Here is a 72089-nt window from a genome sequence, read left to right as displayed (position 1 = left end):
CTCCCTAAAAATCACTAAAGTAGGAAATCTTTAACATAATGTACCCTGCAGCTTTGTTCAATTGGTACAGTCAAATTCAGTTAAGTGTTTGCTTGCTTTAGTTTGACAGAAATGATGTCCTTGTAAACTTGCTGCAAGGTCAACATGTGCTGTTATAAATTGAGATATACTCTAGCTGCAGTACTCTTAGTGATCAAAATTGCAAGCATGTCAAGTCAGAGAAGCATGTCAGCTAACTTCAGACTTAACAATAAAGATGAAATTTTCAGACTTGGCAGTACAAATTCAGACTTGGCATGAGATAGATGAGCACGAGGAGGACCTGAAGGAGGAGGAGCCTGGGATGTTGAGGAGGATCCGCCTTCGTTGGGGTCGACTTCCGCAGCAACCGCCGTCGTCTTCCCCATGCCGTCGTCGCCGGTGATGTTGAGGAGGGCCTAGAGGAGGAAGAGGAGCTGGTGGATTGGGAGCTCGAGGACGAGAGCGCCCGCCCCATGCCGTCGCCATGCTCCAGATCGAGCGCCAACTTGTCGTCATCCTCCAGATCGAGCGGCGCCTCGTCGAAGAGAACCTCACCGGAAGAAGGGATTCTTAGGGGAGAGGAGGAGCTACGCAGCGAACTGGATCGGCGCGGCGGCGTGGAGGAGGGAGAGGAGGCGCGGGGGATCTCAGCGGGGCGAGGGAGCTCAACGGCGCGGGGGAGCTCACCGGCGCGGCGGGGAGGGGAGCAGCGCAACATCGGGAAGCTGCGGGGAGGGGAGTGACGTAGCGGCAAGACGAGGACTGCGGGTTTGGTCGGATAAAAGTGGAGGGCTTTTTTGCAAAAATGTCATGGAGACAACTTTTCCCGGACGGAGGGAGTAGATGGCTTCTTCTCTCTTTTTGGATCTCAATACAATGTTCTCCCCCTCTCTTGTGGAGATCTATTTGATGTAATCTTCTTTTTGCGGTGTGTTTGTTGAGACCGATGAATTGTGGGTTTATGATCCAGTCTATCTATGAATAATATTTGAATCTTCTCTGAATTCTTTTATGTATGATTGATTATCTTTGCAAGTCTCTTCGAATTGTCAGTTTGGTTTGGCCTACTAGATTGGTTGTTCTTGCCATGGGAGAAGTGCTTAGCTTTGGGTTCGATCTTGCGGTGTCCTTTCCCAGTGACAGAAAGGGCAGCAAGGCACGTATTGTATTGTTGCCATCGAGGATAACAAGATGGGGTTTTATCATATTGCATGAAACTATCCCTCTACATCATGTCATCTTGCTTAAGGCGTTACTCTGTTTTTAACTTAATTCTCTAGATGCATGTTGGATAGCGGTCGATGAGTGGAGTAATAGTAGTAAATGCAGGCAGAAGTCGGTCTACTTGTCTCGGACGTGATGCCTATATACATGATCATACCTAGATATTCTCATAACTATGCTCAAGTCTGTCAATTGCTCAACAGTAATTTGTTCACCCACCGTAGAATATTTATGCTCTTGAGAGAAGCCACTAGTGAAACCTATGGCCCCCGGGTCTCTTTCTCATCATATCAATCTCCATCACTTTATTATTGCTTTGCTTTTACTTTGCCTTTTACTTTTTACTTTGCATATCTATACCAAAAATACCAAAAATATTATTTATCATCTTTATCAGATCTCACTTTCGTAAGTGACCGTGAAGGGATTGACAACCCCTAAGCGCGTTGGTTGCGTTGAGCTATTGTTTTTGTGTAGGTACGAGGGACTCGTGCGTAGCCTCCTACTGGATTGATACCTTGCTTGTCAAAAACTGAGGGAAATACTTACGCTACTTTGTTGCATCATCCTTTCCTCTTCAGGGAAATCCAACGTAGTGCTCAAGAGGTAGCACATAGATGCAAGGATAAAACTCAAATGAAAAGATCCAAATTGAAAGTACAAGTGAAGAGCTTCGATATGCAAAAAGAATCAATCTAATCGGAGCTACGAAACTCAAACTGCGGTCAAAAGAATTTTGAATTCAAATCTGCTTGCAACCAAATTTTAAATTGTCAAAACCATGTTCAAGTTGATTAACTTGAAAGAGGGATTCGAGATGAAGAATTTGGCGTTGGTTTCACAGGATTTGGACGAACGGTTAAAAAATTACGAGGGATTGAAGATCAGGGGTTAATCTACGATAAAAATAATCGCGGATAGGTCCCTAGCCAAAATTAAAATAAAACAAAAAGGCTAACAAACGTACGTTCGTTAACAGAGACGAACGAACGAATGCGTTCACGAACAGAGGCGTTTGGGCGAACGTCCGCTAATTAGCTAAACCGAAGAAAACCGAGAAAACCTAACCCTAAAAATTAAACCGATCTAGAAACAAAACCGAAAAAACCGGGATGGTTTATACCGGTTCACCGGGGAAAACCGGCGGGTCAGCGGCTCCGACGAGGCGGCGAGCAACGGCGAGGCGGAGGAGTCCGGCGAGCGGGGCGGCGTGCGGCGGCGGCAAGCGCGGACGGCGGCGGCAGGCGCTGCGGCGACTCCAGCGAGGCGCGGCAAGCGGCGGCGGCGGCGCGGGCCTGCTGCTGCTGCTCGAGGCAGTGGGGTGAGGAGAGAGGGAGGCCGGGGCCCGGCTTATAAAGCCTCGGGGGAGGGCTCCGACTTGGAGGCGAAGCCGGGCGGCAGCGGCGGCGCACTGGACTCCTAGGAGTCCATGCTGGCTACGGCGACGGGAAGCGGTTGGCGACGCGGCCTGCTGGGCTGCTGGGCCGGCTGGGCTTTGGCCCAGTTGGTCTGAACTTTTTTTAATAAATTCCACCGAAAACAAAAATCCAAATAAAATATAAAAAAATTAAAAATGCCAAAACAATTTTCACCCTCTAAATAAAATATTTAGAACAAAGTGAACATTTTTCTGACCTAAAATGTAATTTTGAAAATGCATATTTTTCTAATTCAAATAAAATCTTAAATAAAATCCAAATAAAATATTTATTTGATTCTAAATTTTTTCCTCTGATATTCCTCTCATATTTGAAGAAGTCATATTATCTTCTCTCTTTTATGTTGATATTAGAAATATTCGGAGAGAAAAATTATTAATATCAAAATGATCCTCTCTTCAAATTTGAGAAAATTCAAATATGGGAATTATGAAATCCCACCCCCTCTCCATGGGTCCTTGAGTTGTTTAGGATTTCTAGGATCACAAACAAAATGCAAAATAAAATATGATATGCATATGATGACCTATGTATAAAATCCAAATTGAAAATTGGGATGTTACACCAGTACAATCTTTGTCTCTAGAAGTCACTGCCGCCGGCTAAGAAAGCCAGGCAAGTGGCGTTCAAGAAGGAGATGGCAGAGGAGGAAGCCAGGTATCAGGTGGCATGTGAAGCCCGTGATGCCGCCTGGAAAAAGAAGGCGGCGGAGCTTTGGGGGCGGGCGCGTCGTCGTGCTGAGGAGGTGTACGAAGACGGGTACTTCGCGTGGAAGGTCATAGGCGCTGGGCGCCTCGTCGCTGCGTGGAGGTGGGCCGATAAACTCCAGCGTGCCACCGACGAGGAGCTCCGGTGGGCGCCCAACGAAATGGCAAGATCGGCCGCACGCGTCCGCCAGCAAGAGGCAGATCGGTACGTCAAGCGCTGCGAGGCGGAGGAGTCGGAGTACTGCCTCCGCACTGGGAAGACGCCATGCACCAGGGAGGTGCTGGCGAGGGGCTGCCGGAATACTCGCCCCAGGAGGGATTATTAGTTTTAGTATTGATCGTTTTCAATTTTATGCATTGTATACCTAGTAGTTAAGTATCATCACGTATATGTGATGATATTATATATATATTATGAATTCCATTTTCTATCTGTTTTTGTATACTAATTTGAATCTAGCTGTTATCATCCACATATACAGAATGGAAAGCGTATATACACACATTGAAACAGAACATATAAGAATGGAAAACAGAGTACACACATTGAAACAAAGCAATAAACAGAGTAATACTATGATTGATGTGAATACATAGCTATCCACATCGAAACGACTTTTCAAAATAAAACACGTCCATGAGACCATGACCAGCAGCCCTTGCCTAGGGTAGCTCTTGGCTCTGCCTGAACTCGTGCAGGCGTTCGTCCAAGCGGTCAACACGCTCGCGGTACATCTAGAGCGTGATCTCGAGCTCCAAGTTGGCTATTTCATCGGATATCACCAGCTCGAGGATGCGATGGCCATGTTCCTCTACTGCGCCCAGGTGGACACCTGGGCCAAGGAGGCGGTCGAGCCTACGGACTAGTGCGTTGGCATCCAGTGAGCCGCGGACAAGGCGAACGGCGGCACCCATGAGAACGGCACGGCGGGCGTCCGATGCAAGTACGGCGCGGCCGACCTCTCATGCAAGTACGACGCTAACGGCCTCTGCCCACTCCTGGCAAGGAATGGGGGTACTGACGGGACGTGTACCCAGGTGCGACGCTGTGTCGACAGCAGGCAAGCACTGCTTGATCCGCTCTTGTTGTGCGGCGCACCGCGCCTCTCGCTCTTGCGGCGCTCCAACGGTCTCGCCATGCAGCGAGCCGCAGCCTATCGGCGTGGACGCACCTAGCTTGCTCTGTGGCGTGCCATCGATCATGTTGTGCAGCAAGCTCCAGCCTGTCGGTGCTGACATGCCTATCTTGATCCGCAGCGCTCAAGCGACATGCGCCAAAGGTCTGCTCAACCCTGGCGATGACGTGCATCACGGCATTGTCCATCGCGTTGCCTGGGAGCACCTCGGCCTCGACGGGCCGTGGCGCCTGCTTGTTTTCCTCGTCAACGAGGTTGATGGCAGAGGCGGCGCTTCGGTGGGTTGGCATGCTTGGAAAAGGTGGGTGTGCTACATGCTGCACTTGTCGCCTCCGTGCATCGCGCGCCCCCTATGCGCAATATAGCAAGGTGGCAGGAAACAGGTGAGGAAATGGCGGGAAACGGTGGCGTGTTCATAAAACGCCATCAATTAATGGAAACTTAGCATCGAGCTAGCACAAGAAGTGGATGATAATTAGATGAACACGGACCACACTAGGGAACCCGTCGGTGATGAATTCATCAGTCCCAAATGGTTGAATACTAGCAAGCATTTGCCCACAATACACACGGCCTATTCCATCACAAATAGGTCAGATGGATCAACTGTATGCCACGTATCGCACATTGTCAAAAAGTAATGCGGTAGACCTTCTTTAACATGTGTTAAAAAACAAGGACCTCGATGTTAAATTAGCTGAGGGAATGGGGCATTTCGGTCATCGACACAACATCCCATCCAGCCACCCATCCGATGGCTGCTCTAGACTAAGCACACTTAACTTGATAGTTTTCTTACATGAGCTACTGGTGGAACAGCTAGTCCTTGCTGATAGGAATGCCTCTTCATATCCTTATGGCGTATCCGGATGACCGCCCGTCCCATAATGGCCAATAGATATTGTGTAGGCAGAGAATATCACATACGTCTTATTAGAAGCAATCGTCTGCATAATTATCGGTCTTCGCACACATTTCTGATTACAGACCTGTTTGTCGCATATCATACACATCTTGTTATATTGAACCATTTCTGTTCTCTTGCCTAATCACAAACAGTTCATCCGAGTGAACCGTATCCTGTACATCACACACACCTTGATTGGGCTGACCGTTTCTTTTGTGCTGCCTAATCACACACAGTTCATCCCAATGAACCGTATGCTGTATATCGCACACGCCTTCATCTGGCTGCCCGTTTATTTTGTTCCTCCTCATTGCAAACAGTTAATTGAGCTGAACTATATGCCCTGCATCGCACATGCAACTAAAACCTGAACCGTGTTTGATGCATCCTCCATCGCAAACGTTTTGCACCTTTTTGACGGTTTTCATACACCACCATTTGCGATTATTGCATCGCACATAGTTTCTCGAAGGGTCTGTGATTGTAGTGTCGCGTTAGTAGCATCCTACAGTAGTGTTATAGGAATAGCTCAATGGATTGATAGGAAAGAATAACTTTGAGGTGGTTTCATACCCTAGAAGTAATTTCATCTTATGTTCTCTACGATAGGAACTTTGGAGTGACTTTTGCAGCACGTTGAGGGATTGCCATATGATCTAATTATCTTATCATTGTTGAGAGAACATGCACTAGTGAAAGTATGAACCCTAGGCCTTGTTTCCAAGCATTGCAATACCGTTTTCGCTCACTTTTACCACTTACTACCTTGCTGTTTTTTATATTTTCAGATTATGAAAACCTATATCTACTATCCATATTACGCTTGTATCACCATCTCTTCACTGAACTAGTGCACCTATACAATTTACCATTGTATTGGGAGTGTTGGGGACACAAGAGACTCTTTGTTATTTGGTTGCAGGGTTGTTTGAGAGAGGCCATCTTCATCCTATGCCTCCCACGGATTGATAAACCTTAGGTCATCCACTTGAGGGAAATTTGCTACTGTCCTGCAAAACTCTGCGCTTGGAGGCCCAACACGAGTCTACAAGAAAAATGTTGCATAGTATACATCAGTTGGCGCCCCCTCTTCTTCGGCGGTGATGGACTCCGCGGTCGTGTGGGCGACTCGGAGGCTGGATCTCGGGGTGGTGACGGCCTTTTTAAGGCCGGCGATGTATGGGACGTCCCCTCCATCACAGACCGAGTTCGACGCGGCTCAACACTTGACACATGCGTCTCTTCTGGAGACGTCGAGCAATGAGTGTCGCCGGCATGTGAAGCCGTGGGTGGATGCTACGCACAACGTCTCATGCAGAGGCGTCAAGTAATACCAACAGGTGATCCACGGTGGCTCTAGCAGAGTGTATTGCTGCTGGATCTAAGGTGGTATGACAGTGACAGGAGGCAAGCGATATGTGACGTCTTTGTCTTTCGATGTCTTCTCCAGAGGTATCTGTTTAACGAGGTATCGATAGTCGGATAAGGGATGATGGTACAAATGGCTTCAACGACGAGTTTATGTGCTTCGGTGGAAACACAAGATCTCTGATCAGGCTATGTCTATGTACGCATGTGTGATGACCTTGTTGAAGGTGGTGGATTGAAGTTTGACTTTGGGGATGAGAACCCGGAGTTCAACCTTATGTTGGACTCACCATCATCGGCGCATGTGCGATGATTTCTTCTTGAAGGCATGGCCTGGAGTTGTTTATTTTTTGTTTTAATGTCTTCTTGTAAGATAGAGTTAATGGCTATCTGGTGTAGTTACTGTCGCAAGGCATGCTGCCTCGGATTTTCTTTTTGCCTTATTTCTGATTCGATGTTGTTCGGCCGCTGAATCTTGCATTCTTAATAATACATTTTTATAGAGGACGGGGTTATCCTTCTTTTCGGAGAAAAACATAGATTTTACTTCATATACTTGGTATGGATTTGAGGTACCTAATATAGTATGGATCTAAGGTATCTAATATAAAGTAAGTGAATGCAGCGATGGAAAAATGAGGGGTGACCGCGGACGCGCCCACGTCCGGATGTATAAAGGCAACTCTAACGCACAACCCCAAACGGACGTCTATTTTATCTAGATTTCGTCTGTTTGGGGGTGGCAATGAGATGGAGCCTAGGTGTTTTTTGTGATGCACGGTTGTGCGCCCAACGCACGGCCGCATCTAGTTCGCCTGATGCCTGACACTACCTTTGCCAACATATTTTTCTATTTCATCAACGACATTTTGATACATGATAGTACATTCACCAATTCTTAACTAGAGTAGTAAGACCAAAGTTAACATAAATCCAACTTCCATAATTGCTCCCACAAGTTAGATTAATATCTTCTCAATGCCTTCATTATTGATCTGCAGATTCTTGATCTTGTACACTTCTTTCTTCTTCGATTCTAAAGAAGTAGACGTTGCTTCGCATCGAATCTCTAGTCTCATCTCTAGCCTCTATTCTACCAAAGAGTGCACGAGCATCTATGTTCTTCGCAATACCAAAACTTGCATCCATCCCACACACAAATTTGCATATGAGCCAAGAGCTATTGAAATTACGCCGAATCCGGAAGCACAGCCAAAGCAAAACAAGCATATACCTTATCTTTTTGTCCCTTGATGAACACCCACCCCGGATGTTTCGGAGTGGTAGAAACGCGGCAAACGGACTTGCTGCGTTCAGCCGTCGTACTTTATGAGCAACAATGGTGAGCCGACTAGCTGTTGGGTCAGTGCCGAGCCTGGACGACGGGCGAGCGTATTTTTGTCGGCGCCATTCCGGCGGGGTAGATCCGAGCGGCTAGAGGCAAAGTTAATGCCTGCATATGATGCAGAGGTGTTGCTGGGGTTGTGCGGTCCGGTGCGGCCAATCCATGGCTATGCACAACCGCCTGCGACCGGACACACAAATCAGAAAGCCAGATGCGCTCAAATTCAGCGGCCCAGCTGGACAACAACGCGACCGAGACAAAGGCCCAGGGGGTAGGGGCGTGTCGGGCTGGATAGGGAGGTGGTCGAGAAAATGGTAGCAACGATGATGGCAGGGTAGGGTTCTAGGGGTTTGGGAGTGGCCAGGGGGAGGGAGAAGGAAAAGGGGTGTCTGTGTCCCTGGCGGGTGGGTCAGGCGAGTACACGGGCACGTGTGCACCCCATCCGTGGCATGTCTATTTCTACGCAAATGCGGCCCAAAGTTGGGCTGAAAATGGATTGAAAGCGGACAAAAAACAGATGTTTATCCATTTATTTCCAGTGTTGTGCCACGTTTTATGTTTGTTTAGCCATGAATACACGCAGTCGGACCATTTCGGGTCCTTTGTTGGAGTCGGATGGATGTACAGGAGCCAACTCCGATTGTAGAATTTTTTGCATGGTAATATATGTCTCATTTATATAATCTACTACCACTATAAAAGAAAGAGAGGAGGCAGATCCAAACAATCACATCCATCCATCATCAAAATCTAATGACCCTTAATCTTTTTGTGTTTATATAATGCTACAAATCACACATTAAGCCACAATCGATGGATCGCTAATCTGCCTGCATCCCCGTAGTAAAAAAGGGAGTGAAGTCTGAATCAAACCCTGTCTTCATACGACCTGTCGGTATCGAACCTCGACCTTCTAATCCCTGAAATCCACACCCTGAACTGTCAATTCCCGTTCGTCAGAGACCCTAAGCTCATTCCCAAACAGGGATTGCGGACATGGCACCAGGATCGCCGAATCAGCCAGTTGTGTGGGCCTCATAGGTTGTGGCACTGGACAACATCGCAAAATTGGTCGAGCCAGACCAAATCGCCTCCCCTCGATCTGTTCTCCCCCTCGTCTACCTTCCCTTCCTCATGGCTTGGCGCATCAACTTCTCACAGCGGCCATGGCGAATGACGGATGATCGCACCGATCTTCGATGAGCACTACGGTAGAGCAGAATCAGGTACGCGATGTGCTTCTGTTCTGAGAATTTGGTGTATTTTTCCCTCTCTCGGCGCTAGGTTTAGGGTTCAACAGTGAGGTCAAGTTGGGGTTTTGGGGAGTGGGGAGATTAGTTGGGATTTTGATTATCACTGATTCTAATGTAGGGCTTTTTCATTCAAATCATGAACCCAACAAAGATCTTGAATGTCAGATTCCACTTCGGGGGGCAATTCATTACGATTGGTCCAAGGCTTGATTATGTTGGAGGAGATTTTGGAATGTCAGAGATTGAGCGTGACAAGCTCTCTTTACAGGAGGTGAAAGGGTTTTTAGGAGATCATATGGCAGTGAAGGAGAGCATGAAGTATTATTTCTTGTTGCCTGGCAGAGATTTGTCAAATGGATTCCTCTTTTTACATGATGATGCTGGTTGCATGAAGATGTCTGACTATATTACAGATGGAGGATTTGCTGACATATATGTGGAGTATAATGGTGAACAAGATGAAAAGGAATAAATAGATAGTGGGTCAGATTTTGAAGATGAGCTTGATGAATTGATGAACATGGACAGTGAAGAAGAACCTGATGTAGTTATCACAACAGAAGAGTCTACTGCAGTTAATCATAATGTTGCAACAGTTAATGGTGATCTCAATGTCATTGAAGAGAGTGATGTTGAAGGAGAAATTCTTGAGCATATCCTTGTTCCTGATGTAGGTGGTGTGATCAATCAAGTGATAAGTAGCCACTAAAGCAGAATGTGAGAGTTGATTATCCTAGTCAGAGTTCTCAAGTTTTTGATCCATGTTAAGCAACACAAGACATATCTTGTTCACTGCTAGAGGTGGCACCAAATGCTCCAGAAGTTGCAGAAAATGCTTCAGATTCAGATGACTTAGAGGACTGTGAGTATGTGCCACATACTGATGATAGTGGGGAAGAATCGGAGGTTGTAGAGTTGAGAAAACATGCAAGAAAAAACAGGAAAAAATGAAAGGTTCCAAGATGTGGGCTGATACAGATGCAACAGGGGCAGTGCCCATTGATTTGGTGGCAAATGTGGAGGAATTTGTAGAGGACATGGAGTATGAGTCATCAGATGAAGACTACTCCTATGATGAGGATGAAGATGGCAACATGGTTAGGAGGAAGAGCCAGTTTGTGAGGTTTAACCCAGGCTCCGAAATTCCTCATTTTAGTCTGGGAATGGTTTTTAAGAGCAAGAAGTAGTTAACTAGAGCTACAAAGAGATATGGCCTTGCTACCAAAAGGAGCATCTCATTTAAAAAGTCAGAGGAGGCCAGAGTGAGAGCAAAATGTGATTGGCCTGGGTGTCCCTGGTTGTTGTATGTAGGAAAGACCAGCAGGTGTTCTAGGTTTCAGATGATAACATTTGGAGATGAACACCAATGTGCACAAAACAGAGAGAACAAGCTGGTCACTGCTAAAGTTATTGTCAAAAGGTATGAGCACTTCATCTTGGCAAATCCTTTATTGAAAATTGATAGTATGAAATCCACGGTGATGCAAGACATGTTTGCTCATGTGTCCATTTCAAAGTGCAAGGCACCAAAAAAACTTGTACTTGACAATCTGATGAGTGGAATGAAAAGTGAGTATAGCAAGGTCTTTGATTATCAGTTGGAACTGCTTAGGAGTAACCCTGGTAGTACTGTTGCTATTTGCTTGGATCCAAGAGAAAAGGAAGTGAACATATTTCAACAATTCAATGAATGCAACGAAGTAAGGTTTTAAAGCTGGATGCAGGAAAGTGATTGGGCTGGATGGTTGTTTCTTTAAGGGGGGCTGCCAAGGTGAGCTGTTGGATGCAATAGCTAGGGATGCAAACAACCAAATGTATCTAGTAGCTTGGGCTGTTGTGGAGAAGGAGACAAATGAGAGCTGGGCCTGCTTCATTGGGCTTTTAATCAAAGACTTGGACATTAATGACCAAGGAGTTGGATGGGTTTTCATTTCTGACAAGCAAAAGGTAAATTTTATTTGCTGCCTTATGTGCTAGGTGATTGTCGTAAAGGTTCAGTTGCGTCTACGGAGCGACAAGTACTCATGTGCTAGGTGTCGTAAAGGTTCAGTTTTATCGACAGAGCAACAAGTACTCATAATTTCTTTTACTTATTGCAAACCTTGATCTCTATTACAGGGCCTAATTAACAGCATGAGGGACTATCTGCCAAGGGCAGAGCATAGGATATGTGCTAGGCACATTTATGCCAATTGGAGAAAGAAGCACAAAGATCATCAATTGCAGAAAAGGTTCTGGGCAATTGCTAAGTCTGGAAACAGGGATTATTTAAACTACAACAAGGCCAAGCTTGCTCAACTAACTCCAGAAGGTGCGAAAGATATCATGAAGACAAACCCAAAGCATTGGGCTAGGGCTTTCTTTCTAATAGGTGCAAAATGTGAGTCAGTTGACAACAACCTTTGTGAATCATTTAACAATGCCATGGCAAACTCCAAGAAAGAAAACCGCCCGCACGACCTCCTCATTTCCTCCTGCACGACCTCCTCTTCCTCTCGCGCCGTTCGCCTCCCGCAGCCTCGCACCGAGCCACGGGAAGTCGCGCCCTTCACCGCTGCTGAGCGAGTCCTAGATTACGGGGTCCTCGGGCGTCCAGGCTATGTGACGTGGGTCAGACTGATGGGCCATGAAGATACAAGACAGAGGACTTTTCCCCGTGTCCGGATGGGACTCTCATTTGCGTGGATGGCAAGCTTCGTGTGAGAATATGAAGATTCCTTTCTCTATAAACCGACTTTGTACAATCCTAGCCCCCTCCATTGTCTATATAAATCGGAGGGTTTAGTCCATAGAGGCAATCATAATCATATTGGCCAGACATCTAGGGTTTAGCCATTACGATCTCGTGGTAGATCAACTCTTGTAACCCCTATACTCATCAAAGTCAATCAAGCAGGACATAGGGTATTACCTCCATCAAGAGGGCCCTAACATGGGTAAACACCGCGTCCCTGTCTCCTGTTACCTTCGATCCTTAGACGCATAGCTCGGGACCCCCTACCCAAGATCTGTCGGTTTTGAAACCGACATTGGTGCTTTCATTGAGAGTTCCACTGTGTTGTTGTCGAAATGCTCGATGCTCGCCTTGTCATCGAGGACAGTATCACTTCCGGAGGAACCCTAGTTTCAGGGCAAACCCTCCGGCTTGGCGGCTTCACCATGGGTGCCCGTTTGGCCGTTAAGCCGAGAGCGACCCCCAAGTCGCTGAAAATCCTCTCTGTATCAGCCCCGAATACTCCGACAAGATGGACCCGGCAGATCTATCGTCTTTGAACGAGCTGCTAGATCGCATCGCCGCCCTAGGGGTCTCAACTGACTATGATCAGATCGGGCTTAAACCCGACCAGAGAGAAATTAAAACTCCACCGATCACCCATCGGGTAGCGGTTTTGGATGAACAAGTTGACAATAACGCTTCTCCTACGTTGAGAACAAACTACGTTCGGATTTCCGAACCCAGAGAACTAGATACCCATCCTCGGGAGGACACTCCCTGTCCTCCGAACACAAAATCAAACATTAAGCCTGAGAATTCGCCGGACACTCCGGAACTGGGCTGGTAACCTCGGAAATTCTTCAAACTCCGGATTCCATAGTGGGTCAGGGTATGAATTTAAGCCCGCCCACCCACCACAAGCAATATTCTCCAAGCAATTCCGGCCCTCCGGACATATGCGACCTAACGTCTGTGCGGCGGCAGCCTCAGGAGACAGTCCATCACTTTTGGGCCAGATTCCTTCTTGCCAAAAACAAGATAAAATACTACTGCGACGGCAACGCAATTTCAGTATTTTGCAACAACTGCATGGATGAGGGAATCCTTAATGCCCTCAATCGCCGTCGCGTACTACACTTTGCAGATTTGGCACACATAGTACAGAAGTACTGCGCAACGGAAAGCGCCTGGAAAAATTAGGCAACCCACTGGGAACCGCAGGCCTTTAAGCCATCTCCCGGGCAGGCAAAAAGGATGCACCCTTGCGGGGCACCTGATCATCATCCCGTGGACAAGAAAACCAAGCCCTTTATGGGACATAGAATTGTCTTCGAGGAATGGCTCGATAGGCCTTGTCAAATACACATGACACCGAATACTGAACCAACACACAGCCTACGGGCATGTCGGATACTCCGGCAGGTGGCCAAGAGCGGCGAGGGTATCCTCACCAACAATACCCCAGAGAAGTACTCTTCGGAGGACACCGATCTCAAAGTATTCACGGTCTTTGAGACCTTCTCATCAAATAAACGGTGCAAAAGGGCGCTCCGCGACCTCGCCGAAGTTTGCCAAATAGGAGCAATAAACCCTTCGAACGATATGGCGATCACTTTCAATGCCGAGGAAGAACCAAGGTCCCGCTCAGTCCGGGCACCAGCCTCTTTGGTCCTAAACCCAATCATGGACGGCTTTCGGCTCACTAAAGTGCTAATGGACGGTGGTAGCGGGCTGAACCTCATCTATGAGGACACGCTCAATAAAGTGCAAACGGACAGGGGTCGCATTGAGCAAAGCAATACATCCTTTAGGGGAATCATCCCCAGCAGGCAAGCAAGATGCTCAGGGAATATTAAACTAGATGTGGTATTCGGCACACCAGAAAACTGTAGGTCCGAAGAGATAATCTTCCAGGTAGCTCCTTTCAACAGCGGATATCATGCCCCGTTAGGGCGAGATGCATTCACACGCTTTCAAGCTATACCTCACTACGGGTATATGAAGCTCAAAATGCCGGGCCCAATGGTGTTATCACTATTTCCAGTGATCCGGGCATAGCACTCCGGCCGAAAATAAAACCGCATCCCTGGCCCTTGAGGCACTGTCCGAAGCCCTAGCGACCAAGGAACTCACCGCTCTGCGTTCCACAGTGGATAGGGACGACGTAATTTTTGATAAAAGGCCTAAATCCACCTCTTTCAAGCTAGCTGACGAAATAGTCAAATTTCAAGTCCACCCAACGGATCCCAAGAAAACAACTTCTATTGGAGCACAGCTGAACCCGAAGGTTGACGCCGCATTGCGCGCGTTCTTGCACGAGAACAGGGACATCTTCGCCTGGCACCCCTCGGATATGCCAGGAATCCCACGCGCGCTGGCTGAACATAGCCTCAATATACTGAAGGGATACAAGCCGGTGAAGCAAATGCTCCGGCGATTTTCCGAACCCAAGCGACAGGCTATGGGGGAGGAGCTAGCCAAGCTACTCGAAGTCGGGTTTATCAGAGAGATCAAACATCCGGATTGGCTAGCAAACCTAGTCATGGTACCAAAGAAGGACAAATCCTGGCACCTGTGTGTCAATTTGAAAGACCTTAACAAGGCCTGCCCTAAGGACCCCTTCCCACTACCTCACATTGACCAGATTATTGATGCAACCGCGAGACACGATTCACTGTGTTTCCTCAACGCATACTCCAGATACCATCAAATTAAGATGAAGGAATCCGACCAAGCCGCAACGACATTCATCACCCCGTATGGGCCTTTCTACTTCAACACTATGCCTTTGGGGCTCAAGAACACCGGCGCCACTTACCAACGCATGATTCAAACATGCCTGGAAAAGCAAATCGGCAAGACTATGGAGGCATATGTAGATGACGTAGTCATCAAAACAAAGCATGTTGAATCATTGGTGGACGACTTATGCCTCACATTCAACAACCTCCAAACATATGATATAAGGCTCAATCCGGAAAAGTGTGTTTTCGGCGTTCCCGCCGGCAAACTGCTCGGGTTTATTGTCTCCAAAAGAGAAACTGAAGCAAACCCAGCCAAAATCTGGGCCCTGACAGAATTGGCAACACCAACTGACCTCAAGCAGGTCCAAAAACTAGCCTGGTGCGTGGCTGCCTTGAGCTGTTTTATCTCCAGGCTAGGAGAAAAGGCATTGCCATTGTATCGCCTGCTCCGACGCACCGACCACTTTGTGTGGACGGACGCTGCAAGAGCCAGACTGGAGGAAATAAAAACTTTGCTAGCAAGCAACCCCATCCTGGCCGCACCAAACATCGGCGAACCAATGTTGCTCTACATATCGGCAACTCGCCAGGTGGTGAGTGCGGTGCTCGTCGTCGAACAAAAAGAGGAGGGCCATAAATTCCCAACCCAAAAACCAGTATACAACGTATCAACGGTCCTTACACCATGCAAATCCTGATACCCGCATTATCAGAAGATAGCATATGCGGTCTTTATGGCATCCTCCTACCTCTTGAGCACTGCGTTGGATTTCCCCGAAGAGGAGAGGATGATGGAGCAAAGTAGTGTAAGTATTTCCCTTAGTTTTTGAGAACCAAGGTATCAATCCAGTAGGAGGCTACGCACGAGTCCCTCGTACCTACACAAAAACAATAGCTCAACGCAACCAACGCGCTTAGGGGTTGTCAATCACGTCACGGTCACTTACGAAAGTGAGATCTGATAAAGATGATAAATAATATTTTTGGTATTTTTGGTATAGATATGCAAAGTAAAAAGTAAAAGGCAAAGTAAAAGCAAAGCAATAATAAAGTGATGGAGATTGATATGATGAGAAAGAGACCCGGGGGCCATAGGTTTCACTAGTGGCTTCTCTCAAGAGCATAAGTATTCTACGGTGGGTGAACAAATTACTGTTGAGCAATTGACAGAATTGAGCATAGTTATGAGAATATCTAGGTATGATCATGTATATAGGCATCCCGTCCGAGACAAGTAGACCAACTCCTGCCTGCATCTACTACTATTACTCCACTCATCGACCGCTATCCAGCATGCATCTAGGGTATTAAGTTAAAAACAGAGTAACGCCTTAAGCAAGATGACATGATTTAGTGGGATAGTTTCATGCAATATGATAAAAAAACCATCTTGCTATCCTCGATGGCAACAATACAATACGTGCCTTGTTTCCCCTTCTGTCACTGGGAAAGGACACCGCAAGATCGAACCCAAAGCTAAGCACTTCTCCCATGGCAACAACAACCAATCTAGTAGGCCAAACCAAACTGATAATTCGAAGAGACTTGCAAAGATAACCAATCATACATAAAAGAATTCAGAGAAGATTCAAATATTATTCATAGATAGACTAGATCATAAACCCACAATTCATCGGTCTCAACAAACACACCACAAAAAGAAGATTACATCGAATAGATCTCCACAAGAGAGGGGGAGAACATTGTATTGAGATCCAAAAAGAGAGAAGAAGCCATCTAGCTACTAACTATGGACCCGTAGGTCTGAAGTAAACTACTCACACTTCATCAGAGGGGCTTGGATGATGATGTAGAAGCCCTCCGTGATCGATGCCCCCTCCAGCGGAGCTCCGGAACAGGCCCCAAGATGGGATCTCGTGGATACAGAAAGTTGCGGCGGTGGAATTAGGTTTTTGGCTCCGTATCTGATCGTTTGGGGGTACGAAGGTATATATAGGAGGAAGGAGTACGTCGGTGGAGCTTCGAGGGGCCCACGAGGTAGGGGGCGCGCCCTAGGGGGGCGCCCTCCACCCTCGTGACCGCTTCATGGCTTTCTTGACGGAGGGTCCAAGTCTCCTGGGTCTTATCTGATGAGAAAATCGCGTTCCCGAAGGTTTCATTCCGTTTGGACTCCGTTTGATATTCTGTTTCTCCGAAACACTAAAATAGGCAAAAAAAACAACAAATCTGGGTTGGGCCTCCGGTTAATAGGTTAGTCCCAAAAATAATATAAAAGTGGAAAATAAAACCCAATATAGTCCAAAAACAGTGGGTAATATAGCATGGAGCAATAAAAAATTATAGATACGTTGGAGACGTATCAAGCATCCCCAAGCTTAATTCCTGCTCGTCCTCGAGTAGGTAAATGATAAAAACAGAATTTTTGATGCGAAGTGCTACTTGGCATAATTTCAATGTAAATCTTCTTAATTGTGGTATGAATATTCAGATTCAAAAGATTCAAGACAAAAGTTCATGTTGACATAAAAATAATAATACTTCAAGCATACTAACAAAGCAATTATGTCTTCTCAAAATAACATGGCCAAAGAAAGTTATCCCTACAAAATCATATAGTTTGGCTATGCTCTATCTTCACCACACAAAGTATTTAAATCATGCGCAACCCCGATGACAAGCCAAGCAATTGTTTCATACTTTTGACATTTTCAAGACTTTTTCGATCTTCACGCAATACATGAGCGTGAGCCATGGATATAGCACTATATGTGGGATAGAATGGTGGTTGTGGAGAAGACAAAAAGAGGGGAAGATAGTCTCACATCAACTAGGCGTATCAACGAGCTATGGAGATGCCCATCAATAGATATCAATGTGAGTGAGTAGGGATTGCCATGCAACGGATGCACTAGAGCTATAAGTATATGAAAGCTCAACAAAAGAAACTAAGTGGGTGTGCATCCAACTCACTTGCTCACGAAGACCTAGGGCATTTTGAGGAAGCCCATCATTGGAATATACAAGCCAAGTTCTATAATGAAAATTCCCACTAGTATATGAAAGTGATATAATGAGAGACTCTCTATCATGAAGATCATGGTGCTACTTTGAAGCACAAGTGTGGTAAAAGGATAGTAACATTGTCCCTTCTCTCTTTTTCTCTCATTTTTTTGGGCCTTCTCTTTTTTTATGGCCTCTTTTTTTCGTCCGGAGTCTCATCCCGACTTGTGGGGGAATCATAGTCTCCATCATCCTTTCCTCACTTGGGACAATGCTCTAAAAATGATGATCATCACACTTTTTATTTTTCTTACAACTCAACAATTACAACTCAATACTTAGAACAAAATATGACTCTATATGAATGCCTCCGGCGGTGTACCGGGATATGCAATGAGTCAAGAGTGACATGTAAGACAGAATTATGAACGGTAGCTTTGCCACAAATACGATGTCAAATACATGATCATGCTAGCAATATGACTATGATGGAGCGTGTCATAATGAACGGAACGGTGGAAAGTTGCATGGCAATATATCTCGGAATGGCTATGGAAATGCCATGATAGGTAGGTATGGTGGCTGTTTTGAGGAAGGTATTTGGTGGGTGTATGATACCGGCGAAAAGTGCACGGTATTAGATAGGCTAGCAATGGTGGAAGGAAGGAAAGTGCGTATAATCCATGGACTCAACATTAGTCATAAAGAACTCATATACTTATTGCAAAAATCTAGAAGTTATCAAAGCAAAGTATTATGCGCATGCTCCTAGGGGGATAGATTGGTAGGAAAAGAACATCGCTCGTCCCCGACCGCCACTCATAAGGAAGACAGTCAATAAATAAATCATGCTCCAACTTCATCACATAATGGTTCACCATACGTGCATGCTACGGGAATTACAAACTTTAACACAAGCCTTTCTCAAATTCACAACTACTCAACTAGCATGACTCTAATATCACCATCCTCATATCTCAAAACAATTATCAAGCATCAATTTTTTTCTTAGTATTCAACACACTCAAAAGAAAGTTTTACAAATCTTGAATACTAAGCATATTATTATTAAGCAATTTACCATGCTATTAAGACTCTCAAAATAATCTAAGTGAAGCATGAGAGATCAATAGTTTCTATAAAACAAATCCACCACCGTGCTCTAAAAGATATAAGTGAAGAATTAGAGCAAAGCTATAAAACTCAAAAGATATAAGTGAAGCACTAGAGTAAAACTATAGAGCTCAAAAGATATAAGTGAAGCACATAGAGTATTCTATCAAATTCAAAATTATGTATGGCTTTCTTGAAAGGTGTGTACAGCAAGGATGATTGTGGTAGACTAACAAGCAAAGACTCAAATCATAAAAGATGCTCCAAGCAAAACACATATCATGTGGTGAATAAAAATATAGCTCCAAGTAAAGTTACCGATAGAAGTAGACGAAAGAGGGGATGCCTTCCGGGGCATCCCCAAGCTTTGGCTTTTAGGTGTCCTTAGATTATCTTGGGGGTGCCATGGGCATCCCCAAGCTTAGGCTCTTGCCACTCCTTGTTCCATAATCCATCAAATCTTTACCCAAAACTTGAAAACTTCACAACACAAAACTTAAAGTAGAAAATCTTGTGAGCTCCGTTAGCGAAAGAAAACAAAAGACCGCTTCAAGGTACTGTAATGAACTCATTCTTTATTTATATGGGTGTTATACCTACTGTATTCCAACTTCTTTATGGTTTATAAACTATTCTACTAGCCATAGATTCATCAAAATAAGCAAACAACACACAAAAAACAGAATCTGTCAAAAACAGAACAGTCTGTAGTAATCTGTAGCTAGCGCAAGATCTGGAACCCCAAAAATTCTAAAATAAATTGTTGGACGTGAGGAATTTATCTATTAATCATCTGTAAAAATAATTAACTAAATATCACTCTCCAAATAAAAATGACAGCAGTTCTCATGAGCGCTAAAGTTTCTGTTTTTACAGCAAGTTCAACAAGACTTTCCCCAAGTCTTCCCAACAGTTCTACTTGGCACAAACACTAATTAAACACAAAAAACACAACCAAAACAGAGGCTAAATAATTTATTTATTACTCCCTCCGTCCGGGAATAGTTGTCCCCGCGGGATTTTTACAAAAAAAACCCTCACGTTTGCCCGACCAAACCCGCACTCCCTCTCCATCTTCCTCCGACACCGCCGACTCCAACGCCGCCCAGCTCCTCCGCGCCACCGCGCCGTGCAGCTCCCCTGCGCAACCGCGCCGTGCTGCCGTGTCGCTCCACCACACTGCGCCACCGCGCAGCTCCCCCGCAGCTCAACCGCGTCGCGCCGCCGCACCATCGTTCCGCGCTCCCCTGCACAACCCCTAAAAATCCCCCATTTCCCTTGTTGCTCGAGCCCGACTCCTCCACGCCGGACGCCGCCTCGTCCACACCACCAGACGCCGCCCCTCCCTCATCGCCGGAGCTCCCCCGCCCCACGCCTCCGCCGTGTTGCTTCCGGCGGTCGGCGGATTAAGGCAGCGGCCTCGCTAGCCCATGGAACCCGCCAGAGTTCAAAGGTATCCTTTTTCCCCTTATGCTCCCTTTGATCTCTTGCAATTTTCTTCTTCATCTTCTTCGATTGGTCTACTGGAAAAAGAACAGAGGTAAACAAAGCAATCTTTACTGAAAACATAACAGAGTTGCATGGTGGCGTTCGAGGTTGAACCTGTACTGAACAAAACAAGGCTGAGATGGATGGATGGATAGATTGTGTGAGATGAAATATGAGAATCTTGCTTTGTGTCAATTTCAGTTGTCCATCAAGTACTCCATTCACATTGCTGCTGCTCCATCTTTATTAATCCTGAAATAACATCAATGTTGTACTCCATTCAGACTGTTGTTATCTAACTGAATTTCAGTTGTCAATTTTTTTTTGCACTCACATGCTTCTATCAGTGGTTATCTAACTGAATCTTGCTCATTTCTTTGTCACCTGTAGATGCCATGCTCAATTTTTTGGTAAAGCTACTCGGGTTGCCAGCAATGCATGCAAAGCGGCAACAGTTGGCTGCTCAGTTTTTCTTGTACTGCCAAGATGGAAGGTCAGCACCAATATTTCTGAAACTAGTGATTTGACACTAGTGAAAATTCAGTTACTGCTTGAGTGATTTGACACTGTTGAAAATTCAGTTACTGTCAATTCTACAGTACACAAGATTCAGTGTAAATCTTCAAAATGAATTGCTGTTAGTACACGATCAATTAACTAATTTGGCATTATTACTCCCTAGAGAACGGATTATACAACACTGAAAATTACTCTGAATGTACTCCAGTTGACTGTATATTCACTGAATGTACAACACCAAAAATTACTCCAATGACTGTACATTGACTGCATATATTTCATTGATGTCAAATTTTATTTATGTGTCAAGTCTGACATCAACTTGTAAGAAGAATAAGTGAGTCCAAGATCAGGTGATTGAGTGAGTGATGTGGTTGCTGAAGTTCAGACATGTTCAATGAGAACAACTACTGTGGAGATTAAATTCAATGAGAATAAATTCAAATAAATCCATCATGTCAGGATTCTTGATCAAAGACCCACTTAGGAGTAGTTTGTCATTGTTAAACACAAGTTTAAAATGAATATGCTTCTTTTGCTGTGGTAATCCAAAATGCTTCTTTTGAGTACAGTAGTTGTAAAACTTAGTCTATCTGGAGCTTGAGCTTGTGAGCTTCTTTAGCAAGATTACTGAATACACTTAATTTGTCATTATAATTTATATTGTGAACTGAACACTAACACTTTTACAGTAAATTAGGACTATACAAACACTTTTATAGTTCTGAACACTTTTCACAAGATGAAGCTCTTGATCTTATAGTAAAACTGTTCTGAACACTTTTCACAAGATGAAGCTCTTGATCTTACAGTAAAACTGTTCTGAACACTTTTCACAAGAGGAAGCTTGGTTTTTTTTGATCTACACTTTTAAAGTTCAAGACACTCTTGTAAATTAAATAAATCAAATGGTGTATAAATGGTGTATAAATCCTCTTGGAAACTTTAGGTATGTTTGCAATTGGACAAATGGTGTATAAATCCAAATAAATCAAATAAATTCAAATAATCCAAATACGTCTATCCTTTCTTTCCCTATCCTTTCTCATTGAACACATGACACAATACATACACATGACACAAGCCATACACATGACACATCAAATACTCCTATCCTTTCTTTTCTTTTTCCCTTTCCCTTTCTTTTTGAGCTTTCTCTATCTACTCATTTCCTTGTTTTATAATGGCCATCGTATCAGTAATTAGCTCAGGACTGTAGTATACACCGGTTATTTCTTCTCCCCCATTTTGTAGACGGTCCTTGTGTAGATGTGGCAGCTTATAGTTGTTTCCTCCTTGATCTTTCATCACTTCCACCATGACTGCTTGCAACGTCATAAAGCTTTTGAACAGCTTATGGGGATCATAGTTCTCAAACTCCTCCTCTACACCATGTACCAGTTCCTGTATATTCATAGGCGCTCTGCAGTCGGTTAGGGATTGGAGGGAGCAGTGGAAACAAAGATCCAGAACATTGAGCTCAGGGCTGTTTGGTGGTTGTTGCAATAATCGAATATCCAGATCTGTCTGTGCCACGGCTTCTAGAAAACCAGCATCATTAGGGAGGACATGCGGTGTTGCATTATCTTGTTGAATAAAGATCATTGTGTCCTTGTCACCGTCCGACCATTTGTCTTGAATGGCAGGGATTACTTTATTGATCAAGTAATCTCTGCACACAGGTCTAGTAACTTTGACCGGCTTCAACTCTATTGTCCCCCTATCTCTGTTCTGGCTTGTTCGTTGTGCCTCGGTCTGTACCACGAATGGCCAAATGCCAAGTTTCCCATCAAATATCATCTCCCCATCATCATTGTAGCGAGGTTTGGCTACAGCTGTTAGAAACATTACCTTCCCAATGCTATGAGTATTGTGCACAGTTCGGTTTGGTTCTTCTTCTCCAGGCGGTACGTAGTAGCTACTCTTCACTCGGGTCATGTCATACCATTTCTCGTCGATGTGGACCATATTTGTCATTGGCTTGAAACTGGGCCAAGGACTTGATATCCATCTTTCATCCATCATGGATAGGCAGAACTTTAGTCTTGCTATCTTGTTCTGTGGCTTGAGGGTGGGTTTGATGGTGCTTGTGATGCGTTTCAGCTCTTGCAATTGAAATCTATCATGTAGGGTTGATCGGGGCACACCTAAACACCTTGCTAGAGACCGGATTGTTCTTATTTTGTTCAAGGGGATTGTGGCTGTTCTCGACAGATCTAGTTCTTTTCTCTTCCTACCACTTTTGTTCTTGCTTGAAACATCAACTTCTTGGCCTGCTGCAAGTTGTCATTTGGCTAGATTCCATATTCTTGTAACTGTTCGCAGGTGAACATTCAGCATAGTCGAAATGAGCACCTTGTCATACACGTGAACCTGTCCATCTCTAAGCTCGATTACTCGCAGAGCAAAGTAAACAACATGTCTCTCCTTGTCTGTCAAGTCCTTCCCTCTTTGATTGCCATGTGCATCAGCTTCTTTCACTTTTGCATCTTCTTGTGCATCTTGAGCTTCTTCCAATTCTGCATCTTCTTGTGCCTCTTAAGCTTCTTCCAATTCTGCATCTTCTTGTGCCTCTTGAGCTTCTTCCTCTTCAGGAAACCAATTCAATTCAATGTCTCCATCCTCATCTTCCGGCATCAAGTTCAAATCAATAGCGTCACCTTGTTGAGCTTGTTCTTCTTCTTGAGCTTCGTTCTCCTCTTCCGGCATCAAGTTCAAATCAATAGCGTCACCCTGCTGAGCTTGTTCTTCTTCTTGAGCTTCGTCCTCCTCTTCCGGCATCAAATTCAAATCCATAGTTGTGTGCTCCTGTCTGATCTCATAACAAGAGTATACAAAAGATGAATGGTGAGCATATAATCATAACAAGAAAACCATGAAGAATCCTAGACAAAAAGCAAATAAACCAAGAAAGGGAAAAGTAGATATTAAAAGTACTCCTTGTTCATAAGCAACTACAGGTCCTAGAAAACTAGAACCTGGCATGGCTACATAAGGGCATTTCCACTATTCATTTGATGGAAATAACCTTAAGCAAATGTTGAACTATTGGTTATTTCCACTGTTCATATGATGCGAAAAAAATTACAGCCAGTGGATGCTTGAGTCAAGGCAAGAAATTTAGTTAACTTAAGGCAAGAAATTCAGTTAACTTAATCTGAATAATTCAGAGATATGTTCATTCAGAGAATTGTTTAGATATGTTCATTCAGAGAATTTGTTGGTACTCTTTGCTTGTGTTGAATAACAAGAAGATTTTTCCCTATTGGATGATCTACACACTGAATGCATCAATTTAGAGTAAGATGAACCTGACATTAACATTTGGTGTTTATTTTGAACCTGACAATGAACCTGACATTAACTAAACAACAATAATTCAGTAGTTTTCTCAAATTTGGTGGAGTACTGCTCACTGAAAACAGTGGAGTATTCACTCAAATTTAGCATCTCCTATTCACTGCAAACTGATCTACTCCAGTACTCCATCTTGACAAATTACAGTGCTGATTTTGGAGTAAACTAGACACTGAATTTGACAAACAGTGGAGTATTATTCTACACAGTGGAGTATTCACTCAATTTTTTTCTGGCCTGCCCGGTGCTGCTTTCCTTTTCTTTTTTTGTTTGAGATGTAGTGACTAAAGGACTAGTTTGAGCTGACTGTTGTCTGAAGTATTTCACGAGTTAGCTTTCTCATCATTCAGGTGTAAAACGATGGACCTCTGATCTGAAGAAATAAGATAATCTGCTCTGTGTTGCAAGTTGCTGTCATGCCGCCGGTGTCATTAGTTCGCTGTCATCTGAGAAATATGTGTCCTCCATGAAGCCAAGGTTCAGCCCTATGTTTTCCTCCCGGCTGCTCGAAGCTCACTTTCAGAGCTGCGTCGACGAACTGCCATACGAGCCGTCACACCCGGTTCATCCTCCGGCTGTTGCCGGCCGCAAAGTACAGGTGAAGGCACAGGCATGCCCTTATTGTTCACCTCCAATTCACTAAATCTTGTCCAATTTTTTCTACTCAGTCTATAACATTCAGTTTGATTTAGTCTTGTCCAGTTAACTGAAGAACATGTTTATCCAGACTAACAACATTTAGTTAACTTCTTTGACATTGGAGTTGAACACATTCAGTTAACTTTTTTGCAACATTTCTGCAGAGTAGATGATCAATTGTGTTTCAAATTAATGAACAAGCGCAATGTACAGAAATTGGAGCTCAGGTTCTTCTTCTCACCGGCAGAAGAACGAGCAGGGGAGCTCCGGGCGGCAGCACGAGCAGGCCCGTCGGGGAAGAGCAGCAACTTGCAGACGAGCAGCAGAAGAAGCTCGAGGTTGAGGAGGAGCTTGAGTCCCAGGCCCGCCTGGAGCTCCAGGTCCAGGCACTCGAGACCCAGGCGCGCGCAGGTCCTGTGCGGCGCCGGCGCAGGCCCTGGGCGGCGGGAGGGATAGCAGCGCAGCCCTGGGCGGCGGGAGGGGATCGCGACGCAGCCCTAGGAGGCGGGAGGGATCACGGCTGGAGAGGATGGCGGCGGAGCAGCGCCCTTCAGTAGTGGAGCCGCCGCCCGTCGAGGTGGTCACCGCGGAGGAGCAGGTGGACGGCGCGGTGCAGCTCGCCTCCGTGCGGGCGACACAGCTCGCCTCGGGCGGCGCAGCTGGGCAGGGGCGGCGGTGGTTCACAGCGGCGGCGCAGGCCCTGGCCGTCGTCACATGCTCGGCCTTATGGTGGGTGCCGACGGTGGCGCGGGCGACCATGGTGTGCGTCGGCGATGAAGAAAGGAGGAAGAAGCAGCGGGGTCTGATTAGCAAGAGATTTGAAGCTAGAAGGGGTTTTCTGCAAAATTGTAAATGAACTAAGCAGTGGACAACTATTCCCGGACGGAGGGAGTATTAAACAGGAGCAAAAAGCAAGGAATAAAAATAAAATTGGGTTGCCTCCCAACAAGCGCTATCGTTTAACGCCCCTAGCTAGGCATAACAAGCAAGAATAGATCTAGGTATTGCCATCTTTGGTAGGCAATCCATAAGTGGATCTCATGATAGATTCATATGGTAATTTTATTTTATTTCTAGGGAAGTGTTCCATGCCCTTTTTTAATGGAAATTGGAATCTAATATTCCCTTCCTTCATATCAATAATTGCACCAACCGTTCTAAGGAAAGGTCTACCAAGAATAATGGGGCAAGAAGGATTGCAATCTATATCAAGAACGGTAAAATCTACGGGCACATAATTCCTATTTGCAACAATAAGAACATCATTAATTCTTCCCATAGGTTTCTTAATAGTGGAATCCGCAAGATGCAAGTTTAGAGAGCAATCATCAAAATTACGGAAATCTAACAAATCACACAAAGTTTTGGGAATAGTAGAGACACTAGCACCCAAATCACACAAAGCATAAAACTCATAACCTTTAATTTTAATTTTAATAGTAGGTTCCCACTCATCATAAAGTTTTTTAGGGATAGAAACTTCCAATTCAAGTTTTTCCTCATAAGATTGCATCAAGGCATCAATGATATGTTTAGTAAACGCTTTATTTTGACTATAAGCGTGAGGAGAATTTAGCACGGATTGCAACAAGGAAATACAATCAATTAAAGAGCAATTTTCATAATTAAATTCCTTGAAATCCAATATAGTGGGTTTAGCAACATCTAAGGTTTTAATTTCTTCAATCCCACTTTTATCAAATTTAGCATCAAGATCAACAAATTCCAAATTCTTAGAACGCCTTCTAGGTGAAGGTGGATCATATTCAGTCCCATCATTATCAAGATTCATATTGCAAAACAAAGATTTAATAGGGGACACATCAATAACTTTTAGATCTTCATCATTATTTTCAAAGGAACTAGAAGAACATGCTTTTATAAAGGCATCTTTCTTAGCATGCATCCTAGCGGTTCTTTCTTTGCACTCGTCAATGGAAATTCTCATGGCTTTGAGAGACTCATTGATATCATGCTTAGGTAGAATAGATCTAAGTTTCAAAGAATCAACATCAAGAGCAATTCTATCAACGTTCCTAGCCAAATCATCAATCTTAAGCAATTTTTCTTCAATCAAAGCATTAAAATTCTTTTGCGAAGTAATAAATTCTTTAATATTAGATTCAAAATTAGAGGGCATCTTATTATAATTTCCATAAGAATTGTTGTAGGAATTACCATAATTTTAGAGGGATTACTAGGATAAGGCCTAGGATTGAAATTTCCTCTATACGCGTTGTTACCAAAATTGTTCCTACCAACAAAATTCACATCCATAGATTCATTATTATTCTCAATCAAAGTAGACAAGGGCACATCATTAGGATCAGAAGAAACACTCTTATTAGCAAATAATTTTATAAGTTCATCCATCTTTCCACTCAAAACATTAATTTCTTCTATCGCATGCACCTTTTTATTAGTAGATCTTTCAGTATGCCATTGAGAATAATTAACCATAATATTATCTAGGAGTTTAGTAGCTTCTCCTAAAGTGATTTCCATAAAAGTGCCTCCCGCGGCCGAATCTAAAAGATTTCTAGAAGCAAAATTCAATCCGGCATAAAAAAATTGTATAATCATCCACAAATTTAAACCATGAGTAGGGCAATTACGTATCATTAATTTCATTCTCTCCCAAGCTTGTGCAACATGTTCATGATCAAGTTGCTTAAAATTCATAATATCGTTTCTAAGAGAGATGATCTTAGCGGGAGGAAAATACTTAGAGATAAAAGCATCTTTGCACTTGTTCCATGAATCAATACTATATTTAGGCAAAGATGAAAACCAAGCTTTAGCACGATCTCTAAGTGAAGAAGGAAATAGCTTCAATTTAACAATATCATTATCAACATCTTTCTTCTTTTGCATGTCACACAAATCAACGAAGCTATTAAGATGGGTAGCGGCATCTTCACTCGGAAGGCCGGAGAACGGATCTTTCAAGACAAGATTCAGCAAAGCAGTATTAATTTCACAAGATTCAGCATCGGTAAGAGGAGCAATCAGAGTGCTAAGGAAATCATTATTGTTGGTATTGGTGAAGTCACACAATTTAGTATTATCTTGAGCCATTGCGACAAGCAAGCAATCCAACACACGAGCAAACAAAAAGCAGACGGGCAAAAGAGGCAAATAGAGAAAGAGAGAGAGAGGGCGAATAAAACAGCAAGCATGAATTGGGGGGAGAGGAAAACGAGAGGCAAATGGCAAATAATGTAATGCGGGAGATAGGGATTGTGATGGGTCTTGGTATGTTGACTTTTGCGCAGACTCCCCGGCAACGGCGCCAGAAATTCTTCTTGCTACCTCTTGAGCACTGCGTTGGATTTCCCCGAAGAGGAGAGGATGATGCAGCAAAGTAGCGTAAGTATTTCCCTCAGTTTTTGAGAATCAAGGTATCAATCCAGTAGGAGGCTACATACGAGTCCCTCGTACCTACACAAAAACAATAGCTCAACGCAACCAACGCGCTTAGGGGTTGTCAATCCCTTCACGGTCACTTACGAAAGTGAGATCTGATAAAGATGATAAATAATATTTTTGGTATTTTTGTGTAACGCCCTCGATGCGGCTATAGCTCCCACGTGTCGAAGCACGACTTAGAGGCATAACCGCATTGAAAGCAATGCCGCATGTGAGCTAATCTTCGCAAACAACCCATGTAATACAATAGGGGAAAAGATACATAGTTGGCTTACAATCGCCACTTCACACAATTACATGAATAAAGCATTACAACATCCAAAACAATCAAGGTCCGACTACGGAACCAAAATAAAAGAAGACTACCTCAAATGCTACACAGATCCCCAATCGTCCCGACTGGGCTCCACTACTGATCAACTAGAACGAAATAACACAAGGACAAGATCTTCATCGAGCTCCTCCTTGAGCTTGGGTGCGTCATCCGCACGGACTCCTCGGCACCAGCAAGCTGGTTTTGGAAGTATCTGTGAGTCATGGGGACTCAGCAATCTCACACCCTCGCGATCAAGACTATTTAAGCTTATGGGTAAGGCAAAGGTATGAGGTGGAGCTGCAGCAAACGACTAGCATATATGGTGGCTAACATACGCAAATGAGAGCGAGAAGAGAAGGCAAAGCACGATCGAGAAACTATGATCAAGAAGTGATCCTAGAACAACCTACGTCAAGCATAACTCAAACACCGTGTTCACTTCCCGGACTCCGCCGGAAAGAGACCATCACGGTTACACACGCGGTTGATGTATTTTAAATAAGGTCAACTTCAGGTTTTCTACAACCGGACATTAACAAATTCCCATCTGACCATAACCGCCGGCACGGCTTTCGAAAGTTCAAATCCCTGCAGGGGTGTCCCAACTTAGCCCATCACAAGCTCTCACGGTCAACGAAGGATATACCTTCTCCCAAGACATTCCGATCAGACTCGGCATCCCGGTTCTACAAGACAACTTCGACAAGTCAAAACAAATCCAGCAACACCGCCCGAATGTGCCGACAAATCCCGATAGGAGCTACACATATCTCGTTCTCAGGGCACACTCATATGAGCAATCCGTACAACTAAAACCAAACCTCGAGTTTCCCCGAGGGGGCGCTGCACAGGGCTCTAGTTTGGACCAACACTCAGAGGAGCACTGGCCAGGGGGGTTTAAATAAAGATGACCCTTGAGTCCGCGGAACCCAAGGGAAAGAAAAGGCTAGGTGGCGAATGGTAAAACCAATGTTGGGCATTGCTGGAGGAGTTTTATTCAAGGCGATTTGTCAAGGGGTTCCCATTATTACCCAACCGCGTAAGGAACGCAAAACCTGGGAACATAACACCGATATGACGGAAACTAGGGCGGAAAGAGTGGAACAAAACACTAGGCAAAAGGCCGAGCCTTCCACCCGTTACCAAGTATATAGATGGGCATTAATTAAATAAGATATATTGTGATATCCCAACAAGTAAACATGTTCCAACAAGGGACAACATATCCATGTTCCAACAAGGAACAAACTTCAATCTTCACCTGCAACTAACAACGCTATAAGAGGGGCTGAGCAAAGCGGTAACATAGCCAAACAACGGTTTGCTAGTACAAGGTGGGTTAGAGGCTTGGCTCAACAATATGGGAGGCATGATAAGCAAGTGGTAGGTATCGCAGCATCGTCATAGCAAAAGAGCGAGCAACTAGCAAGCAAAGATAGAAGTGATTTCGAGTGTATGATCATCTTGCCTGAAATCCCGCAAGGAAGAAGAACGAGTCCATGAAGAAGACAAATGGACGTAGTCGAGCGGGTCCTCACAATCACGACATTACCGGAACCAACCCGAAGAAGCAACACCGGAAAGAAGCAAACAACATAGTAAACAACCACCACATAAACATGGCATTATGCACAACCAAGTATGATGCATGTCCAGTTTAAATATGCAAGGCATGGCAAGGGGCACAAACAAAACTACAAGTTAAGTGGAGCTCAATATGCAACGAGTTGCATATTGACGGAACACCACATCAATTATTTAGTTCTCTCTCGTTCAAGTACACAACAATATTAAATGTTGTTAAACATGGCAAGAGGGTGAAGCAAAGTAAAACTACCTATCTAGTCAAGTTTAAATGAGGCCGGAAGCAACGAACAACAATTCCGGAAAATCCTCATATGCATAATTTAAGGTTTGGTACTGTTCTGCCCTAAACATTATTTTAGAGTTGTTAAACATGCAAGATGAGTGCACCATGTTAAAGTAGGCAAAATTCTACCCCATTTACATATAAAGTTTATTAGATTTCGAGCTACGGCCGATTAGTTATGAATTAAATCATTTTAACAAGGTAATAGGCAAAATATGTGCAAACATCATTTTAACCATTTTAAACATGGATGAAAGTTGGATATTATGAATCTACACAAAATTCTAACCAAGTTTCATATATAAAACATTTTAATCCGATGCACATTTGTGAAGTTATTAAATACATGAAGAACAGGGACTTTTGTGTAAAACAGTCATCTCTGGAAATTAGACAAATTCACAGCGGGAAAAAAAAGACACCTCGGGCCGAATCTGTTGGCCCAACAACAGGAAAAAAACAGAGGGGCTTCGGCGGGGTGGCCTCACCATGGGCTCAGCCCGGTCAGTGGAACAGGCCGGCAGATCTGGTGGCCCACGACGACGGCAAAACAGAGGAGGGCGCTGGGCCTCGAACGCGAAGAGGAAGCACGGGAGCGATGCGGTCAACGGGTGCGGCGAGGCGCTCGTCTCCCTCGCGTGAACGAAGCAGGCGGGAGCGACGCAGGGACTTGGCGCAAGGAGGCCCGACAGCGGGCACCCGAGGTGGATCCGACGGGGTCTAGCTGTGGAGGTGCTATGTGGCTCGGCGCGGCGGTTCTAGGGATTTGGCGGCGATCCAGGATGGTGCGGCGGCGGATCTGGGCAGTCGAGGCGTGGCAGCGCTGCAGTTCGCGAGGCAGGCGCACGGGCGGAGCTGGAGGCCATGGCGGCGGCGACCGGAGCACCAACGGCGGCGAGGACGAAGCAGGGGAGTCCCGAGGTCGCAGGTGATCCGGGCGGTGCAGGGGCTTGCGGCTCGGCGCGGGGCTCACCCATCCATGGCGGCGGCGTCCTGGTGGCTTCCTGTAGAGAGAGGCGAGAGGGAGTAGATTGTGAGGAGTGAGGACGAGGAAGAAGAGAAAGGAGGGAGCACGGGGAGCAGGGAGAGGGCAACGGCCTAGCGGTGGCGCTGGTCTCCTGCGGCGCATGGGGAAGCCGATGCACGGAGCTTGGTGGCGAGGACGATGCAGGGGGTGCGCGCGAAGGTGCTCGTGTTCCATTCGGGATCGTGCCGAGGAGGGAGAGGAGGCACGGAGGCAGATCGGGAGGAGGGAGTGGCTGGTTGGTGGGTGGAGGAAAAACAAGGAGGGGGATCCCGAGGTGGATCTGGTCTGGCGGCGGGGTGGAGGGATGTTAGGGAGTTGGTCTAGGGTTTGTCCAAATAGACATGTGGGTGGACTATTTATATAGGGAAAGGAGAGAGTTTGGACCTTCTGATCGAAAACACACGGACAAGAATAAATAGTCTAGGGAGTCCAATAAATAAAACGATGATATTTTGTAGATGTTTGGGGATGTTCCGGACCCAACGGTAACGACTGTCCGGGTCGGGTTCGGGACAATTTTCGGACGCGCGCGAGAGGTTTATTGGAACTTGTGGGTTGTGCAGAAGGGCTCGAGCTGAGAGAAGAGAAGAGAGAGAGGCCCGGCGACTGTTTTCGGAGACCGAAAACGTCCGACGATTTGACCGACTATATTGCCGCTATAGTTTAACGGTTGGGGTATCAAACGAACTCCGAATGCGACGAAAATTGATAGGCGGTCTATCTACGCTATAATAAGACCACACGCCAACTTTCAACCCGATCCGAGAACATTTTCTGGCCACTTATAAAATAATATTTCGGACATGCCGCGGGCACGTGCAAGTGTGTGTGGGCTCAGAACGGGCAACGGACGAAACGAGGAGAACCCGGACGAATGCAAGTTTTAAAACATGATGATGCAATGCACATGATGACATGATAAGATGCACACGCAAGCAAATGACAAGGCAACAGCAGCGAATAATTGGAGGACACCTGGCACAACGGTCTCGGGGCGTCACAACACTCCACCACTACGAGAGGATCTCGTCCCGAGATCTAGAATGGCACCGGAGGGACAACAAAAGATAAAGAGAAGAGGTAAAACTAAGTTGCTCCTTTGACAAACGAGTGAAACCAAGAAACCTTGAAAAGTTGAACAAATTGAAAGAAAGAATACAACGGAGATGAACGAAGTTGAAAACACCCCGTTAGAAAAGAGGAACAAGGAAGAACAATTTCTTATAGCACTCCGGTTGAAAAGAGATACAAGACTTGATAGGATGAAATGGATTTGAGCAAAGGGGCACAACACTCCGGTTAAATGGATAAGCACGACAAGAACATGATCTTCACACTTCGAGATGATGATTGAAAAGAGCAACATCACAATGCTTCCGGAACAAAAGAATAGAAGATTGATAATTGAAATAGGAGAATGGAGAAGGAAATGCCAACTTCTGCCACAAAAGAGCTTGAAAAGGCATCTTTAGGAGAAGGGTCAAACGGAGTTGTTGGAACACCAACAACGAAAAGAATAAGCTTGATGTGGGCTTATGGAAGACATCCCAAAATTATGAGGTGAAATTCTGCCACTAACGAAACAATAGATTGGCTTGATATCAAGAAGGAGACGAGAGACTAATTCACCGGGAGGATAAAATAAGAAGTTGGATTATTTAAGAGCACCATAATAGCAACAATCCTTAGGGAAGGCTTTAGGTGAAATATAACCCAAGATAACTCCAATGATGAGATTGATGGATTTAACTATTTCACTCTTAACAACATGTGAGTTATGAAACATAAACTCAAATCATCAAGAATGACATAATACCACCTCCACTGATACGAAAGAAAGAATTTGCACTCCGGAATGCGAGATGAAGAATGCTTGAGCTCCTTTGAAAAGAATCTCGATGAACACTTCGAGAAGGAATAATTTCTTGATGAAACAACATGTAGCGCCTTCGTGAAGAACTCCGGTAACAAAAGGATGAACACACGAAAGGAAAGAGAAGTTGAAAACACAAGGTGAAACCTTGCGATTGATTTAGATGGATCTCCGTGATGATATAATTACGAGAGCTTGGAACTCTTGGAGAAAAGATAAAGCCTCTCGAACCGAGAATGTGATATGATGAACCTCCGGAATAAGGAATTAGATCACTTGGATGAATCAAGAATAAGAATTATGTTAAGCTCCTCCTTCACCAATTAAATTGCTGGCGAGCAAACGGATTGCATACAACTTATTCTCTTTGAAAAAGGATCAATAGAGATATAGCTCAAAATTGAGAAGGTCTTCAATGATCCACCGGTAGGATTGAAAAGAACGAAAGAGTTGATATGATAAACGAATGACGAGAAGTCCTGAACGAACCACCGTAAGAATTGAAAAAAGAACGAATAAAACATAAAGAAACACCGGGAAGAATTAGCAAATACACGAAGATGCTTGAGAGGATTTAGGTACATGAGAACGAAGAGATCACGAGCCGATTAAAGATCACTTGAACGAAGCACCGGTAAAATTTGGAGAATGATAGCTGAAAGCTGAGAATGAATAAATCTTAGATGATGGGCTCTGGATGAACAAACTGAAAAGGCTCCTGAATTGCTTCGGATGGATAAAAATAATTCTCACAATCAAACAATTATGAGAGGATGACCTCGAATTAGAACCACGATTCTCTGAGAGAACGGATAAGATATGGAGGTAAAACTCTTCTTCGGTCTTCAAATGACGACGAGAAACACCACCAAGAATTATTGAGGCACACCGGAATGAAGAATGGAAAAGTTGAGCCAACGATGAAAAGAATTTGAAAGATCTTGGAGAAAAGCATTTGACTGATGAAAAATTCATTCTTACGTCAAACTTGGAAAAGAATTTGAGAGTAACGCCGGGAAAAGAGAAGAGTCAGGTAAGATCCTGGGAAAAGACCTGTGGGTTAGGGCCCACTCAAAAGATACACCGTTTAACGATTGGAAGGAGAGATTGCACCTGTTGAATTAAATGGCTTGAATACAATAGGACCTCGAAAGATCTTCAACGAATGCAGAGTGGAAAACACGAATCTTCGAGATATCTTGAGCACTCCGGAATAATTGAATAGCGAGAAGTGGATGAATATGAGGAGCACCGGCAAGAGAAAGTATTTGAAACGAGGAAAGAATATGATCAAAAAAGTTTGAATTGGTTCCACCGGAGAAGAAAAGAATGAAGAATGACGAACTTGAGGTTCCGTTAGGATCTTCATGAGAATTACCGGATAAGGACATTGACAGAAAAGAATGGAGAGACTTCACATCAATAAGATGGATACTCGATAAAGAAATCCGAGTCATTAAAGAACCAAGGGTGGGAGGGTGGGAAAACAAAGGCACCTTGGGAAAGATGAAACAAACACCATTGAGAAGAACTGATAATTGATCTTGCGGATGTTGAAATGACCGGATCCACTTGAAGATAAACACGCCGGTGAAAAGGATTGACAAGACAATCTTGATGTTCAAGAAGGATTGGTATCCACATCGGAGTATGAGAACACCATTTGGGGAAGGTATGGAATCAACACTTGACATTGAAGCAACTCGAATACCACAACTCAAAAACAAAACAAAGGATTGGCTTGCAGAATAAGCCGAAACAAACATATGATAGAGATTTCGTCCGAAGTTTTCATGGTGGGGCCTACACGGGCTCGATCGTACAGCACCATCATGTACAAGGCAGTGCACATGACATACGAAGCGTCCCCGAGTCGGCATAGCCAAGGACTCTTTAAGACACAACGAGACCACTGTAAAACCGACCGTGAATAGGCGGACCACTAGACGTCGAACCCCAATTTCATATCATACATCTGTCGGAAAGATATCCTAAGAGCTACTTGAATTCCCACTTATAAAATCCCGAAACTTTCCCAGTTATGCAATCAGGTGTTGGGGATACAGGGGAAGCATAATATCTCACCCAAAACTAACAATTCCTACATCCAGCTGTATCCATCCTTCAACACATAACCAAGAAACCTTCGGAAATCATCTACCTCAACCTTCGAAAAGCATCCGTTATACGAGTTATGGCAATACTCCCGAACTCCCGCCCCAGTACTGGGTGGCATCGAGGTTATCTCACCAACAACTGCATAAAAGAGATTTTCGATGTCGGCGAACTAAACTCAGGTATTCCAGAACTGCAACGATAAAATTGTGACAACAACACCTCGGAGCTCAACTCCCCGGGACACTGCCACAACCCCTAAATGACAGGAGGCACCAAGAACAATGTTCTAGTCACAAATCGATCGGAACGATTCCAAGATACCCGCGTGATCCTAAAAAAAAATTAGTGAAATTTGAGAAGAGAAGAGTCAAAACTCTACTTCAGGATGCCTTACCAGAGCGATGAGGGGACTGGGGAGTAAAAAGAATTCCTAAACTCTCCGATATATAATTCCTAAATGACTCAAAACATTTTTCTAGACTCAACTCGTCCGCTAATTCGATCAAGCAGTGGGGCTCCTAAGGTCGGGGAAGGCTCTGATACCAACTTGTAACGCCCTCGATGCGGCTATAGCTCCCATGTGTCGAAGCACGACTTAGAGGCATAACCGCATTGAAAGCAATGTCGCAAGTGAGGTAATCTTCGCAAACAACCCATGTAATACAATAGGGGAAAAGATACATAGTTGGCTTACAATCGCCACTTCACACAATTACATGAATAAAGCATTACAACATCCAAAACAATCAAGGTCCGACTACGGAACCAAAATAAAAGAAGACTACCTCAAATGCTACACAGATCCCCGATCGTCCCGACTAGGCTCCACTACTGATCAACTAGAACGAAATAACACAAGGACAAGATCTTCATCGAGCTCCTCCTTGAGCTTGGTTGCGTCATCCGCACGGACTCCTCGGCACCTGCAAGCTGGTTTTGGAAGTATCTGTGAGTCACGGGGACTCAGCAATCTCACACCCTCGCGATCAAGACTATTTAAGCTTATGGGTAAGGCAAAGGTATGAGGTGGAGCTGCAGCAAACGACTAGCATATATGGTGGCTAACATACGCAAATGAGAGCGAGAAGAGAAGACAAAGCACGATCGAGAAACTATGATCAAGAAGTGATCCTAGAACAACCTACGTCAAGCATAACTCCAACACCGTGTTCACTTCCCGGACTCCGCCGAAAAGAGACCATCACGGTTACACACGCGGTTGATGTATTTTAAATAAGGTCAACTTCAAGTTTTCTACAACCGGACATTAACAAATTCCCATCTGCCCATAACCGCGGGCACGGCTTTCGAAAGTTCAAATCCCTGCAGGGGTGTCCCAACTTAGCCCATCACAAGCTCTCACGGTCAACGAAGGATATACCTTCTCCCAAGACATTCCGATCAGACTCGGCATCCCGGTTCTACAAGACAACTTCGACAAGTTAAAACAAATCCAGCAACACCGCCCGAATGTGCCGACAAATCCCGATAGGAGCTGCACATATCTCGTTCTCATGGCACACTCATATGAGCAATCCGTATAACTAAAACCAAACCTCGAGTTTCCCCGAGGGGGCGCTACACAGGGCTCTAGTTTGGACCAACACTCAGAGGAGCACTGGCCCAGGGGGGTTTTAAATAAAGATGACCCTTGAGTCTGCGGAACCCAAGGGAAAGAAAAGGCTAGGTGGCGAATGGTAAAACCAATGTTGGGCATTGCTGGAGGAGTTTTATTCAAGGCGATTTGTCAAGGGGTTCCCATTATTACCCAACCGCGTAAGGAACGCAAAATCCGGGAACATAACACCGATATGACAGAAACTAGGGCGGCAAGAGTGGAACAAAACACTAGGCAAAAGGCCGAGCCTTCCACCATTTACCAAGTATATAGATGCATTAATTAAATAAGATATATTGTGATATCCCAACAAGTAAACATGTTCCAACAAGGGACAACATCTCCATGTTCCAACAAGGAACAAACTTCAATCTTCACCTGCAACTAACAACGCTATAAGAGGGGCTGAGCAAAGCGGTAACATAGCCAAACAACGGTTTGCTAGGACAAGGTGGGTTAGAGGCTTTGCTCAACAATATGGGAGGCATGATAAGCAAGTGGTAGGTATCGCAGCATAGGCATAGCAAAAGAGCGAGCAACTAGCAAGCAAAGATAGAAGTGATTTAGAGGGTATGATCATCTTGCCTGAAATCCCGCAAGGAAGAAGAACGAGTCCATGAAGAAGACAAACGGACGTAGTCGAACGGGTCCTCACAATCACGACGTTACCGGAACCAACCCGAAGAAGCAACACCGGAAAGAAGCAAACAACATAGTAAACAACCACCACATAAACATGGCATTATGCACAACCAAGTATGATGTATGTTCGGTTTAAATATGCACGGCATGGCAAGGGGCACAAACAAAACTACAAGTTAAGTGGATCTCAATATGCAACGAGTTGCATATTGACGGAACACCACATCAATTATTTAGTTCTCTCTCGTTCAAGTACACAACAATATTAAATGTTGTTAAACATGGCAAGAGGGTGAAGCAAAGTAAAACTACCTATCTAGTCAAGTTTAAATGAGGCCGGAAGCAACGAACAACAATTCCGGAAAATCCTCATATGCATAATTTAAGGTTTGGTACTGTTCTGCCCTAAACATTATTTTAGAGTTGTTAAACATGCAAGATGAGTGCACCATGTTAAAGTAGGCAAAATTCTACCCCATTTACATATAAAGTTTATTAGATTTCGAGCTACGGCCGATTAGTTATGAATTAAATCATTTTAACAAGGTAATAGGCAAAATATGTGCAAACATCATTTTAACCATTTTAAACATGGATGAAAGTTGGATATTATGAATCTACACAAAATTCTAACCAAGTTTCATATATAAAACATTTTAATCCGATGCACATTTGTGAAGTTATTAAATACATGAAGAACAGGGACTTTTGTGTAAAACAGTCATCTCTGGAAATTAGACAAATTCACAGCGGGAAAAAAAAGACACCTCGGGCCGAATCTGTTGGCCCAACAACAGGAAAAAAACAGAGGGGCTTCGGCGGGGTGGCCTCACCATGGGCTCAGCCCGGTCAGTGGAACAGGCCGGCAGATCTGGTGGCCCACGACGACGGCAAAACAGAGGAGGGCGCTGGGCCTCGAACGCGAAGAGGAAGCAGGGGAGCGATGCGATCAACGGGTGCGGCGAGGCGCTCGTCTCCCTCGCGTGAACGAAGCAGGCGGGAGCGACGTAGGGACTTGGCGCAAGGAGGCCCGGCAGCAGGCACCCGAGGTGGATCCGGCGGGGTCTAGCTGTGGAGGTGCTAGGTGGCTCGGCGCGGCGGTTCCTGGGACTTGGCGGGGCTCCAGGATGGTGCGGCGGAGGATCCGGGTAGTCGAGGCGTGGCGGCGCTGCAGTTCGCGAGGCAGGTGCACGGGCGGAGCTGGAGGCCATGGCGGCGGCGACCGGAGCACCAACGGCGGCGAGGATGAAGCAGGGGAGTCCCGAGGTCGCAGGTGATCCGGGCGGTGCAGGGGCTTGCGGCTCGGCGCGGGGCTCACCCATCCATGGCGGCGGCGTCCTGGTGGCTTCCTGTAGAGAGAGGTGAGAGGGAGTAGATGGTGAGGAGTGAGGACGGGGAAGAAGAGAAAGGAGGGAGCACGGGGAGCAGGGAGAGGGCAACGGCCTGGCGGTGGCGCTGGTCTCCTACGGCGCACGGGGAAGCCGATGCACGGAGCTTGGTGGCGAGGACGATGCAGGGGGTGCGCGCGAAGGTGCTCGTGTTCCATTCGGGATCGTGCCAAGGAGGGAGAGGAGGCACGGAGGCAGATCGGGAGGAGGGAGTGGCTGGTTGGTGGGTGGAGGAAAAACAAGGAGGGGAATCCCGAGGTGGATCTGGTCTGGCGGCGGGGTGGAGGGATTTTAGGGAGTTGGTCTAGGGTTTGTCCAAATAGACATGTGGGTGGACTATTTATATAGGGAAAGGAGAGAGTTTGGACCTTCTGATCGAAAACACATGGACGAGAATAAATAGTCTAGGGAGTCCAATAAATAAAACGATGATATTTTGTAGATGTTTGGGGATGTTCCGGACCCAGCGGTAACGACTGTCTGGGTCGGGTTCGGGACAATTTTCGGACGCGCGCGAGAGGTTTATTGGAACTTGTGGGTTGTGCAGAAGGGCTCAGCTGAGAGAAGAGAAGAGAGAGAGGCCCGGCGACTATTTCCGGAGACCGAAAACGTCCGACGATTTGACCGACTATATTGCCGCTATAGTTTAACGGTTGGGCTATCAAACGAACTCCGAATGCGACGAAAATTGACAGGCGGTCTATCTACACTATAATAAGACCACACGCCAACTTTCAACCCAATCTGAGAACATTTTCCGGCCACTTATAAAATAATATTTCGGACATGCCGCGGGCGCGTGCAAGTGTGTGTGGGCTCAGAACGGGCAACGGACGAAACGAGGAGAACCCGGACGAATGCAAGTTTTAAAACATGATGATGCAATGCGCATGATGACATGATAAGATACACACGCAAGCAAATGACAAGGCAACAGCAGCGAATAACTGGAGGACACCTGGCACAACGGTCTCGGGGCATCACATTTTGGTATAGATATGCAAAGTAAAAATTAAAGGCAAAGTAAAAGCAAAGCAAGAATAAAGTGATGGAGATTGATATAATGAGAAAGAGACCCGGGGGCCATAGGTTTCACTAGTGGCTTCTCTCAAGAGCATAAGTATTCTACGGTGGGTGAACAAATTACTGTTGAGCAATTGACAGAATTGAGCATAGTTATGAGAATATCTAGGTATGATCATGTATATAGGCATCACGTCCGAGACAAGTAGACCGACTCCTGCCTGCATCTACTACTATTACTCCACTCATCGACCGCTATCCAGCATGCATCTAGAGTATTAAGTTAAAAACAGAGTAACGCCTTAAGCAAGATGACATGATGTAGAGGGATAGTTTCATGCACTATGATAAAAAAACCCATCTTGTTATCCTTGATGGCAACAATACAATATGTGCCTTGCTGCCCCTTCTGTCACTGGGAAAGGACACCGCAAGATCGAACCCAAAGCTAAGCACTTCTCCCATGGCAAGAACAACCAATCTAGTAGGCCAAACCAAACTGATAATTCGAAGAGACTTGCAAAGATAACCAATCATACATAAAAGAATTCAGAGAAGATTCAAATATTATTCATAGATAGACTGGATCATAAACTCACAATTCATCGGTCTCAACAAACACACCGCAAAAAGAAGATTACATCGAATAGGTCTCCACAAGAGAGGGGGAGAACATTGTATTGAGATCTAAAAAGAGAGAAGAAGTCATCTAGCTACTAACTATGGACCCGTAGGTATGAACTACTCACACTTCATCAGAGGGGCTTGGATGATGATGTAGAAGCCCTCCGTGATCGATGCCCCCTCCGACGGAGCTCCGGAACAGGCCCCGAGATTGGATCTCGTGGATACAGAAAGTTGCGGCGGTGGAATTAGGTTTTTGGCTCCGTACCTGATCGTTTGGGGGTACGTAGGTATATATAGGAGGAAGGAGTACGTCAGTGGAGCTTCGAGGGGCCCACGAGGCAGGGGGCACGCCCTAGGGGGGCGCGCCCTCCACCCTCGTTACCGCCTCGTGGCTTTCTTGACGGAGGGTCCAAGTCTCCTGGGTCTTATCTGATGAGAAAATCGCGTTCCCGAAGGTTTCATTCCGTTTGGACTCCGTTTGATATTCTGTTTCTCCGAAACACTGAAATTGGCAAAAACAGCAATTCTAGGCTGGGCCTCCGGTTAATAGGTTAGTCCCAAAAATAATATAAAAGTGGGAAATAAAGCCCAATATAGTCCAAAACAGTAGGTAATATAGCATGGAGCAATCAAAAATTATAGATACGTTGGAGACGTATCACATCCCGCAAGCTGCGGCACTACTTTCAAGAGTGCTCGATCAAGGTAGCTTCAGAAGTACCACTCAATGATATTATAAACAACCGGGACGCCACCGTCCGGATTGCCAAATGGGCTATTGAGCTCTTAAATAACGTACAAGCCACGCCGAGCAATTAAATCTTAGGTGTTGGCTGACTTCGTCGCCGAATGGACAGAGGCCGAACTCCCTAAAGAGTACGGCATGTATTCCAACTGGGTGATGCACTTCGATGGCTCTAGAATTCTAGCCGGACTTGGGGCTGGCGTCGTCCTGACATCCCCCATAGGAGATACAGTCCATTACGTGCTCCAAATACTATATACGGACTCTAATAACGCAGCCGAATACGAGGCCTTATTGCATGGTCTTCGGATGGCTGTCTCTATGGGCATACAACACCTTGAGGTGCGCAGGGATTCAAACCTTGCAATATCCCAAATAAATGGAGATTTTGATGCTAAAGATCCGAAGATGGCGGCTTACCGCAACGCTATACTCAAAATATCAGCTCGATTTGAGGGGCTTGAGTTTCATCACGTGGCCCAAGAGAGCAATCAGGCAGCAGACATCCTTGCTCGCATGGGGGCTAAGCGTGACCCCGTCCAACTGAACACATTCGTGGAAAAGCTCTTCAAGCCATCCGTGGTATGGCAGGACGAGAGCAGCAATGTCAGTCCAGATCCGATCATACCCCCAGATGCCGAACATAATCCCGATATCATCGGGGACTCGGCCACCGAACCAACACCATTGGCCCATGCAATCATGGCAATAATCTCTCCATGGACCAAACCCTTCCTGGCCTACCTCAATAAGCGAGAGCTCCCCGAGAACCAGAATGAGGCTTGATGCATCGTCCGACGCTTGAAAGCCTATAAGGTTCATGAAGGAGAGCTCTACAAGAAAAGTACTACCGGAGTCCTTCAAAGGTGTATCTTCGAAGAAGAGGGGCGGCAGCTCTTGGCCGAAATCCATGCCGGTCTCGGCGGTCATCATGCCGTAGCTCGGGCCCTTGTAAGTAAGGCCTTCCGAACAGGATTTTTCTGGCCTACGGCCCGAGCAGATGTGCAAGACCTTGTGCAGCGTTGTGTAGGATGCCAGCTTTTCGCCAACCAAATCCATATGCCGCCTACCACCCTACAAACAATCCCCATTACTTGGCCCTTTGCGGTCTGGGGGCTTGACATGGTCGGACCCCTTAAAGGGGGAAGCCACAAGAAAAAATTATGTTGGTCATGGTGGATAAATTCACTAAATGGATAGAGGTCAAGCCGGTTAAAACGGCCGTAGCCGGACCAGAGATAGATTTCATATCCGGTGTCGTACACCGTTATGGTGTCCCACACAGCATCATCACTGATAACGGCTCTAACTTCACAACCGACGAAGTAAAAACCTGGTGCGCTAATCTGGGCATCAAGCTCGATTACGCCTCCGTCTATCATCCTCAAACAAACGGTCAAGTTGAATGGGCTAATGGCCTGATAATGAGTGGCATTAAACCCAGACTAGTGCGATCCTTAGAGCAACTCTAGCAGACCACGCATCCTGCCCCGACCCATAAAATAACCGCCAAAATGCGGGTCGGGGCGGAAAAACCAGCCCGATCAGATCCCACATCCCGCCCCGGCCCGGAAAAAAATTTAGGGGGCGCGGAAAAATCCCGAGCCCAACCCGGGAAAACGCGGGTTTCCCCCTCGTGGCTGCAGTGCCCTGCATATAAGCAGAAGCGGTTGGTGGGGGACATTTCATCCCGCGCTTTCTCCCACCAACCACCTCTCCTCTCCCCCCCCTCGCGCCGCCGCTGGCCGCCACCCAAGATTCCGGCGAAAGCAGCCGGCAGGAGCACGTCGGAAGGCCGCCACGCGCATGAGGCCTCCCATCCCTTCCCCCCTGCGTTGGCGGGCCACCGGATTTGCAGATCTGCGGCACTTCATCATGGGCCACCGGATTTGGCTTTTCCGGCCGCCGGTTGCTGCCCCAAGCGATGGAGTGGTTGGGGAGCCTGCAGAGGACATGAGTGTTCCTGCAGTTTTCCTTCAGCTAGATCTTCTCGCAGTTCAAAACAGGGATATGATCTTACTACTGTTGCTAGACACTGAATGGGGATGCGATGCAATCTCTCTTATGTATGCTCCTACTTCTTCTGAATTTATTCTCAGGCTGAAGGTTCGTCCTTTCTTTTTCCAAGGAGATTGACCAACAACTGTTTTGCATCAATTCCTGAATGAAAAAACTTTATGCCTTTTCATCTTTCCATTTAAGTCTCTATATCTATATCCCATGGAGTCTTAACCCATGAGAAGCAATTGAGTATGGGGAACACCATTGGCTTCATATGCACTTCGATTTTTTTTCATAAAGATATGTACTGAAACCACAAGTTTGTTTATTAGAACGAATTCTTATATCTAATTTACTACTTTTTGTATGATGCATGGATGATGTGCTCAGGTCACTTTGAAGATCATGAGGATCATATGATTATTTGGAGGGGACTAAGCGAAGAGATGATTACTGATCCGTACCTGCATATACATGCAAATTGTGATATTGGTATGTATAACCATATGGTATATTTATTTGATCATGTATAAAAGAGAGCAAAATCCCATACAATAGTAGGAGCGAAAAACATCTATTACATCATGACCTGCTATACTAATCAAGAGGGGAATCAATTAAACTTGTAGAAGCCATGAATGAAAATATCATATACCCATATATACCATATGTCACTTAATCATATGTTTGGTCGTTGCTTGCCTCACGCCGAGCTCATCGCTTTGGAATTGACTAGGCATAGGTCATTGTGATCAGGTGGACACAGCGGCCACCACCGACTTACGGCGGGAAGGAGGACAAGTAGGGCCTACGATGGTATGAAGGATAAGCGGCAACAAAGGTGGGGCACTGTTAAAACTAAGGGTGTGGACATGTGTGTGGAAGGAGGTGTTGATACATGCTTAGTGTCTAGGAGCATATCATATCTTTTCTCCCGTTGTAAGCTCTCTTCGCCCCCTCCACCACCCCCCCCCCCGCCCTACATTGTTTTAGAATCAAGTTGTTCATGTTCAGGTTATTACTGTTGAGCAAGAGTTGTGCTTTGGAAGGAATGATGTGACTCTCTGTCATCTCTGGTTGCTCTTGGCTTGCTCACTTAGATTCATGGTCATTAGTGTTTTCTTCCTCTAAATCTAACTCGTATCACTTCGTGAGATTCCAAGCTTTTGATGTTTTCTCCAATGTCTTCCTATGAAAATACTAGAAAGGTTGGGCATTTTTGAGAGTATGGTGCATGATTTCTATGGTGGCATGCTGCCCAGAGTTTGTTTTTTATTTTCTTCTTCAATATTTGAATATATGCCTTGAAATGTGCAAGATTATAGATTCCTTTATGAGTGTGATGCATGATTATCCCTTATCCAGTTTCATACTTGTACTAAAATCTTACTCCACTAAAATCTCAATTCTGTTTCAAGCATACCTTGTCAAATTCTCATTGGTTTCATGGTTTCTCCAAAATAAAACATCCACTTTAGTTCTCAACTTCTCATTGGTTTCATGGTTTCTAGGAAATAAAACACACACTTTGTAAATCACTCAAGATGGAAGTGTATGCAGTTTTCCTGAAAGTTAAGTTTGAGGTAGTCAACATTACATATGCATATATGAACTTGTCTACTGGACTTGAATTTTGATTAGTTAAAATACACTTCCAACGTTGTCAGTTTCATTTGAAAATGCCCTTGGCTCTGAAGATGTATGGATCCCAGTGCACCACCTTCCTCTCAAATTTGGAGAAATATGATAACCCTATCACTATTTTTTCCTTTTTCCTTTATTATAGCTTGCAAATTTTGCCTTTTTAGAAACATAGTATGCTAATTTTTTCCTTTACTTGAGCCTTTTGCTACCATGAATGCGATTATACTTTTGCTATGATTAGTTTAGGATGTAAGGCCATGCTATCTAAAGTGTAGACACGGTAAGTCTGAACTTAAAAGCTAAGGTAGTCAACTCTGAAATCAGCCATCAACATTTTACATTTTGACCATGTAAAGTTTTAATTTAACTGTAGATGGACATGCATTTGCTTTCTCGGGATAATTTGGTATGCACCATATGGTATTGTTTCTTTTTCTCCTCTGTCAATTAGTAATTTTTTAGCGGTGTTACGACATGATCATGGTGCAGATTTACCCTTGTCCCTTGTTTGATCTACTCCGGTTTTATTTATTTGCGTTAGTGATCATATCTAGGAGATTGGTTTGTTTTATTTTTCTTTTCATTTAGCTTGTAGGGGTATAAAATAGAGGATGCAAGGAAATAAGATGAGTTGTCATCTGTCAGGTCCCAATGCTTCTATTTTGCCGACGATGCAAATCATCTTTTTCAAGCTAGGCAACAAAGACCAAGAGATGATTCTTTGCATCCTAGACATTTTTGGTTGCGCCTCAGGGCTCCATATTAATCTGCAAAAGAGCACCATCACGAGCATTGGTTGAAGGGAGGAGAAGGCTCAGGACATTGTTGGGTTCATGCGCTGCAAGCTCCAATCCTTCCCAATCAAATACCTGGGCCTCCCTCTCATGGTGAGCTGCCTAACCTTGGTCAAATCCGTTCTGATGGCGCTTCCCCTTCATTTTATGGCAGTGTTGCCAATGTTTTCCTGGGCTATTAACATCGTCAACCAATAATGCAGAGGTTTTATTTGGTGTACTTCCAGGGTCCCGTGTCTGCATGCCTACGCAGCACGGAGGATTCAGAGTGCTAAACCTACGATACTTTGGCACAACACTCTGCTGTCGATAACAATGGCTTCGCTGGCAAGAGCCTCGCTAATGGATTTTGGTGCCAGCTGACCCTGACAGTGTGTCAAGATGGCTGAATACATACTTAGATTGCTTGTACAAGACACACCTTATGTCAATTGGTATCCATAGTTTCAAATTGTTAGCTAACAAAACTAAGTCGCAAAGTATGGTACCATGTCATGTTTGACCATAATCTTGGCAGTTTTTTGTTGTTATTTGCTTGCACTAACAGTAAGTACCATAATTATATTGCAATATGAGACATGCTTGTGAAGTGTCTTTTCTTTTTTGTATTTTATTTACTGCAAATGTATTATTGATCTCCCATGTTGTGTTTTGACGAATGAGCAACCTAAATGGCTTTTCAGTAACGAATCTGCATAAAGAGGTGCAAATAATATAATCTTAGTGAAGACATTTCAAAGGAGATGGGACAATGTTGTACAAGTAAATTTATTGGACTAGAGCAATAGCCAATTTTATTGATTCATTTCTCTATTCCCACCCCGATGTATTTTTACGCGTTATCAACTTGGAATAGATGATATCTCACAATCAAATTCTAAGTTACTATTCCTCGCAATTTTCTTGAAGCTACTCCATAAAATTAATGACATGGTTGGGCATTGTTATCGAATACATTATGTTCCATTTTCTCCACCATTATATGCTCTTTATTTGTGGCTATATTCCTTTTATTTATACAAGTGTGATTCATAGTAGGTGTATATTTGAAAAGAGTATTGGTCGAGACATGAGTTGCACTTGCAAGCTTACTAGTAAAGATCAAAGTACAAGTCACGTAAGGACCGACATGACAAAACTGAAAAGATAGCAGAACATCTCTGAGCTTGACACCAACGCCCGTCACCTGCCTCCGGCACCACCATAGTAGCAACTGAAGAAAAGAATGACGGATCACCTCCTCACCCGAGCTCGACACGGCTCCATCGCTGATATGCAGCTTTGCGGACCTTCAAGGTGGCTCACCAAAAGTGAAGCCCTTGTCATTGAATGAATCAGACCGGGGCAACACCCCAGACACGCCATCGAACTCCAGATCTGTCACTCCACTATGACTAAGACGCCGAAGGAGGAAACCATACCAGCCATCCACGAACCACCAGCCCAGCACACGTTCCGTCTTCCAGATATCGTCGATGCAGACCACAATCTACATCCACTCTTGGACTACCTCCCAAACTCCACGCCGATGCTAGAGCAAACGTCGTCGCAACGACGGAGCCCGAGGACACAGATCCACCACGAGGATGTTGCCGCCGCCACGTCATTCTTACTTGAATAGAATGGTTTCCAAATCCATCCTCAACCATAGGACCGATGGCCTTTTCAGGGAAGGATCCGAAGAATCTTTATTCAACGATGTCATCACCGTCGCCGATGGCAAGACGATGAACAACCTAAAAACTTAGACTATGAGAGAGTAAAAACAATCCACACACGTAGATACGACGACCCCCTCATCACCGACAACCGAGGTCGCCGGCGAAGGAGAGTCACCGGAGAACGATGTTGAAAGATTGGACTCTCTTGGCGGCAGCTAGGGTTCCTGATGTAGGGTAGAACCCTAATCGGCCAATCTTTCATGAAAGGAGCGGATCCCACAAAGAACACGAAGAACACGAGGGGGAAAACAAGGGGAAACACAAGGGAAAACACGAGAGAATCACTAAACCAACACGAAATAGTCACACATGTGCTAGATCCTCGAGTACATAAGAGATCACACGATCCACGAACAACTAAGGACGATACAAAGGTAGCCGGTCTTCTCCGTGAGGAGGTCTTGAATCCACAAGGGGATCTTCCCTTAGAGGGGTCTTGAATCCAAAGGGATCTTCTCCGAAGAGGGGCCACGGTCTCTCTCGTGGAGTAGATCCGATGTGGATGAGCAATTCTCTATCTCTAAATATGAGCTAAACCAATGCTAATCCTAGAAAAGTGGTGGAGGATTCGTTTATATAGGTAAGGGGGCGAAGGGGTACATGGGCCTTGATACGTCTCCAACGTATCTATAATTTTTGATTGTTCCATGCTATTATATTATCAACCTTGGATGTTTTATATGCATTTATATGCTATTTTATATGATTTTGGGACTAACCTATTAACCTAGAGCCCGGTGCCAGTTTCTTTTTTTCCCTTGTTTTAGAGTATTGCAGAAAAGGAAAATCAAACGGAGTCCAATTGACCTGAAACTTCACGGAACTTATTTTTGGACCAAAAGAAGCCCACGGAGTATCGTAGATGGACTAGGAGAGTCCCGGGCTGCCCACGAGGGTGGGGGGCGCGCCCACCCCCCTGGGTGCGCCCCCTGCCTCGTGGACAGCCCGGAGATCCACCCACGTACTTCTTCCTCCTATATATACCCATATACCCTAAAAACTTCGAGGAGCAGAATAGATCGGGAGTTCCGCCGCCAGAAGCCTCCGTAGCCACCGAAAACCAATCTAGACCCGTTCCGGCACCCTGCCGGAGGGGGCAATCCCTCTCCGGTGGCCATCTTCATCATCCCGGTGCTCTCCATGACGAGGAGGGAGTAGTTCTCCCCCGGGGCTGAGGGTATGTACCAAGAGCTATGTGTTTGATCTCTCTCTCTCTCGTGTTCTTGAGGTGATACGATCTTGATGTATCGCAAGCTTTGCTATTATAGTTGGATCTTATGGTGTTTCTCCCCCTATACTCTCTTGTAATGGATTGAGTTTTCCCTTTGAAGTTAGCTTATCAGATTGAGTCTTTAAGGATTTGAGAACACTTGATGTATGTCTTGTGTGGGATACCTATGGTGACAATGGGGTATTCTATGATCCACTTGATGTATGTTTTGGTGATCAACTTGCGGGTTCCATGACCTTGGGAATCTATGCATAGGGGTTGGCACACGTTTTCGCCTTGACTCTCCGGTAGAAACTTTGGGGCACTCTTTGAGGTTCTATGTGTTGGTTGAATAGATGAATCTGAGATTGTGTGATGCATATCGTATAATCATACCCACGGATACTTGAGGTGACATTGGAGTATCTAGGTGACATTAGGGTTTTGGTTGATTCGTGTCTTAAGGTGTTATTCTAGTACGAACTCTAGGGCTGTTTGTGACACTTATAGGAATAGCCCAACGGATTGATTGGAAAGAATAACTTTGAGGTGGTTTTGTACCCTACCATAATCTCTTCGTTCGTTCTCCGCTATTAGTGACATTGGAGTGACTGTTCATTGCATGTTGAGGGATAGTTATGTGATCCAATTATGTTATTATTGTTGAGAGAACTTGCACTAGTGAAAGTATGAAACCTAGGCCTTGTTTCCTAGCATTGCAATACCGTTTGTGCTCACTTTTATCACCAGTTACCTTGCTGTTTTTATATTTTCAGATTACAAAAACCTTTATCTACCATCCATATACCACTTGTATCACCATCTCTTCGCCGAACTAGTGCACCTATACAATTTACCATTGTATTGGGTGTGTTGGGGACACAAGAGACTCTTTGTTATTTGGTTGCAGGGTTGTTTGAGAGAGACCATCTTCATCCTACGCCTCCCACGGATTGATAAACCTTAGGTCATCCACTTGAGGGAAATTTGCTACTGTCCTACAAACCTCTACACTTGGAGGGCCAACAACGTCTACAAGAAGAAGGTTGTGTAGTAGACATTAGGCCTCAGCCCAACATCATGCACGCAGGCATTGTCCAGATGATCCGGGCTTCGGGGGTCCAGATGATTCGGGTTGGCGTCCGGATCGTCCGGCTGTGTCGTGGGGGCTGCGGGAGGTCCGGATATCCGGGTCCTGGTCCGGACGTCCGGGTATGTCCGGATGATCCGTGACTGGGTACGGATGATCCGGCTTCAGGGCAGCTTGTGGTGCTCTTGGGTCTCCAATTGTCCGGATCGTCCGGGCTGGGGTCCGGATCATCCGGGCTGTGTCTGGGTCGTCCGGGACCTTATCCGGATCATCCGGCCAGCCTGGGACTTGGCTGATTTCTTCTCCGTCTTCACGCATGTCTTCTGCTCCCAATCCTTCTTGCTCCTTAGCTTCTCCGTGGCTAGCTCCTTGGTACCTGAGTATGCATAATGTCTCTGTTTGAGGTAGTAGCCAAGTCTCATATGCATTGAAGTGGAATTGTGAGAGGAGTGATGTCACCTCAGTTTCGAGAGCTCTTGTACGTGCTCGTGTCATGGGTCCACTAGACACTTGGTGGGACGATGAGAGGTCCATGGGGATGATCTTGGGATGCTCCGCATCATCTCCCCTCCCTTGGGGAAGATCCAACCTCGGATCAAATTCTTCATCACCATGGTAGGGTGAGAGGTCCTTGACATTGAAGATGTCGCTCACGTTGTACTTGTCTCGCAGGAGGTCGATCTTGTAGGCGTTGTTGTTGTAGCGTGCAAGCACCTTGAAGGGTCCATCCGCTTGAGGTAGAAGCTTGGACTTGCGTTCGGTTGGGAAGCGGTCTTTGCGAAGGTGTAGCGACACAAGATCACCAATGTTAAATACCATGGGGTGCTTGTTGATGTTGAGCTTGGTCGCAAGACGTTGTAGTTGGCGCTCGATGGTGTGCCTTGTATCTTCATGCACCTTCTTGAGATGGTTCACACGTGCACTTGCGTCCATATTGATGCGCTCTTGGAGTGGTAGAGGAAGAATGTCCAATGGTGACAATGGGTTGAATCCGTAGACGACCTCGAAGGGGGACTTGCCGGTTGTTGAGTGTCTTGCGCGGTTGTAGGCGAACTCGGCGATAGGTAGACACTCCTCCCACTCCTTGATGTTCTTCTTGATGAGCACTCGAAGTAGAGCGGAGAGTGTGCGGTTGGTCACTTCCGTTTGGCCGTCGGTTTGTGGGTGGTACGCCATGGAGAAGAGTAGCTTGATTCCGAGCTTGGCGCATAGGGTCTTCCAAAAGTAGCTTAGGAACTTGACGTCACGGTCCGAGACGGTCGTCTTTGGTACTCCATGTAGACGCAATATTTCCCTACAAAAGAGATTGGCAACATGTGAAGCATCGTCTATATTGTTGCAAGGAAAAAAATGTGCCATCTTAGAGAATCGGTCCACAACAACAAATACCAAATGCTTTCCATTTCTACTCCTAGGCAATCCAAGTACAAAATCCATGCTAATATCTTCCCATGGTTGATATGGAATTGGGAGAGGCATGTAAAGGCCATGGGATTGAGCTTTAGACTTAGCTTTGCGACATGTAGAGCATCAGTTGGTGAAGCGGTTGACGTCGCGAAACATCTTGGGCCAATAATAGTTCTTGGAGAGCGTAGCAAAAGTCTTGTCGCGTCCAAAATGTCCCATTAGTCCACCTCCATGAGATTCCTGCAAAAGCAACAAATGAATAGAAGACTCGGGGATGCAAAGTTTGTTAGCTCTCATGAGATATCCATCTTTGATGTAATAGCGTTCCCAAGAGGTATGCGTCAAACACTTGGCATAAGGGATAGCAAAAGTAGGATCATGCTCATACAAGTCTTTTATGTGCTCAAAGCCAATGACATCCAATTCAAGTTGAGTAACAAGCATGCATATGCGGGAAAGAGTGTCCGCCACAACGTTTTCCTTACCTTTGTTGTACTTGATGACATAAGGAAAAGACTCAATAAATTCACTCCATTTAGCATGACGCTTGTTCAACTTGGTTTGGCCCTTAAGGTACTTGAGCGTTTCATGATCGGTATGAATGATGAATTCATGAGGGCGAAGATAGTGTTGTCATAATTGTGCAAGCGAAAGATTTTGTCGACCTTCAATGCCCATGAAAGGTACTCTTCGGGATCATTGCTTCCATTGAACTTGGGCATGGTGAACTTGAGCTTGCCATAGCGTTGCTCTTCATTGTGTTGGGGTCGAGGATGATGATGCCCATGTAGTTGATGATTGTCAAACTCGTTGTGCTCTTGGCGAGGAGGGTTGTCGACCTCATGTTGCTCTTGTCGTGGAGGACCTTCATTGTCTTCATGCTCTTGGTGAACTTGATGTTCTTGGCGAGCTTGTGGAGGAACTTGTCGAGCTTGACATTGCACGCGAGCTTGAAATCTCCGTTTGTGAGCTTCTTCAAGAAGTGCTTCTTCATGTTCACGAGCTTGTCGGCCTCGGTTGGCTACGGCTCGACTTGAATCTTGGAGGGCTTGTTGCGCCTCAAGTGCTTGAGCATCTCGCAATTGTTGCGCTTGATATTGTGCCTCGGCATCTTGTGCTTCTTGGTGTAGACGCGCTCGTTCTTCCTCTTCATGTTGGCGTTGGCGTTGCCGTTCTCGTGCTTGTGCAAAGGCAGCTTGGTTTTGACGATGCCGGTGCTCTTGAGAGTCGTTGTCGCATAGAGGATTGAGGCTTGCTTGACGATCGTTGCGCGCGGCACGGCGAAGAGTGTTCGATGTCGGTGTACTTGAGCCAGAGAGGGTGAAGTCGGAGTGTCGACTTGAGCGGCTCCGTCTTGATGAGGACGAAGTGGAAGAAGAGCGGTTGAGCAACAAAGCATGAAATCTCGTCCATTCTTGTGTCGTTCTCTTGCTTGTGATCGTCGAGCTTGTGGTCGAAGTAGTCCCTTGTACGTTGCTCAGAGAGTTGCAAGTCGGTGGCGAGGTTGTCGATGCGCTCACTCATTGCTTGTTGCTCTTGATGCAAAGCACGTTGTGCACCAAAGAGGTGGCTCTTGGTGACATAGGAGTTCATGTCGTCATCATGCTCAATGAAGAGTGGGTTGGTAGAAGTACTTGGCCTATCCATCATTCTAAGAGAAAAATGTGAGTGGTAGAAAGAGAAGAACGTATACCAAATGTACCTTGACCGAAGTTGAAAGTGGATCAATGATCACTCCAATGTGGAACAAGGAAATAGCACAATTGGTACCAATTCTTGTCGCTTTCTCACACCTACACACGTAAAAGCTTATGGTGGAGCTTGGTTAGGATGGTGGCACAAAATTTGATGTGAAAGTAAGCAAGATTCAATAATGTTGGAAAAGATTCGCAAATTTGCAAATGTAACAAGTAGACCAAGCAATGTAAAGTACACGGAAACACACACGCAAAGAGATAAGTGGGGTTGTGCAACCAAGGATGAGCCAAAATGTGGAATCCATGAAAAATGCTCGTGTTGCACAACACTAGAGAGACGCTAGCACGATTGCACAATAGGCGGATACGAACTTGTGCACAACCTACTAAGCAAAAATGGAATGACTTATATCCCAAGTATGCTCTATGTATGGTGTTTCGATGATATGATCCAAGATGATCTAGTATGACAATCTTAATGTTGTATGATGCTATGGTTCTTGCTTATAAGCTCTTTGCTTATCTTTCCCTTTTGCTTAAAAGCTTGTTGGGCTCTTTGTGTGTTGAGCTCTTTTCTCGTGCAATGCTTCACGAACCAAGATAGCAATTGTGTATGCGATGACAACTTTGTGACACAAGAGATGATACCAAGATATGCACCAATGATGTATGTATGCTATGGGAAGTATGATCACTAATGTGCACAAGTTACGTTGCCGGCAATACTCAACGGCTAGTCTCGATGGGTAAGCTACGCAAAAGGATAAGGCTATGGTGGTTATCAATGTAAAGGCAAGGGGTGGACAAAGATGTCGTCGAAGTTACCGTCCTTTCTTACGGTTGAGGGTGTCACGAACCCAAGATGAGGTTACCGGGAAGGTCGTTGTTGATGACGCGTCCGTGGCGAAGATGAGCGGCGGTGATGTCGATGTCGAACCGTTCCTAGTTAGCCGAAACACCCTAGGAAACGATGAACTACAACTCAAATTCTCAAAACCAAAAGCGGCAAAATGTGTCAGAGTTGGTAGCGGTCAAGTGGTGGATGTATCGAAAGGGTTGGCGGAAGGTAGGTGGTGGTAGTCGAAGGGGGTATGCGGAGGCGTAGGCGGCGGTGTAATAAAACTGCAGGAAATGCAGTTTCGTCAGGTGTAGCCGGATGATCCAGGGCAGGAGTCGGATGATCCGGGCGTGTCCGGATGATCCGGGTCAGGGTCCAGATGATCCAGGCGGGTCAATTCGCTCGGGGAAAGGCTCGGGATGAACGTGAAAAAGGAGGCAAATTTGATGATTTCGTGGATTTTGGGGTGCATTGCGAGGTGGAGATGGTGGGGGAAGGTAAGATCCACTTGCAACACAACAAATGCACGGATCAAAACCAACAAAACATCATCAAAACTCACAAATCACAAGAAAAATTTTTGGGGCTATTTTTGTGGGGATTTTTAAATTAGGACGAAAAATAACAAAAACAAGGTTAGAAACACAACGGGGAGGCTCCGAAATCGTGATCAACGTGGCTCTAGATACCAAGATGATGTAGGATAGAACCCTAATCGGCCGATCTTTCACGAAAGAAGCGGATCCCGCGAAGAACACGAGGGGAAAAACGAGGGGAAACACAAGGGAAAACACGAGAGAATCACTAAACCAACACGAAATAGTCACACATGTGCTAGATCCTCGAGTACATAAGAGATCACACGATCCACGGACAACTAAGGACGATACAAAGATAGCCGGTCTTCTCCGTGAGGAGGTCTTGAATCCACAAGGGGATCTTCCCTTAGAGGGGTCTTGAATCCAAAGGGATCTTCTCCGAAGAGGGACCGCGGTCTCTCTCGTGGAGTAGATCCGCTGTGGATGAGCAATGTTCTATCTCTAAATATGAGCTAAACCAATGCTAATCCTAGAAAAGTGGTGGAGGAGTCGTTTATATAGGCAAAGGGGGCGAAGGGGTACTTGGGCCTCGACCCAACATCATGCACGCAGGCATTGTCCGGATGATCCGGGTGTAGGTCCGGATGATCCGGGCTTCAGGGGTCCGGATGATCCGGGTCGGCGTCCGGATCGTCCGGCTGTGTCGTGGGGGCTGCGGGAGGTCCAGATGTCCGGGTCCTGGTCCGGACGTCCGGGTATGTCCAGATGATCCGGGACTGGGTCCGAATGATCCGGCTTCAGGGCAGCTTGTGTTGCTCTCGGGTCTCCAATTGTCCGGATCGTCCGGGCTGGGGTCCGGATCATCCGGACTGTGTCCGGATCGTCCGGGACCTCCTCCGGATCATCCGACCAGTCTGGGACTTGGCTGATTTCTTCTCCGTCTTCCGCTCCCAATCCTTCTTGCTCCTTAGCTTCTCCATGGCTAGCTCCTTGGTACCTGAGTATGCACAATATCTCCGTTTGAGGTAGTAGCCAAGTCTCATATGCATTGAAGTGGAATTGTGAGAGAAGTGATGTCACCTCAATTTCGAGAGCTCTTGTACATGCTCGTGTCATGGGTCCACTAGACATTTGGTGGGACGATGAGAGATCCATGAAAATGATCTTGGGATGCTCCGCATCAGTTCCAGCCGCCAGGAGCGAGAGACTCCGATTATAGATGCTGTTACCAACATTCTTCCCTGGTGCGGTGCGGATGCGTAGATAGATACGGGTATTGTATTCGGTATTCCATTCCAGACGGATGCTGCAGTGACAGTGAAAGCGAGGGAGCGTGCTTTCTCTCTCTCACCTTGCGCCTTTTCCGCCCATACCTCTCTCTCGTGCCTCCTGCTACCACCACCACCACCACCATCACCACCTTTTCCTTTCCATTCCCTTCCCTCGGGCAGCCCCCAAAAAAACAACACTAGCTGAGGCTGCGGCGGCGACCCACCTCTTTCTTGTCTGGTTGCGGAGCGGCCGGCGGCGAGGATGGTGGTTCGCCTCCTCTTCCTCCTCCTGCCCCTCGCTTGCTCCCTCCTCTTCCTCGAGCTCCCCTCGGTCTCAGGTACTTCCTCTTCTTCTTTCTCCAGCTGCTCTGTCGCCATAAAACCCTCCCACCACTATAATTCCTGTTTAGATCCCCGTCCCGGAGGCTCATCTGCACAACTACCGCGGACATTTTTAGATTCCGAAATGTACTCTTGCGCCTCTACCTGCGGCTGCTGCACACGATTTCATTTTCTTGAGGTGATATATGGGACGGACGAACGGTTAATTCTGAACTTAACGTCCCCTTCGATCTGTACACAAATCCCACTCTATGTCTGGACTCTGGAGTAACACAATACTACTTACTTCAGCATTTACATCTCGATCTGGGACTGGGAGAGATTAATTGTGCTGATTTGTGCGTGCTTCAGATTGGGGAGCATCACTGTATAGATACATATACTGGGATGGGATATGCATGTGTGGCCCATTCCTTCTCTTTTCATACTGCTACTTGCCTACAACTGAGCATGCATGTAACGATAATTTCTTTTTCTAAGATTTCACTTTCATTTCACAGCCCTCTTGGGCAATATGCATCTCATACCTACTTTCTTGCCTACTTAGTTCTATGCATGTGCTCTATCAGAACATGAAACTTAGCATTCCATGCTAGCTAATCACTCTAAATACTTCATTGTTGCTAACGCAGGCAAACCAACTGTCCATGATGACTTGGATCCAGCTCAAGTGACCAACCCGACCACGCCCATCACAGTCCCATCGACGAACCCAACACCAACAATCATCACCGTGCCGTCCACAAACCCTACCATCACAATCCCTTCATTAAACCCTTTGCCCACACCTATCACAACCCCCTCAAACGACCCTTCTACCACATTACCATTGCCAACCCCTTCGACATCTGCACCCAACACGCCAGTCACCATTCCTGTTACCACCCCTTCGACATTCCCCCCATCGGCACCACTGACAAACCCAGCGACGAACCCAATGGTGCCTACTGTCGGCACTACACCGCCTACTTCTCCGACCACTACTCCAGTCACAGCTCCAGTTGTGTCAGGGCAGCAAGCCTGGTGCGTGGCCAAGGCCGGCTCATCACAAACCGCGCTCCAGGACGCACTGGACTATGCGTGCGGTATTGGTGGAGCAGATTGCTCACCAATACAGCCATCAGGGAGCTGCTATTATCCAAATACCTTGGAAGCCCATGCGTCATACGCCTTCAACAGCTATTACCAGAAGAACCCTGCACCCTCCAGCTGCGACTTTAGGGGTGCCGCAATGCTTGCCAATGCTAATCCAAGTAAGACGGTTTCTCCTTCTAGATAGCTTCAAGGATTTTCAGTTTGGTGTTCTGAAATATCATGCTTACATCTCCTCTTTGCAGGCTCAGCAACCTGTGTATTGGCATCATCAATGTCTTCTCCAACGAGGTGAAGCTTATAAATTTGCATTCTGATAACATGGAACTCTCGTGTTTAAAGCAATGATGTGTATGGTGAACTATTTCATCTTTGCAGCTCTACTGCTGGATCCACTGCTCCTACTACATCATCCACTAGCCCTGTTACTAGTTCATCTGATTCTGATCCAGGATCATCAGTACTGAACTCGAGTGGCTCAGGCATTTCTGGATCATCAGACTTTGGGTCGGACTTCCCAGGAGAGGCCAACACTGGCAATGGTTGGCACTCAATCTTGCCCTCTGGCTGGTCCTGGGCAGGTTTGTTCTCAACGCTTGCATTGCCATACGTTGGAGGGATATTTTGAAGAACGAAGCTGCTCCAGAATTTTGGAAACTGTGAGAGTTGAAGTGGTGGCAAAGATTTAGAGTTTTGCCTTTAGCTGTAGTGGTTGTATCCTGTATGAGTAGGCCAGAGTTGTGTGCTAGTAGGAAGTAGGCTTATTGCCTGTATTAACCAGTGGATGTAGTTTCTAGGTGTATCAAATCAAATGTTGATTATGTGCACTTCTGCTCTTGCAAGTTGTTGTATTTTGCTCAGTTTGAATGTGTGATTTAAACTTGAAGCAGCACATGCAAAATCTTGGAAGTGCAGTTGGGGCCATTAAGTTCTGTGAAGCGAGTTTAGGTGGTCAATCTCCAACTCTGATGTCATGTCTAACCATAATTTGAAACTCGGGTGAGCTGTAGCTCTTCAACATATTAATGACCAATCCATGCACTTGTAACACATGGAAGCTTTTGTATACATTTTATCCATAAAAGAAGTGGCTTACCAATGGTCAATGGATGTATCTGTGCCCTGACACATAAGACTGATATGCACTTTGGGAGTTTGGGTTGCTTTCGTTGGGTTGGTTGTTTAGTGATGTGGAAGGGGGAATGTTGAGACATTCCACCAACAGCTAGCTAGCTGGGCATTTTCTTTTTGTTTATACATATATAAGATTGTGGCATTCAATTGTTGGTCCTCAGTTTGATCCAAATGTCACACCTACTTTCCCACTATCAGCAACCTGTTCGTGGCATCTATAAGTAGAAGCACCTCTCCACTGTTCTGCTATCAGATTATTTCCTTTGGAGCTGCTTGTCTCTTGCATCCTGCAAAACAAAGGTGTGCCCTTCTGTCCCTTGTAACTTTTTGGCAAGGAATATATTATGATGAAATTCATGTGATCATTCTAAAATGGTGTCAATGATTCTGATTCCTATTTGGAGGATGAAGTACTCTGTTGTGATCCACTGCTCCTCTTGGATGCTTTCTTTCTTCTACTTATTCCATTTCACATGGATTTTATTGTCACCGATTTTCGCTGGAGAATGAGTTTTGCTTGTTTGTTTTGTTGTCACTTAGGCGAGTTAGCTTCGATTCAGTTTAGTGCATGGGGTTGGTCTGTCATGCTTCATGATTATGCCATTGCTTAAAGTATAAAACTAGTTGGGGTGATTGGGTCAGTTGTTAAACTATATACTAAAAAGGCAAAGACAATAGACGGCAAACACTACCACCAGTCTTCAGTTACATGTGTTTTGGCAATGAACTGATCACTTGTATTATGCCAAAATTAATTTTGTATTGAACTAGTGGTGACTGGTGAGGAAGCCAGGTGGCGCACACACCAGACATGAATTAAACAAATGAAAAGCAAAGTCTGTCTTAAAGTTACAAAAGTAAGGGGAAAAAAGAGGGACAAATTGTTGAGCCTTGAACATGAAGTGCTTATCTATTTCTTGAAATGTGCAGATTCTGGTGTGCTGCTTCAAGTTAAACTGTATACATTCAGCTAAATGGTTCTCACATGGTCTAGAAGTATATACTAGTGTTCCAGCCACAACTACCCCGGCCTTTTGTCAACTGCCAGCCCTCGATATTAAATGTGTGTGGCTTAATGATTTGGTCTGTATTAGCATCCAATGCTTTATATGTTGCTGTCTTGTCTTTCCACCTGTTTTTCCGCAGCCTGCACTATTTTTTAACCCCCTAAGATGGGATTACAGGAAGAACCTCAACCAATGCATAAATAATCCAGATGCAAGTACGCACCAAGTTACAGGAAATTACTGCATAACTAGTGTCTTCATACACCAGAACAATACAAACATTTTGAGGGACGGTAATTACCATTTGACATGTAGAGTAGAGTAGATCTCGTATTGCAATGCAATGAAACAGTGTAGTACTGTGTTTTCGGTTGGTTAAATAGTAACGGCACTGGTTTATTGCTGTGTCTCTGCTTTCTGGTCCTGTTCGTCCTCTATGGTCATGGCCGATTGGACACTCTCAACTTAAGCAGCCTACCACACCCTACTTTGCATTAAAGAGCAATCAGGTTCAGGCAGGCAGGCTGTTGCTCTCTCTCTTTTTCTCAGTGCAATTGACACTGATAATTCTCTTGTTTGTACTAGTATCTGCCGCTTTGCAGTCAACAAAGAGCTGAGCTGTGTGCCGATTCCACAACCCACATGCTGCATGCCAAGTTGCCAACATATATTGCCATCGCCAACCACCACCCGGGCAGCACCTTCCTTTCTGACACTGAGTATTCAGTGCAGGTCGCAACGCAGCAATAAAGGCTAGAACTCTAGGCTTAGGCTGCTCCTTGGATTCACACACGCAATGAAGCAGCAGGTTTTGAGCAACGCCCATGGCGGCAGGATCTCCTCGCCATCGGTGGCCGCGCGAACCAGGGTTCCAAGAGCAGCAGCAGCAGCAACACCCATCAAGGAAGCTCCTTCGTCTCCAGCTCCGGCACCCGCCACCCCTCCTCGGGCCAGAAGGCTTGTGAGGGTGAGCAGCAAGGAGGAGAGGGTGGTGACTGGTGCAGCTGCAAAGCCAAAGAGGCACAAGGAGGATTCCGAGGAGGAGACGCGCAAGCTGCGTGGGGAGGTGGAGGCCCTGAGGAAGGAGGTGGAGAGGCTGCAGCTGCTCAACACCGAGCTGGAATGTGACAAGAGCGACCTGACGCACCAGCTCGCCCTTGCGCGCTGCACCATCACCCGACTTCAGGAGCAGCATGACATCTATGTAAGTTGGGCTCCATGTCACCACAGACCTCTTCGATCACTGTGCAGTTGCTTCTTCTTCCATTTCCTGAAAACAAAACTGGTTATGTAAATCTCTCCCTTTACCTGCAACCTGCTTTGTTCTACCATGAGATGTCCATGACTCCATGTTCATTCACAACTGTACGCAGCAGCGGGTGGCTAACAGACAGCAAATGATTTTTGATTCTCAATTCAGCAGGCGCAGACCGCTGTGGCGCAACGAAACAACCTAAAAGACAGTGCCATGAGCAAACCACAGCCTCCGAAGCCCCCCTCACCGCCGCCGCCACCACCACCTAGTAAAATCCTCGGAAGAGCCCCGGCACCGCCTCCTCCCCCTCCGCAACGTGGCACAATAGGCACAGTGAACAAGGCAACCGCGTTGGTTGAGATGTACAACTCCCTGAACAAGCGTGACACCAAGAAAGCTGTGACTGTCAGTGCTGCTCATCACAACAGCATCGTCGGCGAGCTACAGAACCGCTCCACGCACTTATTGGCGGTCAGCACTATTGCCATGAAACGACCCTCGAATTTTTTGCTAGACACGATTTCTTACTAGATGTATGTCTATCTTTTGTTCAGATCAAGACGGATGTCGAAACAAAAGGAGACTTCATCAATGGTCTCATTAACAAAGTTCAGACCACTACTTACACCGATGTGGAGCAAGTGCTGACCTTTGTTGATTGGCTTGATCAACAACTTTCAACTCTGGTAATCAAGCAAACACTATATAATATTTAGTTCCAATTGCCGTTTTCTACCAGTACAAGGACAACACCTGGGATGGTTGGTGAGGTGGTTACTAACCAAATTAAGCTGCTGTAAAATTCAGTCGGATGAAACAGGCGTGTTGAAGCACTTCAGTTGGCCGGAGAGGAAAGCTGATGCACTCCGGGAAGCAGCGTTTGAATACCGGGATCTCAAGTGTGTCGTAACAGAGATCTCTTCCCTGAACGCCGACGATGGCAGCCCTACTTCGTGTGAGGCTACTCTGAGGAAGATATCAAGCCTGCTGGATAAGTATGAAATCAAGAACCAATTGAGCTGACACGTGATTTGGGTGCTGAAACTTGATTTATGGTACTTAATTGTTTGCCAGGTTGGAGAAGAGCATGAAGAGATTAGTGAACCTGAGGAGCTCGGTGATGCCGTGCTATAAACAGTTTGGAATTCCGACTGAATGGATGCTTGATTCAGGGATTGCTTCGAAGGTAGTCAGTTAATTAGTATATCTGCATTCAGTTAAAAACATAGTATCTGTGTACTTGATATTTGCACCAAACAGAGATTAACCGGTTGCGAATTGTTCATCTGTTTGAATTTGCAGATGAGGTTGGCATCAGTAACACTGGCAAAGGTGTACATGAAAAGAGCCCTCAAGGAAATAACAGCTTATACAGGAGGAGGGAATGAGGCTGCTCTTGTCGCTCAAAGCGTGCGTTTCACATATAGGGTTCACCAGGTATGTACTACCCCCGTCCTTCAAATGAATCAAGGATGATGCCATATGCTCATTTTATTTGCTTGATTTCTTGGAATTTGTAGTTTGCGGGAGGACTCGACAGTGAAGCGATGCGCGCCTTTGAAGAGCTAACGCAACGTTCTCGGTTGACTGCTGTTTAGCTACTAGATGAAATGATTGTCGATGAGTGAGACGAAACGATTGACGATATATATAGCTTCTCAGAGTACAAATTAATGTCACGGTCTTTGTATGCATGTAGTCTACTAGTTTACCTGAATTGATCAATAAATGTAATTTGTACTGCTACTATTCTACGCGGCACCCCGAGCTTGGGAACAAGGGGTGGAGAGACATAGATTATTTCAGTTCTACTGAAGACTTTGAAGTATACTTGAAAAAGGTAGACACAAACTTTTTGTGCTCCAAAATGAGTACCATACAAGAATATGTTGTAACACATTGAGGATCAAGTTAAGGACGTATGAAGTTTATGGCAAGTTAGATTGGCACAAAGTCGACAGTAGATCAAGCATCCGTAAGTGTTTGATGTTCTGCCGCTAACAAACAAACAACTCAATTTCGTTTGGACTCGCTTTTTTCCAACTCAACAAAAACAAGTCAAAAGGATTTAAGGGTTACCATTCAAGATATTTGCAATGAGCAAATGCAAACTAAAATTTGACGCTGCTACAGATAGGCGCACTGTCACCTTCTTGCGTTGCGCCGTCCACCCTCCGACCGCCGTCCACCAATACACAGCCCTCCTCCTCGGAATCGGATCTGCCGCAAACCGGCGACGGCGTCAGTCGGACGGGTCGCCGTCGGGGCGCAGTGGCACCAATCTGAGCCCCCTGCCCTTCTTCCTTCCTCACCCTTCTCATGCCCCGCTCGTCCGCTTTCAGCGACGGCGTTCGTGCTGTTTTTTTTTACCTGAGAACAGCGTTCGTACTCTAGGTAACTTTTTTTCTGTGTCGAGGAAATGCCACATTTTTCCTCGCTCCTACAGCACATCTTTCTTTTTATTGAACTAAATAACACATTTTTTATGGGTAGCTGGACAAAACACCACAAATTGAGTTTTTTCCTACTTCTTCACGTCCAAGCCCACACATCATACTTTTTAGGACGGATTTGCCCTCTGGTTCGTTTCATGTTCTGATTGAGCCCTTAGTGGTTCGATCATGATCAACACAGGATAGAACAGACGAAGCACCCGGTTGATGCAGCGCCACCTCCGCGTGCACCATGTGTAACGCCCACGATGCGGCTATATCTTCCACGTGTCGAGGCACGACTTAGAGGCATAATCGCATGGTGATTTAGTCGCAAGTGGGGTAATTTTCACACAATTCCATGTACTGAATAAGAAAAAGATAAAGAGTTGGCTTACAATTGTCACTTCACACAAATAACAGATTAAACATACATCACCCAGAGTACAATCAAGGTCCGACTACGGAACCAAAATAAAAGAAGACAACCCCAAATGCTAGATCCCCGATCGTCCCAACTGGACTTCACTACTGATCAACCGGAAAAGACACAAAACAACGATCAAGATCTTCATCGAGCTCTCACTTAAGCTCGGTTGCGTCACCTGCACTGGTATCATCGGCACCTGCAACTGTTGGGAAGTATCTGTGAGTCACGAGGACTCAACGATCTCACACCCGCGAGATCAAGACTATTTAAGATTATGGGTAGGATAGGGTAATGAGGTGGAGCTACACCAAAGGCTAAGCAAGTATGGTGGCTAACATACGCAAATAAGAGCGAGAAGAGAAACAACGCAACGGTCGTGAAGCTAGAAGTGATCAAGAAGTGATCCTGAAACTACTTACGCACAACCATAACACAAGAACCGTGTTCACTTCCCGGACTCCACCGAGAAGAGACCATCACGGCTACACACGCGGTTGATTCATTTTAATTAAGTTAAGTGTCAAGTTCTCTACAAGCGGATATTAACAAATTCCCATCTGCCACATAACCGCGGGCACGGCTTTTGAAAGTTTATACCCTGCAGGGGTGTCCCAACTTAGCCCATCACAAGCTCTCACGTTCAACGAAGGATATTCCTTCTCCCGAAAAGACCCGGTCGGTCTCAGAATCCCGGTTACAAGACATTTCGACAATGGTAAAATAAGACCAGCAAAGCCGCCCGATGTGCCGACAAATCCCGATAAGAGTCGCACGTATCTCGCTCTCAAGGCACTACGGATGGCAAGACGTCGGGTTAGCATAGACCCTGGTTGCCCAGGGGGCGCCGGACATCGCCCAGGTTGGACCAACACTCGGGGGAGCACTGGCCCGGGGGGGTAAATAAAGATGACCCTCGGGCTCCGGAAACCCAAGGAAAAAAGGCTTAGGTTGTTAAGCAAATGTAACACCAAGGTTGGGCCTTGTTGGAGGAGTTTTATTCAAAGCGAACTGTCAAGGGGTTCCCATAACACCCAACAGCGCAAGGAACGTAAAATCAAGGAACATAACACCGGTATGACAAAAACTAGGGCGGCAAGAGTGGAACAAAACACCAGGCATAAGGCCGAGCATTCCACCCTTTACCAAGTATATAGATGCATTAATTAAATAAGGTATATTGTGATATCCCAACATATCCATGTTCCTACATGGAACAAACTTCAGCTTCACCTGCAACTAGCAACGCTATAAAGAGGGGCTGAGCAAAAGCGGTAACATAGGCAAACAATGGTTTGCTAGGAAGGTGGGTTAGAGGCTTGACATGGCAATATGGGAGGCATGATATAACAAGTGGTAGGTAGCGCAACATAGCGATAGAACGAACAACTAGCAAGCAAATATAGAAGTGATTTCGAGGGTATGGTCATCTTGCCTGAGATCCCGCAAGGAAGAAGAACGAGTCCATGAAGAAGACAAACGGATGTAGTCGAACGAATCCTCACATCTCCGGAACGAAACCGAAGCTAACGAGAAAAGCAATCCAGAAAGGAGCAAGCAACATAGTAAACACACAAGCATAAACATTGCATGATGCACAACCAAGGATGATGCATGTCCGATTTAAAGAGGCATGGCATGGCAAAATGCAACAAACAACACTACAAGTTAAGTGGAGCTCAATATGCAACGAGTTGCATATTGACGAAACACCACAACAATTATTTAGTTCTCTCCCGTTTAAGTACTCAACAATATTAAATGTTGGTTAGCATGGCAAGGGGTGAAGCATAATAAAACTACTTATCTAGGCAAGTTTAAATGAGGTCGGAACAACAAGCAACAAGTCTGGAAAATCCCCATGTGCATATTTTGAATTTGGTACTATTCTGCCCTAAACCATATTTTAGAGTTGTTAAACATGCAAGGTGGGTGCATCATGTTAATCTATGCATTTTTTCACCCCATTTACATATAAAGTTTATTTACAATGGAGCTACAGTTATTTAGTTATGAAATAAAGCATTTTAGCCTGGCATTTAGGCAAAATTAATCAAACAACATTTTTAATATTGTAAACATGCATGAAAGTTGGATATTGTGAAACTAGATAAAAAAATCTAAGCACGTTACATGTTGAAAATATTTTAATATGATGCATGGTTCTGGAATTATTATATGCATGATGTTGAGGGTTTTTCTGTAAAACTGCAGTTTAGTCGAAAAAAGCTAAAATCGCAGGCAGGGAAAAAACGATATGGGCCGCATCCGGCTAGCCCAACAGAGGAAAAGCCAGGGGGCTGCTCACCCCGGGCCAGCTGGCGATGCTGGCTGGGCCTTGAGCGGATCTGGCCCAAGCGGGCGACGTGCATGGTCAACGGGGATGAGTGGGCGAGCTGCTGCTCGTTTCTGAAGAACAGAAAACACCAGCACGCCCCGCGCGATGCAAACGACGGCAGGGGGGTCCATGCAACGGGGTCGGTGGGAATCGGCGGGAACGAGCGGATCGAGGCGGGATCGAGGCGCGAATCTGAGCTGCGGGGCCCCATCTTCGATGATGGTGGCGCCGGCTGGTGCTCCTGCTGGTCGCCGACGGCGGCAGGATGAGGTGGCGTCGGGGTTCGACGGGAGCACAGGGGCAGTGCCATGGCGTGTGCAACCTCCTGTGAAAGAGAGAAATAGAGAGGTCAAGGAAGGGGAAGGCATCGCGGAGGAGAAGGAAGGGAAGGAGGACGGAGAGGCGCGGCAGAGGGGGTCACGGTGTTGCTACCTGGGGTTGCCGGCGACGACGAGGATGGTCGTTGGAGGAGCGAAGGCAAGGCCATGGTTGCCAGCGCGACAAGGCAAGCCTCTGCTTGTGGCGTCCATGGCGGCGCTGCTATGGTAGCACGTGCACGGCTTGCAGAAGGACGAGCGGCGGCGGGTTAGGAGCGTCGATGAAGCAGGCGACGGCTGGGGAATGAGGCACAACTCGGGCGTGGGTCCAGAGACGAGAGCGGTTAGCCTGGTTGCCGGCATGGTCCTGTGAGAGAGAGAAATGAGGCGGGAGAGATGGTACAGAGAGAGGGAGAGAGAGCATCGGGGAATCCAGCCTGGTGGTTGGGCAGGTTTGGGCCGCGGATGGAGCAGCACCGGCAGCAAGAGGAAAACGAGGAGGGAGGTGGATCTGGAGGCTGTATGTGGCGAGCGATGGTTGGGAAGGGATGGATCCCGAGGGGGATTTGGTTTGACGAAGGGGATGTGGGAGATGAGTGCGGCGGCGGCAGGGACAAGTCCCTAGATTTTAGGGTTTTGTCCAGATTTAGACTAGGAGTTTCTTATATAAGGAAAGAGGGGGAGTTTAGGGTAGATTCGGACCCTCTGATCGAAATCGGGTGGTCCAAGATAACTAGGTTGGGAAGTCCAAATAAGAAAACGGTGATGTTTTATAGATGTTTGGGGATGATCCGGACCCAACGGTGACAACTGAGTGGGTCGGGTTCGGGGAAGTTTCGAACACGCACGAGGGGTCAATGCACTGTACAAAGAGGGGTTAGGCGAATGAGGTCAATTGTGTGGTTGGGCTGAGAAGAGAGAGGATGAATGCAACCCGGCAACCATTTCCGGAAACTGAAAACGTCCGACGTTAGACCGGCTATAATGCCGCTATAGTTAACCGTTGGGGCGTCAAACGGACCCCGAATGTGATGAAACTTGGCAGGGGACCTACTAACAACATAATAACATATCAAGCCAACTTTCATCCCATTCCGAGAACATTTTCCGGCCACTTATAAAATAATATTTCGGACGTGCCGCGGGCGTGTGCGAATGTGGATGGGCTCAGAACGGACAACAGAAAGAACTGGGAGAACCCGGACGGATGCAAGTTTTGAAAACATGATGATGCAATGCACATGATTACATGGCAAGATGCAACACGCAAGCAAATGACATGGAAAAGACAGTTAAAAACAGGAAGACACCTGGCGCAACGGACTCGGGGAGTCACAACACTCCACCACTACAAGAGGATCTCGTCCTGAGATCTAGGATGCACCGGAGAGAAAACGGAATAGGAAGAGAAGAGGTAAAACTAAGTTGCTTCTTTGACAAATGAGTGAAACCAAAGAACCTTGAGAGGTTGAACAAATTGAAAGAAAGAATACAATGAAGATGAACAAAGTTGAAAACACTCTGTTAGAAAAGAGGAACAAGGAACCTTACTAGAGCCTTGTAGTTTGAAAGACATAAGAAATGGGTTGCGACGGACAAGAAGTACATGCAAGCACTCCGGTAGAAATGAGATGTACAAGGAATGATAAAGATCAATTACGACAACACTCCAGTTGGAAATGGAAGGTAAAAATATGAACTTGGCAAAATGAAAGCACTTGGATGAGGGTCCGGTTAGAAGAGGAATGATAGACACAACACTCCGGTTAAACAAGATAGAGAAGGAATAGGAATGATATAATTTGGGCAGCACTCCGACTGTAAATGGAAGGAATTGAGCATGAACTTGACACGATGAGAGGATCCTTGATGAAATCAACAACACACTGTCTCCGAAACTATTGGAAGAATGGCACAAGGGGAAGAAATATTTCAGACAGCACTCCGGTTACGAAGGGAGGTAAAACTTGATAAGATGAGAGAACTTGAAAAGAGGGCACGACACTCCGTTGAATGGATAAGCAAGGAAAAAACGTGATCTTGAGAAGACGAGATGATTGGTCGAAGAGGGGAACATCACAATGTCTCCGTAAGAAAATAATAGGAGTTAGATCATTGGAATAACAGAACGGAGAAGAAAATGCCAGGTTCTGCCACAAATGAGCTTGGAAAGCGCCCTTCCAAGAAGGTTATAACGGAGTTGTTGGAAAACCAACAACGAAACGAGTAAGCTTGTAGTGGGCTTATGGAAAACTTCTTGAAATTTTGAGGTGAAATTCTGCCACTAACAAAAAAACAATAGATTGGATTGATATGAATAAGGAGACGAGAAACTTATTTCACCGGGAGGATAAATGAAGAACCTGGGTCATTTATAAGCACCATAAGTAGCAACGATCCTTAGGGAAAGCTTAAGGTGAAATATGACACAAGATAACTCCAACAAAGAGATTAATGGATTTAAAATACCTCATTCTTGATAACTTGTGAATCATGAAACACGAAGGAAAATTATCAACAATGACATAAAACCACCTCAAAAGGTGAGATATGAAAGAATTACACTTCGGAATGCAAGATGAAGAATGCTTGAACTCCTCAAAACAAGACATGTGTTGAGCACCATGTTTAATTTTGACTAAACTTGGCGGATCATAACTTTGAGAGAAAATCTTGAAGAACAATTGAAGAAAGAAAAGAATCCTTGACGAACCACCATGTAGAGCCTCCATGAAGAACTTCGGTAATCAAAGGAATGATCACAAAGAAGTGAAGGACGAAAAGAATAAGATTGAAGCCTTGCAATGATTGGATGGAGCTTTGAAATGATATAATTGAAAGAGCTTGGAACTTCGGAAAAGAAAGATGAACAATTTAGCACCGACAAATTGATATCATGAATGAACTCCGGAAGAAAAGAATTGAATCACCTCAAAGAAGACAAGAATAAGATTTACTGTATGTTTATCCTTCATCAACTTAACTTGATGACAAACAACGGATTTGGCATACTACTTATTCTCGTAGAAAGGATTAAGAGAGATATAGCGCCAACTTGGGAAGGTCTTCAATGAACCACCGGTAGGATTGGAAAGAACGAATGAATTGATATGATAACCAAGGAAGGGAACTCTTGAATGAACCACCGTAAGAATTGAAAATGAAAGAAGAAAAGATAAAGAAACACTGATAAGAATTAGAGAACGAATGAAGATACTTGAGGGAATTTAGATACATGAGAACGAAGAGATCACGAGCTGATTAGAGAATACTTCAATGAAGCACCAGTATGATTTGGAGAACGAGAGCTGAAAAGCGGGAATGAATAATTCTGAGATGATGGGCTTCGGAGAATCAAACTGAAAAGACTCATGAATTGTTCCGGATGGGTGAAAAGAATTCTCACAATCGAAAACAATTATGAGAGGATGGCATCAAGCTAGAACCATGAATCTTGAAGAGAATGGGGCAAGATTTAAGAGAAACTCTTCTTCGGTCTTCACAAACCCGAGAATGACGACGCGAAACAGCACCATGAATTGTTGAGACACTTCGGAATAATGAAGAATATAAAGCTTGAATCAACAATGAAAAGAATTTGAAAGATCTTGGAGAAAGACATTTGACTAATGATAATTCATTCTTACGTCAAACTTGGAGAAGAATTTGAGAGTAGCTCCGAAAAAATTAGAAGAGTCAGGTAAGATCCTGGGAAAAGACCTGTGGGTTAGGGCCCACTCAAAAGATACACCGTTGAACAATTAAAAAGAGAGATTGCGCCGGTTGAATTAAATGACTTGAATGAGATAACATCCTCGAAAGAGTTTGAACGAATGCAGAGTGGAAACACGAATCTTCGAGATATCTTGAGCACTCCAAAACAAATGAATAGAGAGAAGTGAATGATTAAGAGGTGCACTGGCATGAGAAAGCATTTGAACCGAGGAAAGGATATGATCGACACTGAAATCTTGAGTTGAATCCACCGGAGAAGAAAAAGAACGACGAATGATGAACTTGAAGCTTCGCTAGTATCTTCATGAGAATCACCGGATAAGAACATTGATTGAAAAGAATGAAGAGGCTTCCCATCAATGAAATGGATACTTGATTAAGACATTTGATTACTTGAAGGAAAATAAAGGGTGGGAGGGCGGGAAAAACAAAGGTAACTTGGGGCATATGGAATGGATACCGTTGAGAAAAATCTTAGAATTGATCTTGCGAATGTTGGAATGATCGGATGCACTTGAAGAGAAACACGCCGGTTGAAAAGGATCGACATGACAATCTCGATAATCGAAAAGGATTAGCACTCCCATGGAAATATGAGAACACGATTTAGGAAAAGGTATGGATTCAACACTTGACTTCGAAGCAACTCGAATACCACAACTCAAAACAAAGCAAAGGATTTGGTTTGCAGAATAAGCCGAAAACAAACATATGATAGATCCCATATCGTATCATGTGTCTGTTGGAAAGATATTCTAGGAGCTACTTGAATTCCCACTAATAAACTCCCGAAACTTTCTGGTTATGCAATCAGGTGTTGGGGATACAGGGGAAGCATAATATCTCACCCAAACTAACAATTCCTACATCCAGCTGTATCCATCCTTCAACACATAACCAAGAAACCTTCGGAAATCATGTACCTCAACCTTTGAAAAGCATATGTTATACGAGTTATGGCAATACTCCCGAACTCCCGCCCCAGTACTAGGTGGCGTCGAGGCTATCTCACCAACAACTGCATAAAAGAGATTTTTGATGTCGGCGAAACTCAGGTATTCCAGAACTGCGATGATAAAATTGTGATGACAATACCTCGGAGCTCAACTCCCCGGGACACTGCCACAACCCCTAAATGTCAAGAGGCACCAAGAACAATGTTCTCGTCACAAGACTATCGAAACGATTCCAATATACCCGCGTGATCCTAAAAAAATCGTGAACTTTGAGGAGAGAAAAGTCAAAACTTCTACATTAGGAGGCCTCACCAGAGTGACGAAGGGACTGAGGAGTAAAAAGAATCCTACTCTCCGATATATATAATCCTAAGACTCAAAACATTTTGTTCTAGACTCAACAACGTCAGCGATTCGATCAAGCAGGGGGCTCCTAAGTCGGGGATGGCTCTGATTACCAACTTGTAATGCCCACGATGCGGCTATATCTCCCACGTGTCGAGGCACGGCTTAGAGGCATAACCGCATGGTGGTTTAGTCGCAAGTATGGTAATCTTCACACAATCCCATGTACTGAATAAGAAAGGGATAAAGAGTTGGCTTACAATCACCACTTCACACAAATAACAGATTAAACATATATCATCCAAAGTACAATCAAGGTCCGACTACGGAACCAAAATAAAAGAAGACAACCCCAAATGCTAGATCCCCGACCGTCCCAACTGGGCTCCACTACTGATCAACCGAAAAAGACACAAAACAACGATCAAGATCTTCATCGATCTCCCACCTAAGCTCGGTTGCGTCATCTGCACTGGTATCATCGGCACCTACAACTGTTGGGAAGTATCTGTGAGTCATGAGGACTCAGCAATCTCACACCCGCGAGATCAAGACTATTTAAGCTTATGGGTAGGATAGGGTAATGAGGTGAAGCTACAGCAAACGCTAAGCAAGTATGGTGGCTAACATACGCAAAAAGAGCGAGAAGAGAAGCAACACAACGGTCGTGAAGCTAGAAGTGATCCTGAAACTACTTACGCACAACCATAACACAAGAACCGTGTTCACTTCCCGGACTCCGCCGACAAGAGACCATCATGGCTACACACGCGGTTGATTCATTTTAATTAAGTTAAGTGTCAAGTTCTCTACAATCGGATATTAGGAAATTCCCATCTGCCACATAACTGCGGGCACGGCTTTTGAAAGTTTATACCCTGCAG

At 45.4% G+C, this 72089-nt stretch overlaps 3 protein-coding genes and 2 pseudogenes across 5 annotated transcripts in view; 3 read left to right on the top strand and 2 right to left on the bottom strand.

Annotated features, from left to right (window-relative positions):
- Positions 1-423, bottom strand: part of LOC147975194 (uncharacterized) — a 2138-nt gene extending 1715 nt beyond the window's left edge. The window contains exon 1 of the mRNA XM_087520312.1: positions 323-423. Within this exon, the coding sequence (XP_087376438.1) occupies positions 323-407 (85 nt within the window). The 5' untranslated portion in view covers positions 408-423. The remainder of the gene's footprint in view (positions 1-322) is intronic.
- A 9113-nt stretch (positions 424-9536) lies between these two features.
- LOC147975193 (uncharacterized) lies at positions 9537-11112 on the top strand (annotated as a pseudogene).
- Positions 11113-22102: 10990 nt separating this feature from the next.
- Positions 22103-23737, bottom strand: LOC147975192 (uncharacterized; annotated as a pseudogene).
- A 32179-nt stretch (positions 23738-55916) lies between these two features.
- On the top strand, positions 55917-58151 carry LOC125551798 (uncharacterized). The gene is made up of 4 exons (XM_048715151.1): positions 55917-56163; positions 56800-57420; positions 57505-57550; positions 57638-58151. The coding sequence occupies exons 1-4, from the start codon at positions 56088-56090 to the stop codon at positions 57885-57887; spliced, it is 993 nt and encodes a 330-aa protein (XP_048571108.1). The 5' UTR covers positions 55917-56087; the 3' UTR covers positions 57888-58151.
- A 413-nt stretch (positions 58152-58564) lies between these two features.
- Positions 58565-62506, top strand: LOC125551797 (INCREASED PETAL GROWTH ANISOTROPY 1-like protein 2). 3 transcript variants are annotated; one of them, XM_048715149.2, is made up of 8 exons: positions 58565-58693; positions 60133-60604; positions 60821-61126; positions 61210-61341; positions 61463-61650; positions 61730-61841; positions 61958-62092; positions 62176-62506. In XM_048715149.2, the coding sequence occupies exons 2-8, from the start codon at positions 60197-60199 to the stop codon at positions 62251-62253; spliced, it is 1359 nt and encodes a 452-aa protein (XP_048571106.1). In that variant the 5' UTR covers positions 58565-58693; positions 60133-60196; the 3' UTR covers positions 62254-62506. The 3 variants fall into 3 exon arrangements, with proteins under 3 accessions (XP_048571106.1, XP_048571104.1, XP_048571107.1); XM_048715147.2 differs by having other exon boundaries at positions 58574-58693; positions 60128-60604; XM_048715150.2 differs by lacking the exon at positions 58565-58693 and having other exon boundaries at positions 59897-60604; positions 60824-61126.
- Positions 62507-72089: the final 9583 nt, after the last annotated feature.

This window comes from Triticum urartu, chromosome 4A (genome assembly GCF_056163025.1).
Source record: "Triticum urartu cultivar PI428250 chromosome 4A, HENAU_Tu73, whole genome shotgun sequence".
NCBI lineage: Eukaryota > Viridiplantae > Streptophyta > Magnoliopsida > Poales > Poaceae > Triticum > Triticum urartu.
Note: the sequence above shows the minus strand (reverse complement) of the source record. Positions and strands in the feature narration are given on the sequence as shown.

Bases quoted from the DNA above. Each gene is read 5' to 3' on its own strand.
- LOC125551798 (XM_048715151.1), top strand. From the start codon at position 56,088: ATGGTGGTTCGCCTCCTCTTCCTCCTCCTGCCCCTCGCTTGCTCCCTC. The intron at 56,164-56,799 runs GTACTTCCTCTT...TTGCTAACGCAG, and splicing joins CGAGCTCCCCTCGGTCTCAG to GCAAACCAACTGTCCATGAT. The intron at 57,551-57,637 runs GTGAAGCTTATA...TCATCTTTGCAG, and splicing joins TCAATGTCTTCTCCAACGAG to CTCTACTGCTGGATCCACTG.
- LOC125551797 (XM_048715149.2), top strand. From the start codon at position 60,197: ATGAAGCAGCAGGTTTTGAGCAACGCCCATGGCGGCAGGATCTCCTCG. The intron at 61,342-61,462 runs GTAATCAAGCAA...TGTAAAATTCAG, and splicing joins ATCAACAACTTTCAACTCTG to TCGGATGAAACAGGCGTGTT. The intron at 61,651-61,729 runs GTATGAAATCAA...ATTGTTTGCCAG, and splicing joins ATATCAAGCCTGCTGGATAA to GTTGGAGAAGAGCATGAAGA.